At 39.4% G+C, this 71,659-nt stretch overlaps 5 protein-coding genes across 5 annotated transcripts in view; 3 read left to right on the forward strand and 2 right to left on the reverse strand.

Annotated features, from left to right (window-relative positions):
- LOC306763365 (homeobox protein CDX-1-like) overlaps window positions 1–749 on the reverse strand; it is a gene marked incomplete at both ends in the record, with an annotated part of 4,639 nt that extends 3,890 nt beyond the window's left edge. The window contains one exon of the mRNA XM_079250151.1: window positions 401–749. Within this exon, the coding sequence (XP_079106277.1) occupies window positions 401–749 (349 nt within the window). The remainder of the gene's footprint in view (window positions 1–400) is intronic.
- A 4,216-nt stretch (window positions 750–4,965) lies between these two features.
- On the forward strand, window positions 4,966–41,945 carry pdgfrb (platelet-derived growth factor receptor, beta polypeptide; the record flags this gene model as incomplete). Its single annotated transcript, XM_079250152.1, has 44 exons — window positions 4,966–5,355; window positions 17,195–17,269; window positions 17,821–18,135; window positions 18,238–18,495; window positions 19,035–19,165; window positions 19,696–19,861; window positions 20,720–20,900; window positions 22,002–22,117; window positions 22,226–22,349; window positions 22,481–22,689; window positions 23,111–23,205; window positions 23,310–23,442; window positions 24,626–24,730; window positions 25,047–25,157; window positions 26,602–26,758; window positions 27,008–27,174; window positions 27,581–27,693; window positions 27,879–28,001; window positions 28,209–28,320; window positions 29,064–29,163; window positions 29,267–29,372; window positions 31,115–31,410; window positions 31,933–32,076; window positions 33,945–34,084; window positions 35,559–35,843; window positions 35,964–36,251; window positions 36,355–36,491; window positions 36,572–36,737; window positions 36,859–37,060; window positions 37,423–37,538; window positions 37,702–37,813; window positions 37,967–38,166; window positions 38,265–38,356; window positions 38,453–38,579; window positions 38,684–38,788; window positions 38,927–39,037; window positions 39,144–39,306; window positions 39,413–39,495; window positions 39,608–39,711; window positions 40,075–40,197; window positions 40,283–40,394; window positions 40,473–40,572; window positions 41,443–41,554; window positions 41,796–41,945. The coding sequence occupies exons 2-44, from the start codon at window positions 17,221–17,223 to the stop codon at window positions 41,943–41,945; spliced, it is 6,339 nt and encodes a 2,112-aa protein (XP_079106278.1). The 5' UTR covers window positions 4,966–5,355; window positions 17,195–17,220.
- A 4,494-nt stretch (window positions 41,946–46,439) lies between these two features.
- hmgxb3 (HMG box domain containing 3) lies at window positions 46,440–57,933 on the reverse strand. The gene is made up of 21 exons (XM_079250153.1): window positions 57,886–57,933; window positions 57,217–57,368; window positions 56,923–57,097; window positions 54,945–55,439; window positions 54,711–54,818; window positions 54,462–54,596; window positions 54,135–54,376; window positions 53,791–53,900; window positions 53,624–53,704; window positions 53,344–53,426; window positions 53,148–53,255; window positions 52,895–53,035; window positions 52,058–52,365; window positions 51,802–51,929; window positions 50,861–50,992; window positions 50,546–50,730; window positions 50,199–50,421; window positions 49,856–49,989; window positions 49,288–49,407; window positions 48,760–48,969; window positions 46,440–48,400 (listed from the first exon to the last, which is right to left on the reverse strand). The coding sequence occupies exons 2-21, from the start codon at window positions 57,354–57,356 to the stop codon at window positions 47,858–47,860; spliced, it is 3,801 nt and encodes a 1,266-aa protein (XP_079106279.1). The 5' UTR covers window positions 57,357–57,368; window positions 57,886–57,933; the 3' UTR covers window positions 46,440–47,857.
- Window positions 57,934–62,698: 4,765 nt separating this feature from the next.
- On the forward strand, window positions 62,699–63,856 carry LOC306763545 (SLC35A4 upstream microprotein). The gene is made up of 3 exons (XM_079250381.1): window positions 62,699–62,810; window positions 63,142–63,240; window positions 63,622–63,856. The coding sequence occupies exons 1-3, from the start codon at window positions 62,796–62,798 to the stop codon at window positions 63,817–63,819; spliced, it is 312 nt and encodes a 103-aa protein (XP_079106507.1). The 5' UTR covers window positions 62,699–62,795; the 3' UTR covers window positions 63,820–63,856.
- Window positions 63,857–64,387: 531 nt separating this feature from the next.
- On the forward strand, window positions 64,388–65,902 carry LOC306763544 (putative UDP-sugar transporter protein SLC35A4; the record flags this gene model as incomplete). Its single annotated transcript, XM_079250380.1, has 1 exon — window positions 64,388–65,902. One exon carries the CDS (start codon window positions 64,388–64,390, stop codon window positions 65,363–65,365), a length of 978 nt encoding a protein of 325 aa, XP_079106506.1. The 3' UTR covers window positions 65,366–65,902.
- Between the last annotated feature and the right edge of the window lie 5,757 nt (window positions 65,903–71,659).

Genomic DNA, 71,659 nt, shown 5'->3' on the forward strand with positions numbered 1-71,659 from the left:
TGTTATGTGTGGCTAGCCTGACTTTATATTCTATGTTGACTCTGTTGCCGTCTAGGAAAATGTGTTTTACTACGTCTGTCATCTGATCTCCTGCAACACTACAGTTTTGTCATGTGTTTGCACTGTCATGTCTGTCTAATCATTAAAGGTGTTATCAAGATTTAGCTTTTCCTGTCAGTGTAAGGTGTTGACATTTGGGGTATTTGATGCGTGACAGTTCATGAGATGCATGCATATGTAAAATAATATCTGATAACACATGTTTGTATGTCAAATAAATAACATGTCTGCCCAAACTTAATGCTTCATAGTATAAATACATTGTACATGAAAACTGCAATGAATCAAACAATAAAGACTAGAACATGTCTGCATTCAACGTTGTAGATTAAAATCCTACCTGACACAGTGTGTCTGATGGACTCTGGTGATCTCCTGCTGGTGAAGGGGTCCTGTCCAGAGATGAAGTTGTAAGCTGGGAGGGAGCCTCCTCCGGCGGCTGAAGGCACGCTGTTCAGCTCCTGGGAGATGAAGCTGACCTGCCCGGTTCCGGGGCTTGACACAGGGAAGTTGTACAGATAGTCCTCCCGAGGAGTGAAAATGGGGTTCCAGGTGGTCGTGGATGGGTCAGCGACTCCCGAGACGTGTTGGTGATAACCGGTGAAGTCATAGGCAGGCGGCGGAATGTACTGACCGTTCACTGACAGCTGCTGGGTCGGTTGTCTCACCGACTGGGAGTTGGGGTACATACCGGTGTCCTGGGTCGACGGGCAGGATGACTCTCACTGGGTTTTAACTCGGTGGTTTAAACCTCCTGACGCATGTTAGGGCCCGGTCCAGGCTTCAGTCTAAGGTTCAGTCTTATTACTGCCCAGCTACCTGTGCAGCAAGACTACACACCTTTATGGATTTACTGCCAAGGAGTTCAAAAGTATCAGCATGACGTCACGTTTCACCTGGGATCCACCTGCCTGCCCGTCTCGACGACGTCAGGCCAATGACCCCAATTTACCCAGTCTGCCCTGATGGATCTTATTGGCAGGACTGGAACCATGCGCGTGAGCAGGTCAGAACCCCCTGCAGTGCACATTAGAAGTCGTGACCCGAAAATAAATTAATTCTGCAAAGCTTAAATCTGACAGCTTGTTATCTTAGTGGGAAGCATGGCTGGAATTAGCTTCTTCTTATTAATAATATTTAATGATTGGGAGATTTTTATTGATGGAACATTAGATTGCATTACAGTCAAATTCCCTTAACTATTGCCAGGTAGTCTATATTTAAATATATTATTAGATACACTTACATAATATAACTTTTAGTGAATGATAAGGATAACTATCTTGAAAAAAAAAAAGATTAGTGTCTTTTTCTCCTCGTGTTGTTAATGCGATCAGCTGAAGTGAAAAGTGGATTTCCATTAACATATTAAATTTATTTAATCCCTTTAGGATGAAAGATTTGGAACTATCAAAATTAAACTCAAAATAGTGATTTAAATTTGGATTTAAGTGAGTAATAAAGACCAAAGCAAGTAGGTTACTTCCCCTCATGTCCATTCTTAAAGCATCCTGAGGAGGGCAGCAGAAAACAAAATACGAGCAGCTGCATCATTTCCCAACAAGATCTGCATGACTCTTTTAACTAAATCCCTTTTAAAAACGCAGACAAGCTTATGCTGCTTCCTCTGTGTCAAAGTTTTGAAGCTTGAGTTTTGTACTTCTGAATCCCAAAAACATTCACCAAGATTTACATTACTTCTCAAAGGTCTAGAACTTCACATGCAATTAACAAGTTGTAGGCTGTTGTTAATGGGAATAGAAGTGTTGCCATCTTGAACATTAAGGAAAATGACTTATAAAGATGGAAAGCTGAATGTGAATTGTTAATGGTCGATTAGAAAACCACCTTTTGAAAACTGATGACGGTTTAGTTCCTGCACTTAAAAAAATCTTGAGATAATACGTTAATGTACAAACAAGAGAATGAGGTTTCTCTTTTATGTTTATGAGTCGTGTACTATATTTACAAGCTCTCAAAGTTCAGACACTTTTCTGCTGCTCTGCTCCAAAACAAACAAACAAAAAAGGATTGAACAGAACAACTAAATAAGATACTGCTTCATGAGGATGATGTCTGTATAAAGATTTCGGTTGAAACTCTCTGAATGAAAAAGTCGGCCTTCAGTTTTTTGTCAATAGGTCTCTCAGTTCACATGTGTTTTCACAGGTGTTCAGCCTCTTCTTCCTCCACAGACTTCCTTGAAGACTCATTTCAAAGTCCACAATAACTCTGTAAACAGGATTTTTGAAAGTGGATTTTATTATCCGAATGAGGTATTTGGCAGGGTATTTCTTATTTTAGAGAGTATTATGACTTTAAACGTGAACTAGATTCTTCCCAGACCTAATGCAGCACCATCATGATGTCCAGTATAGTTATCATTTGTTGAGTCCTCACAGTTAACTTCCTTCTTTTAAGTATATGCTTTTAAATAACCTTAAGAGGTAAAAGATGCTGTCTATTTGGCATGCATTTGACAAATTTAGTTAGAGTTTCTTTTAAAGAATTGGGGTGGTGTGGCAGAAAAAGTTTAGTGTAAATGTAAGACAGAAAATCTGGAAAGGAGGAACTCAAACTGAGAAGTATTTATACTGGGATGGGTAATTAAAGATTGGTTGCAGGTGTGTGAGATGGGAATAGAATAAAAAGGGATGTAAAACGACTGAGATGAAACTGGGATAAAACTATGTCTTGTACAGATAATCTAAAATAAAACACAATTTATGAGTCAGAGGAACCAATTCAGTTGGTTATATTACTTTAATTTAATTTCACTGCTAACAATATTGTAGCTAATTTTTCACACTGAACTTTAATTTTTATTACTTGATTACATTGTTGCATCTGTTGCTTAATGGTTACACTGTATGGTCAGCGTGTTACATGGACATGTAACTAGTGAAACGTTTTCTGCTTTTTTCTTGTTTTTACACTGACATCCTTGTAAAACCAAAGTCAGAGTCAAAGATAACTTTATTGTCAGTTACTTTATTTACAAGGAATACAGAAGCTTAAAAACATGTTTATCTCATCGTCTGTGGAAATAAAGAACGATATGAAATATTAAAGCTAAAATAAAATAACAAGAAATGAATAAATATATAAATATACATTTAAATGAATACATTTCTCATGTAATATTGAACACAACCACAAATGTAATATAAAAAAAGCCAAGATCAGATGTAGGAGAAATATTCATGATCACATCCCCATATTCTGAGATGGGATCTGTAAATAATTTGTGTTTGCTGATAAGAACTTTAAACTCCAAGTTCGTCTTCATATTGGAGAAACAGGAGTAGAATATTTCCTCTGTCTGGCTGTCTCTCTGTGATGTTTTGTGGCTCATGTCCAGGTCCAGTTCTGAATGACGGCTCTTGACTCAAACCTTAAGGACCCTCAGACTCTCACAGCTGTATTCAATACAACATAAGATGGAAGTGACTCCTGATAAAACATTTTCATCCATCTTCATCCATCTTCTTCTATCTGAGGTGAGTAAGGTTCAGCTCCAGTTCCAGGGCTCATCATCGACCCTTTCATGCTCCTTCCTCCCTCCTCTCTACCTCCTAAACACAGCAAGATAAGTTTAAGTCTTATCTGAAACCTAGAAGAAAACCAAAGTTGCAACAGCATACAAGGTGGTTAGTGGCTCTCTGGTTATAACATCAGCGGTGAGAGAGACCACTCTTGACTTGCTCGGATAGGCTCAGCATTGTTGTGGCAGAATATTCTTGAGCCCCAGTTTTTTAAGGGCTGCACCAAGCAGTACTGCCAAATATAGAGCAATAGACAGTCCCTTTGTGGTCTCTCTGTCACACCATGGCAACAACATGCTAAAATTATACATGATAATAAAATGCAAAAACTTCCTTATACTCTGTTTCTTGTTTTACACTGTGGTTTGCTGCAGGATGCTAACACGCATCATAGATGATCATATGGGAATTTTTCACACATGTGACTGCTATGTGCATTATAGGATGTAAATAAAATAGGAAGTGTAAGATGAAATAAAAAGACTTGGTGTTACTGTCCTGTGTAATGTTGCTCCCCTCCTATCTAATAACTAGGGCTGCACTGGCTCTCTAATTACTTGTAGTCGGGCTTTTAGAGCAACCCTCACAATTAGAGGAGAACATGTTACTGTTCAATTTAGCCCCTGTTCCCTCCTCCTTTCCTGGGGCTGCTTGTTAGAGAGAAAAGGCCTTCGTCAGCTGCAGGGTCCATCCCTTCATGTCCTGGGAAAGGAAGAAATTAGGAAAAGAGCCAACGTTTAGGACGTAATGTGTCCCTGCATTTCTTTGAGAGATAGAGGATGAAAGAGCAGAAAGAAAAGACAGATGGGGGCGAGGAAAGGGGGAATGCTGATTTTTATGGCATATGAAGACAAAAAAAGAAATATATAGAACAGACGGAAGAATGTAACATAAATAGATCTGCTCAAGCTTAAGTTAAATAGTGTTTAAGCACTTTTACACTCATTCTAACAGTGTGATTACATAAGTGGAATCATTTTCCCAAGAAACTGAAACTTCCATGTTTGTTTCCAAAGCAGGGCACCATGAGCTCTGCCAAAGCTTTTTTTTTTTCTTTTTTCTTTTTCCTGCCTGAACCTCTCACTCTTTCTTTTTCTTGTCATTGTGTTTGTTGTTTTATGGAAGGGTTAGATTGCTGTTGCCAGTAGAGACTGTCTGTTCACCTCCAGTGGCTTGCCTCTCCATTCATAAACAAATTGCTCCACATTGGGACCCCTCAGCTGTTACCGAAGGAAAACAAGCAAAACTTGATCTGTGTTTTTTAAGTTTTCTACTTCTGCCTCTTCTCTTGATTTCCCAAAACTTGCCTCTGTTGTTGTTCGCTCTATTCTGTTCACCGCCCCCTCCCTCCACCCACAGCTCAGTCAGCTTCAGCAGGACCGGACCGCTGGCACTCTCCTCTGTGTGAGTCTGTTAGGGAAGGAGTGTGTGTCTGCATGCCTCCATTGGGAGCATTCTTTTAAAACTTACACCACTCTTTCTGAGTGCCGGGCAGGGCTCTCTGAGAGAGAGAAGAGAGACCCCTTGGTGTTGTGATTTGACTAAACAAATAGCCTGTCTTAGTCCAGCACCTCCTCTCAACGGACTCCTGGGACAGCAGAGATTAACCTCAGACTCTGAACATCTGAGGGATCTTTACATTTGAGGCAGCAGCCCCTGTAGAGACAACCGGCCTGAAATTTCATCTCTGATTCCTCCCCTCCCTCCTGCCGACAACTTTCTCGGACAGAGAGAGAAGACTCGTGTGAAGGTAAGAGGTGTTACGTTTCTGTGACTGCTGACAATTTTAATGTTAGTCTCGGTTGTTTGGCAGCTATTTGCAGATGTGAGAGTGCGCTGTACAAAGATGTTTAAGTTCACTCAGCCTGCATGGGAAGAGCTCTGTAACAGATTCAATTTCACAGTCATCTAACACAGAGAAGACGCACCTTATCCTGGTCACACTGGACCTGACCTTCATGTGACTTCTAAAACTTAAACCGACCAGATTTCAGTTGCCGAGAGCCGTCATAAACACTTTGTTGTTGCATAAATTTGTCACTAGGTTGGTTGTTATGAGTCTCTATTGGTGGTGTTTGTTGCCCACATACTCAAGTGTGTATACACACAAGCATTACAAGTGTGAGGAACCTGTTCAAACACCAATAAGGTGATGCCTTGCGTGTCTGTACATAGACATTGTTTCACTCCTCACAGAGAACAACTTTAACTATGTGTATCTTCTCGCTAAGAGAAAATATTTGACAAGGTGTCAGAGTCTTGGGCACACACACACACACACACACACACACACACACACACACACACACACACACACACATTCACAGAGCTTTACAGCACAGCCTGTTTGTATGCACACCACTTTGTGCTTCACTGCTAAAGAGCTTGTTTATACAGCCCTCTTTAGTCACCCAGAGTGAACCCACGGTCCTCCCTTCTGAATGGCCCCAACAGAATCAATCTTCTCTGCATAGCTACATGGAGAAGCTCACAGCTGAACATTAATATCAGACCTGGCATCCGTCACTGTCACCAGCATCCTCTTTAACTGCAGACTGATGCGTTTGCAGTGATAATACATACCAGTAAATTCAGTGCAGCCTTACTCCTCTGTCTCCATATTTATTTTTTAAGATCTTTGTCAATAAAAAATCTGGTGAAATATTGCTTTGCATTTGTCAAACAGAAAGGTTTAACACCTGGACTGTGTTACATTATTGCAATGTGAGCTATTTCACGGCTGAGACACATGTTTCACTTGAATCCACCACGTGTTGCATCTGAAAGCCCAGTTATGTGGCTGCTGTGGTATCCAACTTGTTGGTCCGGTTATCTGCACATCCATCTTCTGGACTTTTTTTTAAACAAGAGTATCTAAACGATCATTGGTTGTGATCTAAACAAAGTTGGCATATGTTTAGTGCATGTTATTCTCCTCCTCTACACATCGGAGTGTTTAATCTTCACTGGAGCTGCAGATATGTCCAGACATAGTCAGATTTCATTCCTGTGGATGAACTTTTGCCGTTAATGATATGAGATGGTATTGCATTCATATCATACCTCTCACTTTGGAAACATTTTTTTTTTAAAAGTTTCTCTGGCACATCTTTACAGTATGACTCTAAAAACTTAACAAAGTTATATATTTTTCTGGGCCAGCAGGGATTTTCCTCCCCGTGCGTCAGCCTCCTGGTATGTATTGCGGCACAGCTCCTCAACGCAGTCCTGATGCTGCACAGTTCATTCGGCTCCATTCCCCCCTTGGCTTGGACCTAATCCTTCGTCATCAGCTGTTTCCTGGCTGTCCTGGCTCCGCATGCCAGCCGCTATGAGAAAATGTGCTTCTCATTATGACCATGCAGAAAAACATGCCAGGAGTCTGATTCAGCTCACATGTGCTTCACAGTCCCAATATGTAGCAGTTTGAGCTCAAGCAACAGGATGAAAATACACACTGATCTCATTCTGTCCTCCGATTTGTGAGCCGAACATGCTGCTGAAAATTCATGTCAAGCTATTTGTATCTGGACAAAATACAGCGTTTTAAGATTTATTTATGGTTGATTGACATCATTTTACATGATTATTGATGCACTAATTGATGAGTGAATCTTTTCTCGGACTCATTTCCCGATGGTCATTTATGGTGTGACTCATACTTCATCATTCATATTTTTCAAGTGAGCTGGTGTTTCTCATGCAATCAGCCTTGTGCGTGTTCTTCTCCAGGACTGTCCCTAGACTTTATACCACATAGCTTTGATGAAGAGCACTTAGCAGTGCTGCACCAAAGTGCCAAGTACGACTGCTTGTCCATCTGGCTTCCTCCTTGTTCCCTCCTGCTTTTGCTCCCACCCACTCAGGCAGAGCTGACAGGCAGCTGCATCTCATCTCCAGTCAGGAAGCACAGCCACTCCTGCAGGACGAATCACTGAGGAAACATTTATTTTAATGTGTCATGCTTTTCTTGTTCCTTTGTGAGAGAAGGTTGGTGTTATAAAGTGAAAGTTAGTGTTGTAATGAGAAAGCTGGTGTTGTAAAGAGAAGATTGGCATGAGGTTTGTTGCGTTTTGCAAACAAGAATGCAAAAAACTGTAATTTTCACACACTCAGCACAAAAGTTGTTTAAAGGTTTAGAAGCTGCTTTGGTAAAATTTTAGTGGTTGTGCCCATACTGAGCTTTTCCACAGGTTTCATGTGAACTGACATCCTCAGAGCTTGAGAAGTGTTGGTTGTCATGCTCCAGACATCTGTCTGGGTGGCTCATTGTGAGGAAGGTGATTTCTCATTCTTGTCTGTCAAGTTTAGAAAAATTTCAGGCAGAATCCATAAACATCTGTGGGGTTGTTTAGTTCCTTTCAAGGCCAATGTTACATTACTTTGTAAAATCTTAAACTTAAATTGACACTCAGATCAGCTCCACAGTAAAATCCGTTTGTGACAAATTGCAAAAATAAAGATAATTTTTTCCCGACAGAACTTTTAAAAAGATTACACACAACGCCATACCTCTCGTCTGGATTTTTGTGACTTGCTGTATTTTGGGGTCAGCCAGGCTTCCTTCTATCGCCTTCAGCTTATCCAAGATGCAGCTGCTTGTCTCTTAACCCAATCAGACAGACAAGAACATATCGCACATGTTCAGGCTGTCCTTCGCAGGCTTCAAACGTGCTACAGAATTGAATTTAAAATGCTTTTATTTGTGTTCTTTAAATGGCTCACCTTATCTTTTTTACTTCCTTCACCCATATTCTCCCTCACGGTCTCAAGGTCTGCTGAACAGCTGCTTTTGGTTGCTTAAAGGACGAGATTGAAGCTCGGAGGAGTTTGAGCTTTTTCAGTTTTTGCAACAAAATTATGGAAGAAGTTACATTTAGATTTTAGACAGCCTTCATCACTGTTTTATATTTTATATAATTTTATATAATCTTTTCTCCTTGGCGAACAACACGTCATGAGTTGGTTGTAGCTATTTGAGTTATTGTGATTTGTTGCCAGTGTTTTATATTTGTCTTTCTTCATGTAGAAACTATATTTCAGTCAGCCGTTGTTGTTTTTAAACATGCTTTATAAATAGAAAACATCCATCCATCCAGCCATCCAGCCATCCAGCCAGCCATCCATCCATTTTCTACTGCTTATCTGGGGTCAGGTCACAGGGGCAGCTTCCTGACCAGGAAAACTCAGACTTCCCTCTCCCAAGCACCATTCATCCTCTCATCCGGGGGATCCCAAAGCATTCCCAGGTCAGCCAAGAGATGCAAACCCATCCCGAGAAGATGCCCAAGCCCCCTCTTCTGGCTCCTTTTGATGTGGAAGAGCAGTAACTCTACTCTGAGACCCTCCTCAATAATCTTTCTTCTCATCTTATCTCTAATTGAGAATCCAGCCACCCTGTGGAGAATAAACTCATATCAGCTACTTGTATTCATATATTGTTGTTCTTGTATTATTCTTTCAGTCACTACCCAGAGCTCTTGAACCGAGGCAAGGGAGCAAAAAGAACAACATCATCTGCAAAAGTCCTGAGGCCACCCAACTAGTTTCCCTCAACACCTCATCTGCGCCTAGAAATTCTGTCTATAAAAGTTATGAACAGAATGAGAAACAAAAGGCAGCCCTGGTTGAGTCCAACCTTTACTGGAACATGGACTAAGCTCTGACACTGGTTGTATGGGGACTGGACGGCTTGTACAGGGGGATTAGATACTCCATACTCCCAGAGCATCCCCCATCGAGGGGAACACGGCCAAACACCTTCTCCATGTCACTGTAGACTGGCTGGGTAGACAACCCCCCCGATACCCCTCAGTATTTTTTTAAACACTTTCTTTCTGAAGGAAAGGGAACTGCTGCAGAGCTGCTTATCTTTCTGAAATGGCAAATACTAAACAATGTTTGAATGAAAGGAAAATGATTAATATAAAATAAATGTCGGACAAATTGTGACGGAAAATCTTAGAAGTGTATTTCTTTTATTTTCTTCATCAATATTTTCTTTCCTGTAATGTAAACGCATCAAGAGCTGCTGTCTGAATTTACTGCACAAGGAACAAGACGAGCTGCGATGGACTGGCGAGCTGTCCAGGGTGTACCCTGCCTGCTGGGATATGCTCCAGCTTCTCTGCAACCCTTCATCGGATTAAACGGTCAAGATAACGGATGGATGGATGGAAAAAGACAAGGTTTTAACTTACCATCGAGTTTGGTTCTCTCTGAACTTTTTGCCAGCTCTCTCCAACAACAACATTTGAATTGGTGATAGAGTGCAAAGGAGGACAAAGAATAACAGCCTGTTGCTTTAAAAGATAAGAATTTTCTGCATAGTTAAAACTGAGGAGCTAGTTAGATTTTGTTCAAGTTGTTCAAGCGTCATTATAAGTTAACATCTACAATCTAATGATAAAGCATAATAATGTCAGATAGATAAACAGTGAGACATACAGGATTAAGCAGGCAGTGTGAACTGGTTTTGAGCATTATGCCATACTTCCCCTGTCTTAGTGTTTAAGACATAAACTGGAGTTTAAAGCCAGTTAGTCTTAATTGTGTTCAGATGTTTCATCCTGTTTTTGGTGGGTGTGTGTGCACAGAGGGACTGGAAGTGTGAGTAGGCATACTTTGTGTCTCCTGAGGCTTGGGGTCGTATGCCTTCAATGGCAGGCATGCAAGAAAAAACATGAAAACTATGTAAAATGGTAGAAAATTCATCCTCATGTGATTATATGTGTTCTTCATGAGCAGACAATTTGACTGGTGCATTAAAAAATGACTAGTAATCCAAAAGATTGGAGAATTAAGCCAACACCCTTTTAGTTTTTTTTTTAACTTAATAATTTTCCCTTCATCTAAGTAACCAAATAAATAGAAAATGAGATAATAAACTGATATCCAACAGTAGCCACATCTAAAGCTGCCACTCTACACCCAGAGGCCCTTTACATCCCCCCACCACCACAACTAAAACAGCATTTATAGCTGTTTGAAAGGGAGCTAACCAAAATCCACAGTTTCCCAAACATATGTTCCTTCAGCATGAGTATAGAGTCACTTTTGGTTCTCAGATTGGACCCCCCACACACTGTACCACTCAAACACTGAACCAAAAAGAACCAAGGTTTATGAACAGGAATATGGGTAGATCTTTATTTTATGCTGCTAATGTAAACATGAGATGGCTTTAGCACTGCTTAAATCTCTTAAGTTACAACATACAAGCATTTTTTGTCTGACGCAAAGCCTTTCAGAGTTCAGTGTCCAGCTGTGCAACTGTGAAATCTATCTGGAGGTCAGTGCAACTGGGTCACAAATCTTAACAAACTATTTCTGTCAGACGGATGTTGTCATAACAAATGAAGACGTTTCTCCAGCAAAATATTCTCAACTTGGCAAAAAACTGTTCAATGGGAAAGAAAAATGATCTGTGAGGCACAATATGTATATATTTTGTGTCCGAGAGCTCAAAAACGTCCAAAATCAGTATTTTAGAGGGATAGTAATTGAAATGACTGCATAAAAGAAGAAAGGGGATGCTTGTTTATTACCCACAGAGAGTTATTACTGTCTTCCAAGGACTACACAGGGCATTTTATTGTGATATGCATGGGTATTTTGTTTTATACGACTCATTACTCTCCTGTTTTTGATCACAACAAGCTCATGTTTTTACACAATTTTCAGCTGCTCAGCAGCAGATGACACAAAATCAATGTCACAACTCAATGATGGGGGAAAAGAGCAAATATTGAGATGACAGATACCAAAACTACAGATATAAAATTTTGAGTGATACTGGACTTTAATATGCATTTATGTACATATATAATCAGTTATAATAAACATTCATAATTTTGTCTGTATTTGTGTTCCTTTTAAGACTTGTTCAGTCTCGCGCAAGCATCCTCAGATGTGATTATCACTAATCTGTAGTTTTAATTCTGGGATTGTTATACTGTAACATTACAATGTTTGTATTATTTTGCTTTTTCTGTAACATGAGCACCAGCAGATCTCAGAAACTAACAGCTCAGCTCCAGAGACACCTGCCTGGTCAATATCTTTCATCATTCTGGAGAGAATCATATTACCATATCTCCTTTTCTGTAATTCAGACCAGGGTTTTGCTGCCTGTTGCATTTCTATAAACTCCTTTAGAAGAAAAAAAATCTGAACTGTGAGATGAAATATAATAGTTTGGTGCCAGTCTGTCTGAAGATAAAAGTTTTTATTGGACATAGAAGGCATTTATGCAAAGTTTTCTAGTCTTATCGACCAGTCAAAGTGTTTTGCTCTCCAAGCCACATCAGTGCATCACTTTCTTTGATCATGCAGCACTTTTTGAATGAATTCTTACCCCACTTTATGAAGCATGCTCTCTCACATACTGATGATACATTGGGACTGCTGAAGGACTCTTCAAAATGTAAACTGTCGATTCCACAACTGGTATTCAGATTATGAGACATCCTGCTCCGATTCCTGAGTTTCACATTACAATAAGAACCAGTACGTATAATGTTAGTAATGCAAAAGTCAGCAGAGTTGATGTGGTCCACATAACAGACTTTTCAGATCACTTCTGGATAACTGATTGAAGACCTGTAATCTTCAGGGAAAGCTCTCTGAAGATTCATTGATATGTTGTTTGTTACCATCCAAGCTGATCAAAGCTTTTCTGAATGGAAATATTCCCGATAGATAAACTTTAACCTGCTCAAACAAGTGGCTGAGGAAAGCTGAGGAAAAGATGTTTTTAACAGCAGTGCTGCACTACAGTATTGTAAATACTTGCACATAAATGGAAATATCTAAAGTCTTGTTACTTTACTTTAAAGGCCTGAAAATGCATTTTGACTTGAACTTTGAAGCTTTTCCGCCAACATTAACTTACAATCTGCCTGTCTGAGACATGGAAGTGGCCATAGTTTTTTTTTTTCTTTTTTGAACCTACAGAACTTTCTGTTTTTTTGTTTTTTTTTTACAGTGCTTTCAATGTAAAGTATCTGTGTTGGTCATGATGGATGTTGCAGCCACTTGGGGTGGGAGCAGTTCATTGTGGGTCTGTTGCCTAGGGATCAGAAGGTTTCCTCTGGGGAAGGGGGGATGATCAGTCCAAGAAGAGTGATAAAAAAAAAAGGAGATTTGTATTAACAAAGGCACAGAGGGTCACTTTTTTCCCACAGCGTTCACCATAGTCTTGCTTTTCATGAAAACCTGCCGTCCTTCTAAAAACAAAAACGAAGTAAAACAAATATAGCATGCAGATTTACTCTGTGCTGTAGCTTAAACTGGGATATGGCATATTACAGGGTTTTAAAAAGAACCAGTAAAGCTCAGATAAGACAGTGTCAGATTTGGTCTTATCTGGGCTGTAATTGTTTGTATAGGAAAGAAGTGACTGCTAAATTAGATATGTTTGTTTTGCAGATCTCAGCTTCCTGATCGCTCCAGCAGAGTAAACATCACTGTCTGTGAAGTCAGACTCTTTCTGCAGCTTGTTGCTTTGATGTGGTCTTTCACATAAAGTATATTCCATATGTCTGCATGCTTCCTTTGCTCTTTTTTTCTGCTGTCTGTTACAGTGTGTAGTATTCTTGTGGTGTCCTGATGGTTTGTCATGCTTTGTCATTGGTCTAATTGGTCTTTTCTTGCATTTGATTGGACATTCAACCTTGTTGTTTTTCATTGCGCTTGTTTTTCCCCGCACACTTCTGCTTGTTAGTTTGCATCTTTTCTGTGAAGCTTGTTATTTAAAGATGTTTTTCTCTTTGTAGTAGTCTCATTGCAGTTGGTCTTCTACTCATTGTGGCATCCTTGCTGTTTGTAAGCATTTGGTTAGTGGTTGTGATGGTGTGCTGTGTCAGTGATGCATCACACCCACACAGGGCTGGAAAATTTCCCCATGCAGGAAGTCGGAGTGTTCCAGCTGCACACTGGGAGGCTTCTTGGATATTTTTCTCCTTTTGTTATAAATTGTACTTATCCCTCCTTTTCCAAGCGCAAGCTTTACTCCCCTGGGAGACACTCAAGCAAACAGTTGACTGCAAATATGGCTCAAACAGCAGTTCCCACCTTATCGAGGACTGCTTTATCACTGCCAGATGTTTAACTGAAACATGCAGCTACAGTATATGGCTAATCCCAGGAGTGAGATTATATACTCTAGCTACGTCCTGAGGCTGAGCGTGGGCCGCATGCGTCCCGCTGAGGTCAGCTTTAGTATTCGCCCTTGTTTGCTGGTGACACTTTGAGTGTAGCAGGGTTGTTTATGAAAACCAGACAGGGTCAATCTGCCACCAAATTCCCAGCATCTGTGGGAAAAGTCATACAGAGTGATAACAGTTTAACCCTTCTGGCGATTACTGTGCCATGGCTCATATTAACACTGTTTGTTTTTCTCAGACGCCCAAGATTACTGTGGGAACGCAGAGCCCAATTTTCAAAGACTAGAAAGACAACAATAAACATCTGGTTGGTTGAGTTTCAGTTTCTTTTAGGTTCCTCAGAAGAATCTCAACGTCAGGTTGGGAGGCACTTTGCTCGTGGACACTGTGGATGTCTCTTGACTCTTCAGAGTGAACACTGGTATATTTAACTAAATAATCCATAGGTCCATAATCTGCAGGTTGTTGTTTTTTTTGTTTGTTTTTGGGTTATTATTATTTTTTTGTTGTTGTTGTTGTTTTTTTAGGGTTCCTTTTTTTCCCCCTCTCCCTCTATCTCTTTCACTTTTCCTATGAGGTGTTTTCTCTTCTTTCTCTTTCTGTCTTCCTTCTGTCCTCTCCGGTCCGGCAGTACAAACTCTACAATTCAAACAATAACGCAAAATAAATATAGAAATAAAATAAAAATTCAGAAAGTCAAGGGGATCATTATGTCTATAAGGCTTCCCTTGGCAAAGAAAATTTGCTCAGCAGAACACAGCATCCAGATGATCATTCTGCTTGCCTAAATGCTGGACAAGACACAAAAAAACCCCCAAAAAAACAAAAAGCAACTAAATAATCCATGATTTTTCAAAAGTTTTTTTTACCTTTGACCAGGAGAAAAATGAACACAAATATCTATGTTTAGAACAAGGTCAAGCATCATCTCATGCCAAAAGCACACTTTGTTTCTGTTATATCATGTGATAATCTGCAGTTTCAGTGTTTGCTTTCTAAACTCCTACAGCAGTGGTATTCTGGCTTTTTTTTTTAGCTTATGATCCTGGAGAAGAAAGAAATCAAACTTTCAGGATCAGATTCCCTCTCAAAGACCACTGTTCACAGTCCCCCTGCTGCACACTGGTCAACACCAAACCTCATCATATTGCAGGAGCTAAGAATAGTTTTTTTGTCTCTTACTTCCAGAAACACATGCATTTTTGTTAAATAAAGCTTTTTATCACTGTTAGATCTAAGATGTAAACGCACATTCTGCAGCAGCTCTGGGTGTAGCAGTTTAGCTTGTTATTTTATCAAACACAGTATCAGTGGCCAGTTAAAATATGATTTCTTACGTCTCATGCTGCAAAGTGACACATGCCTTTGGTGTGATTGTGTTTGGTTTTTGTCGCTCAAAGTCCTCATTACTGACACCAAGGTTACTGGCTTTAGTTGAACACTGATCTATGGCTTCCTTAGTGGACGGGCCCATCGCTTGCCGTTGGGGTCCCCTGGGATGAGGTGACCCCTATCGTCATCACCAGCAGAGTCCCAAGTGTATCAGCGGTCCTGGGAAAGTTTTAGAGTAATACTGTGGGAACGTGAACTGTACGCAGACACTAGTGACAAAAAGGGGAGAGGGCCTGTATTTATCTATGACCGTGTGTGCGCACGCGTGTGTGTGTGAGTGTGTGTTTATGTGGGGGTCTTGTTGATGGCTGTAATACAGTGTGTGCTTATGTGAACAATATGTGTGTGCAACAAGCATGATGTGCCAGTGAAAGTATTTTGAGTGTGCATGTGCATAAACTACAGCACAAAGAAAAAAAAAGCTTCTTGCTCTCTATCTATCTGTTTCTCCTTCACCTCTTTTTATTAGAAGCAGGAGGCGGGGGAGGAAATGAACTAGTCATGTTTTTGGAACAGCTCGAGAGCTTCAAGCTTTTCGTTTTGGGAGCGGAAGTGCCAAAGGCAGCTAATTTAGTGAGACAACGTGTATCTGGTTTGAGTAAGTGGCTTCGGGTCTATTACAGAAACACCTCATTTAGAGGATTTTTCATCTCTTTTACACCTCAAAATATAGCCTGTGGCTAATTTAGAAATGTTGGCATGAGAGTGGAGTTGAGAGATATTGTCTGTTGATCAATGAGAACTAACAGGATTTATAATCTCATACAAGATGGATGTTAATCTTCAAATTAATGGTTTTTTTTTGTTTGTTTTTTGTTTTGTTGTGGTTTTTTTTTTGTGTTTTTGTACAGTGCATTAAAATAGAGCAGTCTTAAAATAGAAGCTGTAAAATGGAAATCCAACATCCAGTAACATCCTTAAATGGGGTAACATTTCTTAACATTTCACAATTTTTCCACTGACCCACTCCTTCTCTTCCTCCTCCACCCTCGCTCTTCCCAAGACTCACTCTTCCGCCCTCTCTTTCCCACCCTCTTGCGTACAGGCCTGCGATCCATCCTTAACTGTTTCCAGACCTCTGCGTGCTGCAGGCCTTAACCCCCCAATCCCAAACATAACAACAAACCACCCCTCCTCTCTTCCATCTTCTCCTCTGGCCTGAGTTGTGGTGTGAAGCTGCAACCTTCAGGTTGAGCAGAGAAAGCTGGTGATGTCAAGCTTTAGTCAACTTTAACCCCAGTAGGTCTTGAATCAGTTCTGGGATGCTGCATTTGCGCTGGTGTACAAAGTGATATCTCATAAGTGTTGAGAAACCATGGCAACCTTTCAAAGGTGAAAGTCCATTCCTGGCAAAGGCTTATGTGAATGCCCTCATTTTCACTTTTGTTTTCACCAAAACCAATTAATGGCTCAGCACGGCTCTAGAATAGCTTGGACGCAGCATTGTTGCCAGTGAGCATGTTGCAAAGCCACACACAGTGACCTGTTTGTTAGTGGGCAGAATGCTGGTGAACCAGGAACAAAAAGAGACGGACATTGTTGCTCTGTCCTGGTGCAGCGAGGCATCAAATACCTCCAGCGTAAGCTGCATCTGCACCTCAGACTCTGTGTGTCAGCCAGAAGCCGTGACAGAAAGCAGCTCGACTGCAAACCAAACGCTTTTTGCTTGTTGTTCCTTTTAAAAAAAGCTTGCTGCTATTTTCCTTCCTTCATTCTGGATTGTTCTGACATGAAATATAATGAAGTGTTTTACTTAACTTGACCCACAGCAGCTTATAGAACCAGCAGCCAATCGATCATGTGATGAAGCTCATCTGCCATGCACCAAATGTTAACTCTGGTGGCCTTATGCTTCATTTGGAATAAAGTCAAATTTGATCTTCCTGTTGTTTTGCTCAGCTTGACTGATGTCTGCTGAACATCTTGAGAACACAACGATTTGATTTTTCTTTTTTTTTAAATGAATGAACAAAGACAATGTTTGAAGCAGAACATTTTTAAAAAGTCACATAAGATTTTGCCTTATTGCAGGACAAACAGGTCTGAAAACGTCCACTATGAGGAGGGGGACATCATCTGCGCTTCACCTGACTGTTACATTTACAGGTAAGGATTAAGTTTCAACCTACAAACAAAGTGAAAATGTGTCTTTATTTCAGGGAAGCAAACGCTGCGATGCCAAGGTTAGGCAGATCATTTTATAATGAAAGGAAAATGATTTAGCTGAACTGGAGCTTTTTTCTTTTACAAAACATCCAAATCACACTTCATATGATTGAAGGAGTTACTAAATTTCTAACACTGCTAATGAGGGAGAACTTGTGCTAACAGGGGAATGGGAAACTAAAATGGTTTGATATTAATATCAGCAACAATGAAAGTAATGCGTCTATTTTTTTTATTTATATTTTTTAGCTGTCTAGTCTGTGAGATAAGACAATGCTTTGATCTAAGATCTATGACAGATGTCATTTTAAATCCATCTTTCATTGACATTGCATCCTTATCCTCCTACTCATCTGCTCCAGACAGCTCGCATCCTTCATCAACATGAGATAGAGCAGGATCTGTGTACGACTGTTGATTTAACCTCTGACCTCACGCAGCCATGTCTTTACCCCTCATGTGGACCCTGTTTGTTGTTGGGAAAACTGCAGCTATGCTGTATTTCTGCACGGAAGTGGGCTGCCTGGACATCAAACCTGATGACAGAGAGTTCGTCCTGGCTCAAGACTCCTCTCTGACGCTTAACTGCTCCGGCTCTGTGAATGTGATGTGGCAGTTTAAGCTGGACGACGTGCCATATTTTCAAGTGGAGCAAGTCCGAAATGATTCTCAAAGCTATCGCATTGATAATGGTGACACTTCTAGTGTTCTGAGTTTGTGGGACATGAGCTGGAAACACACTGGTGTGTATCAGTGTATTGATCGGCTCACCGGGGAGACCAAGGAGGTGACGGTGTTTGTCCCAGGTGGGCCCTGGTTTATTTACTTTTTATCTAACTTACTCATTTAGTTTAAGGTCACTTTTCAGTACTAGCTGACATGTAATTGAGTCACTCGTCTTGTTCCAGATCCTGAAGTGTGGTTCATTGAGAGCTCCCATGGCATGGTAACAAAGACCAGTGAAGAAAGCACCATTCCCTGTTTGGTCACCAACCCAAACATTTCTGTCACCCTGTATGAGAAGGACACTGACATGCCCATCAAAGGGTTGTACATTCCCAGTGAAGGATACAAAGGACCAGTGGAGGAAAGGGCATACGTTTGTCGGGGGGAGCTGAATGGAGAGGTGAAAGACTCACAGGCTTTCAACGTTCTTGGCATTTATGGTAAGTGTTCAGGTCAAAGAGTTTGCTAAGAAAAACAACACTGTGGTCATGACTTATTCATCTCTGTGTGTTCAGAAAGCACCTAAAACACACTCTCAAAGTCATACGCATTGCTAGTTGCTTTAGGTCAGTCTCAGCTCCCATGAAAAACCATTACATTTAATCAGTGTGCTTCCTATAAAAAGAAATAAAGAACAAATTATTGTAAGTTCAAAGCTACGCTTTATTCCCAAAGTGGTCATTGACAGAAAACCTACAGGACAACAAAATGAATGGAAAACAGGTTAAAGAAATAACAGGACTTTTGGTGCACAGAATCAAAGGGAGAAAATTTGTATATTTGTGTCAGAATAAACAAAAACTAAACTATTAAAGTCATAGATCATGTCCAGTTCTGTCGAATTAAATGCAAATTCAGGTTTTATTTTGACAGCCAGATGATTAATTAGAACAGAGGTCAACATTTTTAATATTTTCCCGTTGAATTGCATTGCCATCATCTCCCCCTTCTCTCCCCCACACACCTTCTTGTCATCCAGTCCCAGGAGATATCGACCCCTACATCAATGCTTCAAAGACAGTCCTGAAGCAGGGTGAGCCACTGACTGTAAACTGCACAGTGCACGGAGTAATGCTGGTGTTTTTTTCTTGGGATATTCCCAACAGAGAGGTGAGTGGGAGTGGAGCAGAACAAGCGCTTTTGTTCAGTTTCCTTTTTGTGTTCCCTCATGGTCCAGCACAGATTAAATCAAGATGTAGAGACACACCTTAGTTTTGATTTACACGCACAAATGCTCACAGATATGTAGGTGTTGTAAAAGTGTGTGAAAATGTTGTAAAAGTTAGGATTTCTTTGGTTTGGATTTGGATCATTGTGCAGTTTGCTGATTAAATCACTTTCATTTTGTGTCCGTTAAGGAGAATAATTAAACATGTTTTTTAAGTTCAAATGGTCATGTGATCTTTGCCATGCCTCAGACAAGGTGTCAGATACCAATCAGCTGTCATCTGCTGGATTTACAAACTCTCCCTGCTCCCCAATAGCAGATATCAGTTAGTGTATTATTTTATTGAGATTACCCAGAATGCAAACTCTTTCTATCAAGTTCAATTGTGAAATATCTTTTTACTTCCATTTTGGCGTAATCCTGATAGCAACATGTCGTTGTTATTATTTCTCTCTCTCTCTCTCTCTTTAAGCTTAATGACGTTGAGCCTGTGGCAGACTTCCTGTCTGCCATGAACATGCGCTCCTGCTTGATCTTTCCTAGTACCACGGTGGCCCACAGCGGAAGCTATGTCTGCCATGTCCATGAGAGTGTCCAAGACCAGCAGGCCTCTGCCAGCGTTACCATCACTGTGCTTGGTTAGACACACACCAAACTAAAACAAACTGATGCTGTTCAGATTGTTATTGTGCTTTGTAGAAAGAGAGAAGACTGCTTATTATATCTACCATGACAAGTTAAAATATAGGGGGGGCTGAGTTTAAGGGAAATGAAGATGAGGATTGTTTATTTCTGTTAAAAGTGTGAAATAAACCTTTGACATGGTGTGGATATCCTGAGAGATACCTTGAAAAACAGAGCTACCAATCAGGGGGTTTAGCCATTTTAAATTTAGACTCCGAATGAATAGATGTTTGTGTGACGGAGATTTAACTTTAAACACAGAGACACAGCGAGTCAGTAAGTTATAAAAGCAGCCTGGGAGCCAGTAAAAGCAGGAATCAGCCTACTCATCTGTTCTTCCATGTTCTGTCTCTTAACCATCACTGCATGCCGTTTGGGTCTGTGAATGCTTACTCTTTCTGCAGCGAGGTGTGTTATGTTTATAAAAGCCTTGAATAACATTAACCTCCACGTTCAACATGAACAGGAGTGCAGCGGTTTTTATAGATGCAAAGTTGACATGTCAGCGGAAAATGGACACACTTTCTGACTGTAGAATATCTACAATGAGCAGCAACATTAGGATCAGTTAACCTCAGTACGGAAACATAGACTAGAGGGTAGAAGATAGAGCAGCATATCAGATAGTGTTCTTGGTCAGATTACTTCTGAGTGATGAGTCCAAGTTCATGTGGGAATCTATTGTCTGACTTTGCAAAATCTTGCAGATATGTGTTATTGATTCTTGCAGATTTGCATTATCAGTATCCGTGTGTTTAGTACATTAAATGTGTTCTATATTATGTTGCTGATGTTGTGTTTTTTTCTCTTAGAGCAAGGCTTTGTGGAAGTGAAGCCATCTCAGCCAAAAAACATTTCAGCCAGACTTCAAGAGAATGTGGAGTTGCGAGTGGAGATTGAGGCGTACCCTCCCCCCCAGGTTCGCTGGACCAAAGATGGTGCCACCATCAAGGGGGATAAAACCATCACCTTTCGACAGGAGCATGAAATTAGGTAGAACATCCAGCTTTAGTGTGCAGCTGTCCCCTGACTTAAACAATACACCATATGCCGGGAAAGCCACTGTGCACTTTACAGTCCTTGTTAAATGAAAACAATTAGTGCAGGACCTGTGATATTTTAACAAGTACCAGAATCATCTACTTCCTGTCAGTCACCACCAGAGGAGACCTCCGCGGAGAGAAACACAATACTCTCCAGAGGGAAGCACTACATCTTTCATCGTGCAGGAACCATAAACACAGAATACCTGTCACAATCTTCAGACAAATGGCAAACAAAACATCAACTGAAGGGTTTTGTTTTTAAAGATTTTTTTAAACACAAGTTAAACATAAGGATTACCCAAGTGACCTCACTCTGGCACTTTTAAAACAAAATGTTCACAGTTTAAGCAATATATCCTGCTTAAATGATCAAAATAGTTAAAAAAAGAAAAAGTCATGAAGGCATTTCTTCCAGAACGAGGTTTGCAGGCAAATAATTTTACAAATATTTTTAAATGATAAGATATAATGATACTGTGTTATCTTTTGAAACAAGTCATGTTGCCTTGGAAGGTATAATAGACAAATAAAGAGAATACCCTTTAAGAATTAACCCAAGACTTTTCCTAACTTTTTGAAGTATCCCACCAGTACAGTCCCACTGCTAAAAATAAGTTTTGTATCCTTACAAATTTAAAGCTGGTAAATCACAATTTATTTTACACAGGCCACGCTGGATAATATGGATAACATAGCGTAATTTGGTATAGTTTTAATGAGATCAGATGAAATCCAAAGACTAGACAGTTTAATATTTATGTATTCCAAATTGTTTATCAATCCAGGATTAAAAACCTTTTGCTTTTTGCAAGGAAGTCCCAGATAACTTAAAACAAAAAGTGCAGTTTGAGTAAAATTAAAATGTTTACTTCGAAGATACAAAGATTTATTTTAGATTGACTTAATTAAATCAGCTTTTGAAATTTTTCATCTGTTAGACTTTGGGAACATAATGTAGTAGGAAATCCTTAACTTTGACTTAAATTATTTGTTCACAGAAATATTTGACATGTCTTGATTATTTATCATATTTGGTTTTTTTTATCAGGTATGTCACCATTCTGACACTGGTGAGGGTGAGGACGGAGCAAAAGGGCCTCTACGCTGCTCTTGTTACCAACGGTGACGATACAAAGAAAGTCTTCTTTGACCTGGAAGTGCAAGGTCAGAAGATGTTTTTAGAAACTTAAAATCCTCCTGGTTTTCAAGGTGTTGCTGCTGTTTGTGCTAATGTAACATGTTAATATAATGTTAACCCTCCTGCGTGTGTAGTTCCATCCCAGATTAAAGACCTGACTGACCACCATCTCCCGGGGAAGAGACACTTGGTAACCTGCTTAGCAGAGGGAGTCCCAAGCCCGATTATAAAGTGGTACAGCTGCGACAGCATGCCCAAGTAGGTCACACTGTTCGTCACTAGGGGGCTGACCATACTCAGATTTATTTCACTTTGCATTTTAAAGCATCTGTTTGACTTCACACTCTACTGAAACAGTTTCTCCTCCTTGATCCAATTTCCTGATGCAGGTGTAACCAAACGTCGGCGTGGCAACTGCTGATGCCTCAGCCAGAGGAGCTGAGCATCATGACCAATGTGAGCTACAGCGAGACTCGGAAAACCAGCCAGGTGCGCAGTCAGCTGACCTTCCACAAGCCTCAGCACGTCACGGTTCGCTGCGAGACCACCAACCAAGCAGGACTGGTGGACAGAAGGGATGTCAAACTGGTGTCCAGCAGTAGGTGTCACAATAACACCTATTTATTCATTTATTTGTTTGTTTGTTTATAAATATGACTTGCAAAAATATGTCCAGATACAGCTAATGCTGAAATCCTAGACTGTTATCTAAATATTGCATATGCTTTTTATTTTTGTTGTTCAAATCTACCTTGAATCATTCAATTGCTTGATATTACGATAATGTCAACAATATGAAAAGAACAAAACTTTGTAGTGTTTGGGTTCAGTTATACCAACACACAAGATTAGCTTTTGCTGACAGGACAAATTAAGACTTCATTTAAATTCAGAAGATCAATATCAGCTATCAATCAATGTTTATATCTTTGGTAATTTGCAACAATTAAGTTAAGTGTGAACAGGTTAAATAATGGTCTTGTCTGTACTGCAGCTGATGCTGTCTGTATCTGTTCCAGCTCTGTTCTCCCAGGTGGCAGTGTTGGCTGCTGTTCTAGCCCTGGTGGTCATCTTTATCATGTCTGTCATCATCCTCATTGCTGTATGGAGGAAGGTAAAGCAAATTACGAAGTTTTACTAAAGATAGATTCAATAAAAATCCGTTTTTGATGGGTTATTTTTCCCATGTTTCTTTTTTTGTCTGCCACTGCTTGTCAGAAACCCCGCTATGAAATCAGATGGAAGGTGATAGAATCTGTGAGCCAGGACGGACATGAGTACATCTATGTGGACCCCATACACCTACCTTATGACCTGGCCTGGGAGATGCCCCGAGACAACCTGGTCCTGGGTGAGTTCCCACGCAAACAACACACAAATGATTGTGTATGGGTTTCTAAATTGAAGTTGAATAATGAAAAACATCTACACATAATCTGCTTCCTTGAACTTCCTGCCAATTTTATGCAACAATGAGCTCATAGTGGCTGCTTATCATGCACAATGTTGACATAACTGATTCTGATAAAATAGGAGCAATCTATGAGAAGATTGCAAAACACTCTTTGTCTATAAGCGCTGCTTTTTAAATTCAGATTATATTTTCTTGGATTTGTGTGGCTCTGTATAAAATTAAAATAATTTAATGTAAAGATATCAACGACAGTGCCAAAACATATAAATAAAGAAAACATGTTATTTAAAATAAATCTCCAAATGTACACACAAATCTTTGAAAAATAATGTTAGTTATTTTTCAAAGACCCGCTTTGAGTGATCAACATGACTGGAAAAGTGTCATATAAGTACAGTGAATTTACAATTTAAGTAATTTAATAACTTTAAATTCATACATCTATTATTGGTTTAGGTTGGATCTTTTAATCAAAGGTATTTTGGTGTATCTTTTATTCTCAATGAGTCTAGTTATTCAGTTTAAATCCTATGTTTAATTTTTATCTTATAGTAAATTTGTTACAGTTTTTTTTTTTAAATTATTTTTATTATTATATTTTTTTTTATTATTTTTATTTTTTATAGATACCACTAAAAACCTGTAGTATTTTAGTATTTTGTCAGTCTAAAGGAACTGTTAATAGTGTAGTTGTTCCTCAGATGAGAATAGACAGTTTAAAGTGGAGCTACAACCAGGAGGGTTTATACTGTGGGTGGTTTGGGTTGTCTGGGTGCAGCAAACACCAGAATACTAAATGACCTTGGTAAACATGTCTCTAAGACTTCAAACCCCTTTTCACTTTTAAGTTCCTTTAAAATTTTTGATTCAAAGTAGCGATTTTCTGTCATTTGTCAGCTGTAAAGTGGAACACCAAGCCCCTCATCTGTCTTCAGAGTGAATAATCTCCACCAACTTTATAATCTGCGATAAACAAGTTTAAAATCTTACTTTCTTTTGGTGAATAACAAAAAGTTGCCCACTCCAATATTATAATAAAGAGAAGAATTTTCTTTCTGTTTCAGGTCTAATGTGTGTTCCATTCACACTCCATCCTACTGAGCCCCTCTTTGTGTTTCAGGTCGCACTCTTGGATCGGGAGCGTTTGGCAGGGTGGTCGAGGCAACTGCGTATGGTCTCACGCACTCCCAGTCCAGTACAAAAGTGGCAGTGAAAATGCTGAAATGTAAGAAACACAATGAGAAAACACAGAAAACAGCCGTGTGTATACTTTAAGTGAACAACAAGAGACTCCCACAGCCCCCCCGCATAGCTGTCAAATATTGTGACACCAGTTCCATGTTCCTGGAAGCTCAGAGGGAGCAGCGACCTGCTGAGTTTTGGTCTGGTTGCCAGCCTGATTCAAGTTTCAGCTCACAGGTCATTGAGCAGTTTGGCAAAAACACAGCGTGTCTTACTCTCCGTGCTCTTCATCCTCCTGTTCTCATTTCTTTCTCATGCATCGTTCTGTTTCTCCCTCTCTCCTTCCATCTCTCATCCAGCCTCAGCCAGGAGGAGCGAGACTCAGGCCCTGATGTCAGAGCTGAAGATCATGAGTCACCTGGGTCCTCACCTCAACATCGTCAACTTGCTCGGAGCTTGCACCAAACATGGTAAGCAGCATGTCAACATGGTGTTAATGCACATAACTATTCTCTATACTTTTATGTTAATCTCTCACCATGCAACGCATGTTAGTGACTGCAAAAATTTGTGCCAGAAATATTTTTGTAACGATGAAACGATTAACTTCACGGTTATTTGAATCAGTATACAGTTAGTCATACTTATAAATGAAATACAAATCAAACTACATGTAATCTAACTTAGTTGTATAAATATGCTTTTATTGTGTCTTGGTCAAATACCCATAGTTTGAATAGACTTTTGTTTTCCTCATCCAAGTTAACAACAAACATATTATTTTCACTGATTTACTCATTGTGTAAACATGACAGTTATGGTTTCTAGTAAATGATAAAAAAAAAATCACGTTGCTTCAGGGATTGTTTGCCAAAGTTGCATCTCAACTTTGTAATAAAAAAGCTGCTTCATGCGTGTTTGATTACTAAAGTTTCCTCTTTTAGAAAACAAATACAAAGCAAATACACAGCAGCCAGTCTAAAATGTTATCAAAGAGTTCATCTAAAAGCTTAATAAACAAAAGCAGGGTTCATAGTAAATTCAACTGAATAAATCATTTTGGTGTGATTGCATGACCACTAGTGAACAGAGCTGTTTAGAATTTCTCAGTTCTTAGAATGAGAAAAAATTAGAGACAAAAAAGTCTGCAGCCATCTTTTCCGTTTTGAGTTCTGCTCATGATCAGGTTTTACTGAAACAGGCAACCGCAGCCTCTCAAAGCACAGTTGTTTTTCTTCACTGTGAATCTTATGTTTGAGAAGAACCCAAAGTTCTCAACAGGATTAAAGTCCTGAGAAGAAAAGAGTCACTTTGCTATTTAGTCATCATCACAGAGGCCTTTGCTGGATGGCCCATAGGTGGAGTACTTGAATGTCTCAGAGAAAACACTGTCCTGCATAAAAATCTTGGCCATCTCTAATGTTGCTGGTTTCTTCGTGTAACTTTGCATGTAGCAAGTCTCTTCCACAATCTCAGAGCACAATCTGAGAATTCATTTTAAGCTAATCATCTCGCAAAAAAGCCAATTATCCATCTGTGCTCTGAGGACTTAAGCTGTTTCCTGTAATTCCAAACATTTTTAAATGTCAAAATGTGTATAGATATAGTTTGATGTGCAGAATACTCAGGGACAGTATGTTTATTTAATATAAGTTCTTTGTTACTCTAAAAAACCACTGCAATGCACTCTAATACATAAATCATTCATTTTTACTAAATATTGTGTAATTGGCTCTGAGTTTTATAAAAATTACTATCTATCTTCTTTTGTGTTTTATACAACTAAAATTTATTGATGAAAACTTTCCTGAATTTGGGTGATATTGGAGTGATTGATGGCTTTTGCTTATGTGTGCTGTTTAACAAAGTTCCTGCTTAAATCCTTTAAAAAATGTTTTGCTCATTGCTTCTCAGGGCCTCTTTACCTGGTGACGGAGTACTGTCGCTATGGTGACCTCGTGGACTATCTGCACAGGAACAAGCACACCTTCCTGCAGTACTACGCTGAGAAGAACCAAGATGATGGCTGCCTCATTTCAAGAGGAAGCACCCCTCTTAGCCAGCGAAAAGGGTGAGGAAAGCAGAGAAAATCCTTTCAGAGCTGAACAAAGGGACAATTTATGAAATGTACGGGGTCTTTCGCTGAAATCCATTGTGTTCAAAGAATGGCTGCAATTGACATACTTCCCTGATCCCATGAGGGAGATTGTTACAGATAATTCACTTGATGAGGGACTTTCTAAGTCACATTTGGATTTAGGTCAGATTTTATTTTATTTTATTTTATTTTATTTTTATTCTGTTGTGTTTGTCTTTCCAGCTATGTGTCCTTTGGAAGTGAGAGTGATGGAGGATACATGGACATGAGCAAAGATGAGCTGTCAGTTTACGTGCCCATGCAGGAGCAGTTGGACACCATCAAATACGCAGACATCCAGCCGTCTCCATACGAGTCGCCCTACCAGCAGGACCTCTATCAGGAGCAAGGTTTGAGTTGGGCCTGTCGGATATATGCTGTTGACTTTGTAGAATAGTGAAAATAATTAGTTTTCCAGTTTCGTAAGAGTACAGAAGCATGAAGAATCAAGCATAAAAAATACAGAAAAGCAAGAGATAAATATGTATGCATGAATATAATGTGAGTCCTTCCAGTAAAGGAAGTGCTACATTCATGGATAAATGGACTTGATATGGTGCAATTCTTTAAGAGATTAAGCGGCATAATATATGTAACCATCATCATCTTTCTTTTTTATGAAGCAAAGAAATTGAATGATCAGACAATGTTGCAGCATTTAGTCACAGGCCAGCTGGACTTTCTTGAATCCAACAACAAAAAAGTCTCCATTTATGAGTTGCTAATCACCTTTTTTCCTCACCTTTTCTTGTCCAGATGGCACTAGACTGGATCTGATGATCAGTGAGTCATCCAGTCTCACCTATGACGATCTCCTGGGCTTCAGCTACCAAGTTGCAAAGGGGATGGAATTTCTTGCCTCCAAGAATGTAGGCCTTTCTTCCACATAGTGTTTCAACTATGTTGATACCACTACGTTGCTGCAGACTCGAGATTTTAGATTAGCTTATTTTGAACAAATGGGTAATAATTGATGTCTGGAGCATGACCTGCTTTTATTTGATGACAGTTTTGATTCGATATGATTTGATTTGATTTGATGTTTCCTTTGCAGTGCGTCCACCGTGACTTGGCAGCCAGGAACGTTTTGATCTGTGAAGGCAAGTTGGTGAAGATCTGCGACTTCGGCCTGGCCAGAGACATCATGCATGATTCCAACTACATCTCCAAAGGCAGTGTAGGTGGAAAAGTATTGAATATCGTGTAGTGAATACAACATTTATACTAAACTCTAAATGGAAAGTAACATACAGGAAATAGGATCAAAGATGATTTGCAACAGCTGCCAATAACTGCAAGTTGGACTCTTTTAACCCTGCTGACTGTGTGGTGTTTAAAAAAAGCCTTGTATCATCTAAGATGAAGTGTGTTTCCGCTCATCTAGACCTTCCTCCCCCTGAAGTGGATGGCACCAGAAAGTATTTTCCATAATTTGTACACCACCCTGAGCGATGTGTGGTCATATGGCATTCTTCTCTGGGAGATTTTCACACTGGGTAAGTCTAACTATGATACACATTCATGCACATAAATAAACGATCACCAAATCAGTGGTGATGCATGCATCCGGTGCATGGGGGTTTACGCTCTGTAATAAAGTATCTAGCTTTAGCTTACTCTGATCATCTCTTGAAGTTGCACAAACCTCCCCCCTGCAACTTTGAGTGTCCAAATCTGTGGCCAATTTCAAATTCCATGTCTGACTCCAAGTACATACCAATTTGTTTGAAGACTCATATGAGGTCAAAATGTTATTAGCCACAGTCAGGCTTTGAAATTAGCTTTTCCTTGCTCAGGGTATTGTAAGCTTTTCTTTTTTTTTTTTTTTTTTTAAGCACTCTTCCCATGAATTTTTGAAGCTACCGTGAAAACAAAGGAGACAGTTTGTAGCATATGCAGCACAAGTCTGAGTGTTGCAAAACAAGCTCACAATCCAGCCTCTGTAAGCAACAAATAAAGATTCTCTGTGCTGAATCAGACTTTTTGGGGGGGATTTTTTAAAGTTAAGCGTTCTTTCACATCTGTGTCAGGAAGCCGAAATCATTGCACACCAAATATAGCTGAAAAAGAATAAGCTATTGTTTTTGTTGAAAGAGATTACATAAATGTTGATCTGTGATTTCAGATAATTAATTTAGTCAAGGTTAAATTGATCTTAGATTAGAACTTGGCTTTCCAGACTGTACAGAGGGACTTAGTTCCAAACTTGCTTTTGAGTTGTTTGAAACTTTCTTTGCAGGAGGAACTCCGTACCCAGATTTGCCCATGAATGAATTGTTCTACAGCGCTTTGAAGAGAGGCTACAGAATGAACAAGCCCGCTCACGCCTCGGACGAAGTGTGAGTCTCCCTGTCACCTTGTTATTCATTTGGCTTCATGAAAACTCTCCCTTCCGACACAAATGGTAAAAGATGAACTCATTTTGTGTTGCTAATGTTTCAGCTATGAAATCATGAAGAAATGCTGGGATGAAAAGTTTGAGAAGAGGCCAGAGTTCTCATTCCTGGTCCACAGTGTGGGAAACATGCTGACAGATAGCTATAAGAAGGTAACTAACTCATGCTTAATGCAATTTCAAATTATTTTTATTAAATTTTCTTTTTGCTTCAGCGATATTAAGAAATAAAATATGATGATGCAATACAAGCAGTTTTTCACAGATTCTTTCTATTTTTAGATCCTGTTTTCTTGTGATCCAAGTGATGTGTATGATTATGCCAGTTTAGTCAAGTTTCTTTGTAAAACATTTTCTTTACACAAGGTGTAAATCTGAACTGCACAGAAATAATTGAAGCAAAAAAGGTACATACTGTGATCAGGTTTTTACATGCTAGCATGGCTTACACAACAAAGAAGTCATCAAAGAGCAAATATGATGTCTCAAAGTCTCAGGATCTACTCAAACAAGTTGTTGTATTGTCTTTATAGTGTTATCAAACATCCAATACAAGGCAAAGTACTGGATGTGATCATCCACAGGGAAAAGACGGTTGGCAGAAACAGATATGTAAATCTATGTGTCATCAGCATAGAATGAGACAGATGGCTCCTTCTAATATTAGACCAGAGTGGAGGCATACACGGTACAAATTAAAAATGACACTGGACATCTATTTAATGTTAACTTAAGGCCCATTTATGCTAAAAGTAGAAATGGATACGCAAATGACTAGACAGCTTCATCTGTCCCCTGCATTAGTTACGTGCTTACTTTGGCCTGTTTCCATGGAGCTTAGCTATCCATCACTCGATGTAGAAAACAGCACAATACCACCAAAAATCGCAGCATTGAGTTGTATATCTGACACACCAGTGAAAGGAACTAACTGAAGAAGAAGAGAAACAGGAAGAAAACAATGCAGAAATACTTAAATAAAAAGCATCAGATGCAGGAGAAGAAGCTGAGGAGAACAACATCAACAACTCTAGACATAGCAGGATTGCGTAGCGGCTGTGTGAGGGTGTCTGCAACTACAGACACCAACCAGTAGTGAAAATATGGAAGTGAACTCAGCACTGCCAACTAGTGGATGAACTGAATTAACAACTATGGCAATGTAGAAATGTATAAAAGTATGAGGATGGTGATGTATGACAGCTTTTGAAACCTGCAGAAATATCTGAAGTGAGCATAAATGGGCCTTTAATCAGATTTAAAGTTATAAATAGAAAGTGTGAAAGTAATTTAATAATTGGAGCTTTGAGGCCTAAACTATGTTCAGGGTACTAAAGAAAAATTAAATGACTGATCATTGAATGGCTCCAGAGAGAGCTTGCAGTTATTTATGCAATACAAAAAGTTTGTTTTCTTTTTTCTTTTTTTTTTATGAAGATGTTTTGTCTAAACATATAAAACAACACTTTGCATGTTATAACAAATAAATTTCCATTTTGCTCTTCTGAAAAGAAAATGTAAGGTTTGTCAATAAGTTAAGCGTGATGAACGATAAAGTCAGGTTTGATTAGATGAGAATTTCTATATCTGTAGACAAAATTGAAAAAAGGCACCAAGTATCAGAACAGTTTGCTTGTACCTTCCCATCTAAATACTTAATCATTGTATCTATTCTACAGTCATTTAGCAGATGCTTTTAGCCAAAGGGACTTACATACACACTCATAGCCTGATAGGGAAATTGGGGTTCAGTGTCTTGCCCAAGGACACTTCAGCACATAGTCAGGAGAAGCCTGGAATCAAACTCCCAACTTTCCAGTTACAAGTCAACTGCTCTTCCTCCTGAGTCACAGCCATCCTATCTAACATATTGAATTATTGTGTCCTGAAAACAGAGATACAACCAGGTGAACGACAACTTCCTGAAGAGTGAACATCCCGCTGTGGTCCGCACCAAACCCCGGCTGTCCTCACCTTTCCCAATTGCCAACCCAGCCTTCGGCTCTCCACCTCCCATCACAATCTCTTCCACCCCCCTGGGCTCTTTTAACCAGAATCCAAGACCTGGATACCACAGACAAGACGTTAACATGCAGGAAACTATAACTTCTCACAACGAGTACATCATTCCCATCCCAGACCCAAAGCCAGATGAGGTTTTCACTGACGAGCCATCAGAAAGTCCTGTAAGGTACGGAGCAGAAGCTGTGTGCCAAATGCAAGGGCGGCAAGGGACAACAATATCTGTTTACTTAACTAGAGTGTTTTTTTCAACCACACACCCACTCATCCAGATGTGGAGCTGAGACAGTGGCGGTATTTTGTGGATGATGTGTTTTAATAGCTTATGTAAACACACAATACATCAATTTAATCTAATCAATATTCACAAATATATGTGTTTTAAAGTTCCTTTGATTATACATGGTTCATGAGCTGTTCCTTATACATTGTGGCTTGGGTTTAATGTCTTTATCCCCCTTTCCAGAGAAAACATAGACAAACAGTTTACCCCAGATCTCTGACTTTTATTCTTGAAGATCTAATTTATCTGGCAGAGTGATCTTAATTTCAAAACAAGAGTCGCCATGAAATCTTTAAAAATTTCTTGAGCTAGTTGATTAACAGCCATTTTTCTGTTTGAATATTTTTATGGATGCTGTTTAATATCCTGTGAAAAGTAAAAAAATATCATTTATTTTCTCGCCTTCAGCTCTCTGGCTCTGGAGGAGGAGAGTGACTCAATGTCCCAAGACACCGCTGACACCCTCCCAGAGGAAGACCGACTGGAAGAGACCAGCGAGAGAGACGCTCTATTGGCCTCTCCAGGGACGCCGGAGGTAGAAGACAGCTTCCTGTAGCCACATGGAGGGACCCTGAGAAAACAAGCCCCTTTCTCAGGCTGTAAAGGGATCGCAACTAAACTTTAATGTAGCAAAACTGAGACTCAGAAGGCAATTTCTGTATTTTGACGTAGCATTCAAAAAGTTATGCCCCTTTTAAACTTTTGTTAACCACAATCAGTACTAATAATAAAAGCAGTATCATCTGTCTGACGTTTTTGGAAGTTTACCATGATTTAAATATGGTACTCTCCTCCAATACATTCCAATACGATCACTATATACTGTACACTACACAGTTACATCTTTACTGTACTTTCTGCTTTTTTCAGACTTATGAGGCCTTATTAGAAACAATAATGACCATAAATAAATCTAACCACATGTCTTTTCTAGCTAGCTTTCTAGCTTCTAATCTTTGCAACATATAGGTTAGATTATATATGTATATATATATATACATATATATATATATATGTATGTGTATATATATGTATATATATGTGTATATATATATATATGTGTATATATATATACATATATATATATATATATATATATATATATATATATATATATATATATATATATATATATATATATATATATATATATATATATATATATATATAGTTTCAAATTATTTGAAATTACATATATGGGACTCTCATATATGGTCATATATGGGAATCTGTAATTCAATAAAACTTCATTTTGACCCTCCTCCCCCATTGCTTTGGCTACTATCATCAGCTTTGGATGTTTGTTAAATGCTATTCTTAGCATCTGAATGCATACACATTCATTGTGCACAATTATACTTTCCTTCCCTTGTAGATTCATATGCCACATTGATTTTCATTTGTGAATTTTGAATTGCATCTCGAATTTTGTTCTTATGTTGTGTAGGCTTAACTCATAGTTTTGTGCCAAATTTGCACTTTATTTAGGGGAATCGTGGATATCTATGTTAAACAAATATTGCAACACTTTGTGAAAGATAGAGAGCTACAACATCATGCCACTAAAGTATATTTACGTTGATTATATGAAGCATTTCTGTGAAGATAAGTGACTTTCAAGTGAAAATAATCAATGCAGCATATCACTGCCTTAGTACAAGATGGCACACGTGAGTGCCTTTGTATTGACAGACTTTTGTCTTGCAGCTACATATGAAGGGCTACTGTACGTAATAATCTTGAAAGCAATATGTAGACATGCTAAAGAAAAAGGGTTGCTTTTATTGTTCTTGCTTTGGTTGATGTTCACTTACATTTCATCTCTCATCTTAAACCACACGTTTATATTCTGTAGAACTCAATGTAAAATGCACAAGATCACTGTGTCACAAGCTATGGTACCAAAGGTCTTCTTTAACGTTTACAAATGTATTTTTATAAGTGTCATTTTGTATGCTGTAAATGTGTCAATAAATGTGTACTATCACAAAAGGCTGGAGGATATGTGTCTTGATTTACGAGCCAGATGTTCTGCACCACAGTTATTTCTTATGTTGAAGCTGATCAGACAGTTTAAAGCAAACTGACAACACACATTTTGCGTGGTGTCACTGATATGAATGATGTGATATGATGTTAAAGTTTGCACTTTTAAAGATGTTCAATGACATTTTTCACATCACTCTATTGTTCTTTGTCACCTGTCCTCATTTTCCCGGTTTAGAAAGCCTGGCAGGTGATTAATCTCACCTCTGTGGACGTCTGGGGAGCACACTGCCCTTCTGTGGCAAATTACACTGGCTCATTAATTTGTTGAGCGTGATATGCTGAACCGCCTCCTTTCCTTACTGACACACACTCCCTCCACCCTCCGCTACTTGCTTTCTGATGTTTGCTGTGTGACTTCTGTGGCTGAGGAGACTGTTAACAAGCAGGAAGGAGAATAAGGACAGACAAACAGAAAGGGAAGAAGGGACTCTGGTGTCAGCTCTGGATGCTGGGAACTTCCAAACCCAAGGAAGTTATTATTACCCTTCTGTCAGGCTGAAGACATCTGCAGGTAAGAACATTTGAAATAAGTGAGCGCTGCTCCTTCAATGCACAACCGAGCTGTGTGTGTGAAGAAGTTACTTCTTAGTTTTCCATGAGAAACTTTCTGCAAAGCAAAGCTGCTCTGACCACTGAAAAAAGAGAAGTAAAACGGGATGGAGTGATATCACAACGGCTGAGACACTTCTCTCATTTCTGTCTTCAACAGCACAAATCAAATAAAGTATTATTTCCCACACACACAAGTATTTATCTTCAACCTGCAGGCTTGGAGTTGATGCAGGATGCAGTCCTATCTGACGCTGTTGCTGGGGATCGTAGCCTCTGCTTCTTCAGGTAAACACTAACCTAAGCTTTGGTTCTCTTTTCCTCTGTTGTTTTGTTTTGTTTGTTTCTTGTCTCAGACTGTACATTTAAATCTGCAATCCATAATCTGAAAAACAGAAATGTCATTAAACTAAATTAACTAATTAAATTCTGACTATGTAAAGGATAGCAACGTCTAGTTCTTTAAATTCAAATGTAATTGAATGTATAGACTTTTTGTCAGATATCTGATACACTACTGTGTGTCCAATGACCATGATAATTGACAAGAGCATCATGAGATGTTTGTGGGGCCAATTTTTAGATGTTTTCTGCTTTTTTTTTCTTCTCCACATTTCAGCTCAGCTCTGAACATCACATAAGCGGGTGTCACCCAGTGACCTTCAGATTACCATTTTCAGTCATTTTCATTTGGAACACATGAAAACATGCATTGTTTAGACTAATTTTGGCTGATGAATGAACTTTTATTTCTGTTTGATTACTTTATGAGGCATAATTGGGGTAATTTTGAGGTTAAATGAAACTTGAATTTAATGGTTTCATCAGGAGGATGGTTTGGTTTATAGAACAGACTGTTGATCGAGATGAGGCAAATTTCATTCCTTGTTTGAGGTACATTTTGGTGAAAACAAAACAAAAAATGCTGAATGTGATATCTCAGTTCTGCTTCAAGTGTCAAACATGCTATCATCAAGCCTAAACAGAAACTTTTATAACCTCCAGAGAAACTGCAACGTTTCAGGTAAACAGGGAAGCTGCTTCAGTTGCTGCATTGTCACTAATTTTCAGACTTCTCGCCCAGAAAAACCTTTGATTTAAAATACTTTCAAGCAGTTAATCCGCCAACTTTAAGGTCATCAAAGACTGTGTTGTTCTGCATTACAAAAACTTGTTTTCCCTGAGGGTAGAGGTCCCTTTTAATAGTTTTTCTTTACAAATGCTTGAATATGTTACTCTCTTTCTGTTTTTGAAACTCTTGAATGTGTTTTGTTGTTTCTGATATTGGTATTTTCACACAACAGACTGTAAACTGTCTGTAATTACTTTTAATATCCTCTGTATTGAGAAGGTTCATTTAAACAGACTACTTAAAAAGGAAACAAAAACATCTATAGAGCCCTCATTTCTTGATATGTTTGCCCTCTGTTAATCAGAATGGAGGCATCCTGTGATCAAATTCAACTCTAAAGTGGTGGGAAGCTCTGAAGTGGTGGTTACTCCTGGGAGGCCCCTGGATCTGAGGTGTGAAGGTAATGGGCCCGTAAACTGGCAAACCAGGCTGCCCAAACACAGGCGGTATGTGTCCAAGGGCAGTGGGAATGTCCGCACCATCAAGGTGGAGCGTCCCTCTGCAGAGTTCACTGGAACCTACAGGTGCTTTTACACCGCTGGACTCCAATATCGTAATCTGACGTCTTCTGTGCACGTGTACGTAAAAGGTACGTTTTCCTAAATGACACATACTCAGAGTTTTCCAAGTCATTGGATGGATGACTGTTGGTAGTTCATTTTTTCCTATGTGCAAGTTTCACTTATTTAATTTACTTTCTCGCGTTTAGATCCACATCGTGTGTTCTGGACCAGCAGCACATCCCTGCGTGTGGTGAAGAAGGAGGGTGAAGACTACCTGCTGCCCTGCCTGCTGACTGACCCTTCAGCTACAGACCTGGGTCTCCGCATGGACAATGGCACCACTGTGCCACCAGGAATGAACTTCACTGTGTACAGGCAGCGCGGCATCCTCATCCACAGCCTCCACCCTAGCTTCAACGCTGACTACGTCTGCACAGCTCGGGTCAATGGAGTGGAGAGGATCTCCAAGGCTTTTTCCATCAATGTCATTCAGAGTGAGACTAAAAAAAAAAAAAGATGTGCCAAAACATTCATACAGTTATATGAAAGTCTACACCGCTATCTTAACTTTTATTTGATATTTTATTGTTGCTATAGAGCTTCGTTTTCCTCCATATGTCTTCTTGGAGACTGATGAGTTTGTGCGCATCGTTGGCGAAGAAATTAAAATTCGCTGCACAACACATAATCCAAACTTCAACTACAACGTCACATGGAAATATACCACCAAATCGGTCAGTATAAGATATTCCCCAAATTTCACACCGACTGAATTTCTGAATTTTTGCCTCTGATTTCATCTTCTTGTTCTCAGAAACCAACTATAGATGAGAAAGTTCGCTCCAATGGAGAGAATCGCCTGGACATACAGAGCATATTGAATATTGCTGCTGTGGACCTTGGAGACACGGGAAACATCACCTGTATCGGTACTAATGAAGCTGGGGTGAACAGTTCGACCACATACCTGCTGGTTGTGGGTAAGCCGCAGTGAAACAGCAACACAAGCCATGTTTGACAGAAAATTTTGGAGCAGTTATTACATCAATTACTGATAAATCAGGACATACTCATAGTGTGTGTCATCATTCTTCCAAACAGATAAGCCCTACATCAGGCTGTCACCCCAGCTGTCACCTAAACTAGTCCACCAGGGTCTTTCTGTTGAGGTGAACGAAGGAGATGATCTGGAGCTGAGTGTGGTCATTGAAGCTTACCCTCAAATAACAGAGCACAGATGGCACACCCCAACATCGCCCAACACATCCACTCGGGAGCAGAAGTTCATCCAATACAACAACAGGTGCAGTAGCAAGAAAAAGCTCAATGACCCAAGAGTAGAACAACCAAAAGACAACTTCATGCTCTCAGTAGCATAATATAGGAAGTGCAAAAAGTTAAGTCTACTACAGGAAAGGGAACATGATGCATTTTTAAATAATGCTGTCAGTGCATGTTTGGGTGGATTTGACCAGGAACATCAAGGTCATCTTGTCTCCATTAAGATCATGAAACCAGCAGAGGGAAGAATATTGTTCTGTTTTTTTATTTGGCATCATACAAGACAATGATACATACTGACTGTCTGCATTCAAGCCACTGAATTAGTCACTTCTGACTCTGTAGACATTCCTCTTTCTTTTTTTGTTGTTGTGTTTTTTATAGGTACTATGCCACCCTGCAGTTAAAGAGAATGAACGTACAGGAGCAGGGCCAGTACACTTTCTATGCCAGAAGCGACTTGGCCAACGCATCCATCACATTTCAAGTACAAATGTATCGTAAGTGACCTCAATAAAATTAATAGTCCACTGTGTTCATTCTTTTTTTTTTTTTTTTTTTTTTTTTTATTAATAAAAAAAGAATATATTTCTCAGTATGTTGTAATTTTAAATTATTCAGTGCCAATTTTTCCAAACTGGACTTTTTTTTTTTTTCTTGTAGAGAGACCTGTGGCTGTGGTGAGGTGGGAAAATGTGACCACTCTGACTTGTACATCATTTGGTTATCCGGCTCCAAGAATTGTCTGGTATCAGTGTTTTGGAATACGACCCACGTAAGTACAACTTGATTGAAAAAGCTGAAACTTTTAGCTGTAATCTTACCCGTAGCATCATACAGAGATAACTTACAGTACACATGTTGCACACTTCCTTACTTAAAATAAATTATTTACTAGTTTCTTACCATGTGTGTTGTGATGAGGCAGGTGCAATGAGAACACCAGTGGGTTGCAGTTGGCAATCCCTCTCCAGGCTCCTACTGTGGAGATCCAAAGGGAGGAGTACGGAGCTGTGGAAGTGGAGAGCGTCCTCACTGTGGGGCCATCCAGCCAGAGGATGACGGTGGAATGTGTGGCCTTTAACTTGGTCGGTGTGAGCAGCGACACTTTTGCAATGGATGTTTCTGGTGAGCCTCTTGTTCACTTTGAGGCTTGTGTGTGATAAAAGTCTGTTTATTTGAGTTAAAATTGATTGATATCAACTGATCTTCATGCGATTTAACAGACAAGCTCTTCACTTCCACGCTGACTGGGGCAGCTGCAATTCTGGCTATCCTTCTGGTGCTGCTGATTTTTCTGTTTTACAAATACAAACAGGTAAAACACACCATTAGAAAAAACACCATAAAAATATTTTGTTAAAATGGACTTCCTGCTACAATCAGAGCCTTTCTCGTTAAATGTACCGTTCAGAAACCCAGGTATGAGATACGCTGGAAGATCATTGAGGCGAGAGATGGCAACAATTACACATTCATTGACCCTACTCAGCTGCCGTACAATGAGAAGTGGGAATTCCCCAGAGACAAGCTCAAACTAGGTTTGCAGCAAATGTCTTTTCTGACTTGACAGCTGAAGTGCTTGTACTGTATTTGTGTAATTATGCATTTGACTGAGAATGATCAATTTAAATCTTCTGTGCAGGAAAGATTCTGGGTGCTGGTGCGTTTGGGAAAGTTGTTGAAGCCACAGCTTATGGTCTGGGAAAAGAAGACAATGTGATCCGTGTGGCTGTGAAAATGTTAAAAGGTAACAACTGTTATTCACCAGAGAGATTTTTGTCTCGCCAGAGTAACAAGCAAACCTAATCTGCTTTCACGAAGCTTTTAAAAGCACATTATCTGTATTAGATTGAGAGTCTGGTGACAATCTGTCTAATGTCTGCAGCCAGTGCCCATTCAGACGAGAGCGAGGCTCTAATGTCTGAGCTGAAGATCCTGAGCCACCTGGGACACCACAAAAACATTGTCAACTTACTGGGAGCATGCACCTACGGAGGTCAGACAGCAAAAACATGTTTGTGAGAGTTCATCCAATCCGTTCAAAATCAAGTCTTACTGAATAATCTCCATGTCAACCATAACCCAATGTGTTTCCTCTTCAGGACCGGTGCTTGTGATCACCGAGTACTGCAGCCTTGGCGACCTCTTGAACTTCCTTCGCCAGAAGGCAGAGACATTTGTAAACTTTGTGATGAATATCCCTGTGGATGAGGAGCACTCTATCGACTACAAGAACGTCTGCATTCAGAGGCAGTTTATTAGAAGGTACATCGAGTATGCAGTTAAAGACAGATTGTCTGATCTGATTCTGTTGATATGCTTTTAAACATCTATTTTTATATTTTTTCTTTTCTTCTTGGTAACTTAACAGTGACAGTGGGATCTCCAGTGCATCATCCAGCAGCTATTTGGAGATGAGACCCAGCCAGCTGCCAAACACAGGATCATCTCCAGGTTAGGACTGTATAAGACTGGAGAACACAGACAAAAAAAAAAAAAACCAAAACATTAATCCTCTTCCTTCCTGATGCTGGGAAATTAACTTCTTTTTATGAATCTTGTCCAGACACAGAGTTTGAGGAGGCTGGAGACTGGCCACTGGACATGGATGACTTGCTGAGATTTTCCTTTCAAGTAGCTCAGGGTCTTGACTTTTTGGCTGCCAAAAATGTGAGAAACATAATAACTGGAAAAACATGCAGACATCTTGATCAGAAAACAAAACACCCATGTGGTCATACACAACAGCAGCTACTGTCTTATTCCTAGAAAGGGCATATAAACATACCAGACGTAGGAGAATCTTCATTATTATACTTTCCATGAAAAGTATAATACTTGTGATAACATTGATCATCCATGAACAAGTCATTAGGGGTCCTTCCATTTGTATTTTATACATTTCTTGTAATAATTTGACATTTTGTTTTACCATAACCTTTCATGCTACATTCTGATATGAACAAGTCAGATTTTATTGGAAAATGTGAATAAAATTATTGTGTGTGTGTGCGTGTGTGTGTGTGTGTTTAGTGTATTCACAGAGATGTTGCAGCGAGGAATGTCCTCTTGACCAATCACAGAGAGGCAAAAATTTGTGACTTCGGCCTGGCACGTGACATCATGAATGATTCCAACTACGTGGTGAAGGGCAATGTGAGCACTTGCATAGATGAAAACCAGTTATTACTGATATGATACAAGACAGACAGATGAAAAATCTTCTTGTTTTTGTGCGAAGGCACGTCTGCCTGTTAAGTGGATGGCTCCGGAGAGCATCTTTGACTGTGTCTACACTGTCCAGAGCGACGTCTGGTCCTACGGCATCCTCTTATGGGAGATCTTTTCTCTAGGTGGGTTCGCATGCACAGCTCCCCTTCATGCACATCTTTTATTGCCATCAAAAGTTCCAACATTTTATTCTCTCTAAGGCAAGAGCCCGTACCCATGCATGGCTGTGGACTCCAGGTTCTACAAGATGGTAAAGCGTGGCTACCAGATGTCCCAACCAGACTTTGCTTCACCTGAAATGTAAGCTCAGCAAATGCATATTTTTGCATATTTTTGCTCTCTTAGTTCAACTGTAATATTAGGTGTGTTTCAGTGGGCTTTCAAATGACCATCAGAAGGGTTTTTACAATTTAGTCTGCAGTTATTTTTGCCTTCGAGCACTAGTAGTGGTAATACTGTTGCTATGCTTGCAAGTGACTTATTAATTCATAAAGGCTGAGTTTAGGGTACTAAATTGACTTAAGAATCAAATACATGAAGCAGCAAACTTGCCAAAAATTGCCTGAACAAACACCCCCCCCCCCCCCCCCCTTTTTTTTTTTCTGCTGTCTTTAGGCCTCTCACATCTGAAATTACTGACACATGAGGTCACCTCATGAATCGCTTCTATTATTCTTGATTTTAATTTAATTGCTTTGGGGTATCTCTCAGTCCTCAGCCCTAAACTTAAAGAGCTTAAATTTCAAACTTAAGATATGTTAAAATAAGGAGAGTGTTTTCTCAGTATCTCAGGAGGCTGCAACATCTGTGTGTGATGATTTAGCATGGCTATCACACCACCAGGAAAAACTGTGCTGTGGAAATGGAGGGGACTGAATCTGAGTCAGGGTCTAATCATCTGTTGTCCTGCTGTGAGTCAGGCCTTAGTTCTGCCTGTTAGCCACATGATCTCAGAGCTAGGAAGCCATGTAACTGCTATTTCACAGCATCAAAATGAGACTGGAGGGGCAGAGGTTCTTATGAAGGACTCTCTCTGATTCAACTGCGTCACAGCTTCTATAAGCCTCTCATTATTTGTCTAAATTGGTTTTGTAGTTTTCTAACTTTACACAGACCAGTAAGAGTAGTTAAGGTTGAGCGTAGAGCCGTAACCTTTTCTGTTTGTTTCAGGTACAACATCATGAAAATGTGCTGGAATCTGGAGCCTACAGAGCGACCGACGTTCCGCAAAATCAGTCAGATGATAGAAAGACTACTTGGAGGCCAAACCGATCTAGAGCAGGTGAGTTTGAAAGATGCATAGATTTCATGGTTTCAGTCTGACTTTATGAATCATATGCAAGCATTAGAACTGGTGACGCTACAGGCATAATGTTCAGAGAAGCAAATTTCCTCCAAAGTGAGAGAAGATCTTGTTGTATTTCCAAAAAATGAACACAAACTGAAACTTTCTGTGGGCGTGTGTGTGTGTAAAAATCCATTCTTGGTTTAGATCTCTTTGTCTTAATCACTCTTCACCACAGGTAATCTACCAGAATGTGCAGCAGCAGCAGGTCACAGAGGATGAAGTGTGTGACCAGCCAAAGTGCTACGACGGCCCCTGTGACCAGTCTTGTGACCATGAGGTAGAGGAGCAGCCTTTGATGAAGACCAACAATTACCAGTTTTGTTGAAAATAATCAACAGCACCAACATATAAATATTTTAGTAGATTAATCACTCATCATTTATCATCTGGAAAGTGAGATCAGGTGTCGCTTGTGGTCCAAAGCCCTTTGCAGAGCTCCAGACTGTTGCCCTCTCAGTTGTTTGTTTGACTGCTGTGGCTGTGCTCCAGACAGACAAGCATCTGCAACAAAGCATGTGACCCGCTTCAGTGCAGACCATGACTAGAAATTGCCACGTCTAACTCTGGCTGCAAACACAGAAGGAGGAAATATGTCAACAACCACGCAAGCATTCAAAGCTGTATGTTATCTTAAATAGCACTCCTAACAGACTGTTTCTCAATCCCTCAGTAATGTGTTGAGCGTCCTCCCTTCTGAGTCTTTTTTTTAAATATCTAATATACCTTATATTTGTTTGTTTTAATCACTGCCTGATGAGAGTCTTGTTATTGTGGAGGTTTAAGTCAGTTTTGTCAGCAGGATCACTTCCTATTTATCCTTCCATTGCATGCATTGTTTGTCTAAGAAAGCCACAGTCACAAATAACCAGATTAAAACTTTGAGCCATTTTGTGCTTCAGACAAGTTTTTTTTTTCTTTTCGTTTCGTTATGTTTTGTTTTTTCACTGATTCCAATCATGGAACATCTGAAGTGCAAATGTCTTGCCACACACTGATTTTAACCATAGAGAAGGCAAAGAATGACTGTGTTGTTTTCCTCTCTGTGCTTTGGTCATAGCTCTATCTCTTGCGACACACTTGCAGTGGCTGTGAGTGGGAAGCAACATGTGATTGTTCTGCTTGAATCTAATTGATTAACTGGTGTTCAGTGTGGTTTAGGAGCAGGTAATGCAACTGAACTGAACAGGGAATTGTGTGAGTTTATTTTGGATCAGATGAATAATGTGAAGATTCTTTATTTTCTTTTGGAGCTGTATGCAAGGGGGGCTGTTTTATGAGGTACAGTTTAATCACTTCTTGTAGCATTAGATGAATATTAAGACGTTAGTTTCACCATTGCCTGTATGTAGCAGTCAGCTTACACTGCCAACTGTATGAAGATTTTGGAATGACATATAAGCTATGTTAAATATGCATACTGCAAATTTGTGTGACTTCAGGTATTTCATATGTGCTTGCAGCCTAATGAAACAACACAAGTGAGGTGTGTAATACTGTAAATATCACAGAAATCAAGAACTATCTTTATTTTTGCCAAAAATCTTGTAGATTAGTACATCAGTATTTTCTGTAATTGTTGTTTGATTTTTCTTTGTGCAAAATTAATGGAAAATCAATAGAAAAAGATGCAAATTAAATCATAGTAAAGCTGCCAAGGTGATGCATTAAAGTTTATCGGTAAAGGTTCACATTACAGTCTGGAGTTGATATAGTGTTGGAGCTCGAAATGCCAGATATTTACCTCACTGTGCGCAAACTTTGGCTTTTATGTTCTTCTGTGTCCACTTCTGGTTTTCTGTTGGAAATAATCCAATGTGCATTTCCTTTTAAATGTTTCACATAATATCAGCAAGTATTACACAACTCTGTAAACTTTGGAGGGAAGTATTATAATGTATGTGAGCCAGAATCATCATTTAATGTCAAATTACTGAAAAGTGCATGTTTTACAGCAAATGTGAGATGAATACAAATGATGAACTTTGGATAAGTAATGAGGGCTTAAAAATACAGAGAGCCACATCTTGCACACTTTAACTCAAAATGACTTGAAACCACTAATGTAACTATAAAAAAAATTACCAAAGTCTTGTTTTAGATAAGATTAGTTTCCTTTCAAAAACTGTTATAGACATACGTTTTATGTGTGACACTACTTTTGCTCCTGACTTTCAGAGACATCCAGGTCCAGAATGATAGAGCAGAACAGTTAAAAAAAATAATAATTTCCATTAAAATATTAAAGTCTTTCCCACTGGAGCAGAGAAACTTTTAGCTCATTGATCTTTAGTCTGGTCAGTTTTTGGTAAATATCTCAGGGGTGTTTCTAAAAGTAGGCTGAATGTCTTGTTTTTAGATGAACTTAAAGAGCCACCTTATAGAATTACACCGAGTATGAGCGACAGGATTGTGAGCAAGTAACTGAAATCTGCATGACCTTATCAGCTGTTGCCTTAATGTGTTGCGTGGTATTTATCCATTGGTAGTTGCTTGGAGCATGTGTAGATTTTTTTTTAGAAACAAAGGGTTAAATCTTAACAGGAATTTGGATGTGAATCAGCTCCACAGCAGCACTGAGGTTAATTTATACTGAATATTTTGAAAGCCATGCATGGCACACTGCAATAGCTTAAAATACAGTATGATGTGTATGTTCAGCTAAAGTGCCAAACAACTAGCCAATCAAAGCAAGCATGATTGGTGTTTGATTTAATTTGCATGATGTAAAAAACAATAAAGTCATTCTTTTTCAACACCATATTTGGTATGCCTTATTTTTGGACTGACCCTCTCAAACCAAGTACGATTGAAAAAGTCTGGTTAAACAATGTGACAGCAAAAGACATTGTTATTGTCTTAATGGGTGACACTTCCAGGATATTGTTCCTGAACTTATTAACTATTGATCCTGTCCTTTTTATCTTTTATTGTATTAAATTAGATTAAATTAGCTGCTTTGTACCACAAACATGAAAGGGTTGAAATCCACAAACTGGTCTTTTCAGCTGGACATCACATGGCAAAAGCATATTTTCAAATATGTGTTTTAATTGCATTGTCTATCAAGTTATTCAGAAATAACCTAATTTGAGTGAATATGATTTGTCACCACAAAGCTTTCTGTATTATTTCTATCAACACCTGTCTAAAACTTATGCACCCACACCTCAGGAATGATTTGTTATGATGTGTCCAAAATAGATCACTTGACTTTTTATGATGTTGTTAGTAACAGCACAAACACTCCACTACTTTGTTATGATGTTTTTCATGCCAATACGCCCGATTTAGTACTTGAAATTCTTTCCTTCAGTTATTTAAAATAAGCGGAAAAAATGTCAACAATTACAAACATCTGTTGTCAAAAAGGCATCAAGCGTACTTTACATGACTTTACAGTGACAATTGTCATGTTACAGACTGTCTCACTTCTAACCAGAATCAACTCAGGAGGTTTCTGCACTTCCTAAACATTGTAGGATTTAAATTCAAATCTGCAAACATAATGACTTTTGTTTGAGAGGGTAAACATGCACAACTAAGAAGCTGCTGGATGCCAAAGTTTGGGTGACCTCAGGGTTCTCAAGCTACTATAAAAAAAATACACATGAATATATTATATATATATATATATATATATATATATATATATATATATATATATATATATATATAAATATGTATATATTTCAGTTTTTCTGAATGGTTTTAATGGGACAGAGTTTAACATGTATTTCCAAAAGAAAAACTAACTTGGAAGTTTTTTTAAACATCTATTTTCTCTACCATTTACTGCAATTCAGGGTTGTGGAGAAGCTGGAATCTGTTCCAGCAATTAACAGGCAAAGGGCAAAGTACACCCCGGACAGTCCATCACAGATGACAACTCACACTCACTCGTGGGGAGAATTTAGGGACCAATTAAACTAAAATGCATGTCTTTGAATGGTGGGAGGAAGACAGAATACCTGGAGAGAGACCACACAAAGACAGGGAAAACATCCAAACTCCATGCTGAGGCACTAACTAGTGACCTTCTTGATGTGAGGCTGTGGTATCAACCACCATGCAGCCTTGTGATTGTCAAAGAAAGGAAGCCATGCTCAGTAACATGAAAGCTTCAAGCTCTGCTAAGGTTTGCAGCGGACAAAAAGAAAAAAAGTCAGTGGTAAGACAGAAGATTAGATAAGCCTAGAATTATCTTGCTGAAAAGACTAGACATTTTTGTGAAACTAAATGTCATGCACTACCAGTGCTTCAGCACGACGGTGGCAGTATCACACTCTGGGGGCTTTTGCTGTGCAGAGCTGTTCGATTTCACAAAGTGGTTGATATGACCAAAGAGGATGCTAACCAGCTCTGTAGTTCTTCACAATGCATTACTCATTCAAATAACCCAAATAACACACCTTCTTGTACCTCTTCTCTTGTTCAGTTGATGTATTAGGGCTGCCTAATGTCTAGAAAACATCTCATGGTTATATGCACAATATTAATATTGAAAATGATTGTAATAAATAGGAGGCAATAACCCTTGCACAGCAGACGAGCTACACAGGCCTCTGAATTAATATGACACAGCAGAACAAGCAGAGGTGTGTTAATGACATCATCGTCACGCTTAAAATTTCTGCTGTTGGAGAAAAACGCCGCTCCTTTCAACGCGTCGAAGGCATAAGTTGATGACAATATTCACCAATGATAAGTGTTGCAAATCATGTAGCCATGAAATGTATAAATTCTTTATTTCTCTAAAATCACACACTGATGAACACACAGGAGGGACAACGTGAGGTTCGTTGTCTTTTCCAAAGATTCTTCAACATAAGGACGGGCTCCAGAGTGTACGGATCCTCAGTTGAGGCTGATCCCTCTACAGGCCCAACTTTGCCCAACTGATCCTTTGTAACAGACTGACCAACGTCCTGAACTTTCACCTTAATGAATTCATATGATTTGGTGATGTCAACACCAGGAAGTGTACTAATCTCATTTAAATAAACAAATTATACCAAAAACAGTCAAATCTGACTATAAATTCTGCCCAGTGTATCTAATAGACATTTGTCTACACATGAGATGCCCTGAAAGAAACCACACAATAACATTCATGCAGATTTTTGGTTTCCCTCTTTGTCTTTCATGCACAACCATTAGGTCCCAGAATATTAACATCTGATGAATAGAATTAAAAACCTGACATTACAAAAACCTTCTGGATAACATATAAAAGCTTCCAAATAGCCCATTGTGCACATGTCTGTTCTAGTCTTTTCAACAACAAATGTCCTTTTTGAAAACTCTGCAGGCACAGGTATTAAAAGTTATGTAATCCCATCATTAACTTTATCTTTTAGATGGGTAACAAGAAGAAATCTTTTACTGGCAAACTTTTTACAGATTAAACTAGCATCTGTTGTTTCTCTAGGGTTGATTGGTTAAAACATGTGATTTTGAGATCCCCTCCCTGTCCAAAAAAAAAAGGTCATTAAAACACAGACCAGTCATATGCATCCCCACATTATGAGCCAGTAAAATGAACAATGATATAATCTCTTTCCATAAAGCACAATCTAAAAGGCAGACGGTGGAAATTCAGAGGTAACAATTATCTCTATGTACATAAAAAAAAACATAAAACCCGAATACAGTATTCACAAGTAAATATTTACATAACAACCTTTTCTACATTCTTCTTGTCAGAGGAAACCACTGATCTTATCACCTGCACGAGCTTTACGTTTCTTTTCAACTGTTCATTTCCTTTTGATAAAAAAAAAATTTCATGTGTATGTAATGATAATTTTGACATCACGTCTGCACCATCTGGATATTTTATGTAAATATTAATAACAATGTATGGAAAACTGCCTAAAGTTGCATAATAAAGTAAACATTCTGAATCTTAGCACTAAATGCTACTGACCACTCTGCAGTCCCAACGTGGCTCCTACAGTAAGGTCCTCATGTGGACTTCAGTCCGCCCGTCCAACATCACCTCATCTAAGAACCTGTTATTAGTACACAGGCTGATCCTCCGATAATTAATCTGATCATTATTTGGTCTTCACGCTTCTTCTTCTTTGCAAATGTATAGGTTACCTTTTCTCCAAAGGACTTTTACCATAACGCGACAACTTGCTCTTCACAGCTGCACTTCTGCCTTTCCAAACAGTGATTTCTAAAGTCTCAGTAAATTCATCCAACCTGAACATTTTTCATCCAGCCATCACTACCTCATGAATCCCCCTCTGTCTGGTCTTGCATTGTCTTTCCTTCATCTTCGTCTTTCTCAGTGTTGATCTGGGCCACTCCTAATCGGTACAGAGCATCCCTGATGACTACCTCTCCAGGCTGGCAGGCCTTCACAACTTGGCTGATCTGCTGACCTACGATGTCTCTGCTTGTGAGGAAGTCAACCAGGCGGTTGTACAGGTAGTAATAAGCTGTGTTGTTGAAAACCATGACATTGTTTGTTTGGAAAGCTGATTTATTGTCCTTAGATTCTTCTTCACAGCTCTTCCTGGTTGAATCTGTCTGTTCTTCGTTATCGTCCTTTTTCTCAGTCACCAGCTCTGCTATCAGATCAGCGTAAGGCTCTAGGTCTCTGCAGAGGTCCATGGAGTAGTGCTCTGGAGCAGAAGGCTCCTGAGGTGCTGCTGGAGGATGAACCAGCCAACAGGAAGAGGATTTGGTAATGGGATGCACCTGCTGGTTCTCTGCTACTAAGGACAGATCAGCACTGTACGGCTGGTCCTGCAACTCAGGACACGATACAAACTGAAAGAAAGAAAAAAAGTGTGTGAGGCAGAAGCGCACTGACTCGGTACAAAAGAAAAACAGCGGTTTGTTTGCATGGAATAACTTTGGAATGATCTTTACAAAATAAATATAAACACAGACTTTTAATATGTCAGTCTTCAGTCTAGTTTTGATTTTCTAGATACTGATTAGAATCATGACCAGAAGAAAAGTAAATATTGAGAAGCAAAATAAAAAATGCAATAATCTTTATTTCAATTCTTCCCAATGGCATTAAGTAGTGAGTAGTTGTCGTGAATAATAAATAGTGAATAGGTACCTGAATAGTTAGGGAAGTGGGAATTAAAGACATGTTCAAGTGAGTCTGAATGTCCTACCTCTGGCTTTTCAAAGGGGTCCGAGAAGCAGCCTTGGTTCCGACCCCACATCTGGGTTGCCAGCTCTGGATATTGCAAATCTGTGCAAAGCGCCACTTGGCGAGCACAATCGGAAATGTAAACCGGAGGCCAGTAGCGAGAGGACAGCAGCAGGTCAACGTGGTCTCGAGCCGTCTCTCCTCTCACTAAGTACTTAGAGGAACACACCACCTGGGGACAAGCATCACAGAGAAAAGATAACACTTTTAAAGTCAAACACACCGCAGATATTTAGGATTATTGTTTTTGCTTTACGTAACAGACATGAAAAGCTAATAAAAAAAAAAACATCTGAGGCTTTAAAATCCTTGACTCCTCTAATGGTGGAGTTTGACTTGACAGGCTCACACATATTAGTGGGTAAATGATCTGGTTACCGTTGTCTGCTATCCTATTAGCAAATAACGCTAAATAAAATGCTTTTACACCAAAAGTCAAAACCCAGTGATTCAGGCGACCTGTTACACGACGACGGGCAGAAGGTGTTACCTTGTGGGGGCAGACTTTGGACAGCCTGCCTGCAGTGAGGTGTGCAGGTGGTTGTGGGGCAGTAGAAAGGCCACTATGAACAAGGGTGTACAAGTGCATCAGAGAAGCCAGCAGGTCAGTCTAACACAGAGGGACACAAAAGCAGGATTTCAATCACACAAACCCACCAGGAAAGTATGAGAAGAAATAAAGTGAAAATGAATTTAAATTAATGTGTGAACTATTTTTCAAAACTAAAATTAAAGATCACACATAAGACTGTACTTGTTATGGGGAGCAGATTCTATGTCTACCACCTCAGCAGACAAGCACAGCCTCCACCAGCCTTTTTCTAGTCTTTTATAACAAAATCATTTAACAAGATTTCTGGATTGATGCCTACAGTTTTAGGCACACTTTAGCTAATATTAAGGTAAAATATTTAATAAGGTCATGAGAATCAACAGTAAAAAGCTCTCAGTTTCTCTCTTTCACACACACACACAGACACACACACACACACAGAGACACACACACACACACACACACACACACACACACACACACACACACACACACACACACACACCTTGGTAGAGCCTGGAGAAATATCTGCCCCACAGCGGTTCAGGATTGTTCTCAACTCTTCCTCACTATGATCTTCAGTCTTGTCGAGCCTCAGCTGACCGTCATGAAGGAGACGCACCAAAACGGATGGATCTCCTTACAAACAAAGACAACAGCTTGAAAATGTCTCCATGTTTCACATTAGCCACTCCAAGCATATCCGATTAGCTTCTGTATCATCACACTGCTATTATCCGAAAAGATTCAAATCATTCTGGGAGTAATTATCTTTTCTGCCTGTTTTTACCATTTATGGGATAAATGACTGTAAAAGATAAAAACAGTCATGTATACGAAGCCTTTACCTGAAAGCTGCTGTGTTTGTGACAAAACTTTGTCCTTTTCTGTGTTGATAACGGTGGAGTTTCTCATCAGAGGGGGCATGAAGGGAGCGATAATGGAAGCATCCACCCGTGTGATTGGGATGTCGGTGGGAAAAGCTGCTTGCTCAATGGCCTCGCTCTCCATGGTCAGCCAGAAGTCATCCACATGGACTTCATCTGACACTGAACACTCAGGCCACGTAAACTGCAGAGAGGTCAAACACAGTATAAAATAAACAGGCATCCTCTTCATCCTGGACTTACTAAACATTAAATTCTAAATAAGTCTGTTGCAACCTAAAATATGTGATTTTTATGAACAGTGTTACCTCCACATTCTTAAGCTCCAGGACGTTGTTTGCGCATCTCTGAGCAATCTCGATCTTTGGAGCAATACCACAAATGCCACAGATCATGTCATTGTAATCTCGTGCTGTCAGACACTCAAAGGCCCAGTAGCCACTCAGGAGAAGCTCATGAATTTGAGATGATTCTTCTGAACTAAGAGAATGGACTGATGGGAAAAAGAGAGGGAAAGAGATATAAATATATTAAGGGATATATTAGAAGAAATATGGAACAACTGAAAACCTCTAGACCAACACAAACTCACAGAATTAAGTAGAGGGCAAGTCATGATTTACCTGGATGACTTGGGACGTGATCCAGTACACTCATGGCTGCCAGAGAGGGGGACTGGCCTAGTTTGATGTTGGCCCTGATCTTCAGGAACAGATCAATGCTGACCAACAGTCTGTTTCCAATATTAAACAAACCTATGAAAAAAAATAAAATAAACAATACAAAATTTAGAAAACTTGGCTTTAATAATATAAAATGCCATCATACATAATTTTTACTTTTAGTCAAAAGTAGAAGTGTTAAGTAGTCTTAAAGCTTTCAGTTCAGTTAACTACAAGCGTACAAACGGTGCTATAAACTTACAAAGAGCCAAAATGCTGCTGGATACAGCTGGGCAGATGTGGAACTAATCTAACAACTGTACACACGTGCAAATAAGGACACATTCTGCCTAAACAACATGTAAATAAAAAATTAATGTGTCTGGGTGACCAAGCTCATAAGTTCATCTCAGTCTAATTTAATGAAGTCATTCCTGACATATTACATTTGCAAGAGTGGGACATATGGACAGATGTACAGACAGCCTTTAAAATATTAAAGCCTCCTTCTGTTATTTGCAGATGCATGAATATTCCTGATCAGGACAAGCTTTGTACACTCTGACTGACATAGTTAAGATACTGCTGTAGCTAAAATCTTATACGAAGCAAGAGAAAGATGAACTAGAGCGAAATATTGTGGACAGTTGTTAATTCATACCAAACTGTGAGATGTTTACTTGCCGTAACACACAGCTTCAGAATAAATTAGGCACTCTGATTTTAAAATTCAAAAAGAAAAATAACTCGGCTTTCACATAAAATGTTAATGGTTACACAGGTACTCCTTAAACAAGTATTGGAGGGAAAATGAAAATCAATCAACCAATTAAATAAATAAATATCTTACATGATTAATTTCAGGTAAGACAAAGTGGTTTTCTGAAAGAGGTGTGGTTTACCTGGAGGCAGGTCAGTGAAACTGTGCAGGGCCAAGCACTGCGTGTTTAGGCAGACCTTGAGCTGAAGAGAAGCTGTCTGCATCAAGGCCTCAGTCAGCAACCAGCAATCCTCCTGTCCTGCAACAGTACTAAAATATACAACAATGAGTACAGACACACAAAACAGCAAAAAATCGGAATAAAAACAACATACCAGCACCGATTAAATAAACTAGGGAGCTCAAGTCAATGAGCAAGAACTGATAACACTTCTCACCTCTGCCCTCCTTTGAACAGAGGGAAGCTACACAGGCCACAGTGAGTAGCAGCTGATTCATAGAACTGCGGCCATCCAGACTCAACCAGAGTCTCAGTCTCAGTGCTGTGTTCCTCCTCTTGATCACCTGCTTGAACAATGACTATTTTAAGATTGTTAAGCTCCTGGATGAGAGAAAGTGTCTCCTGAAGCTCAGTCTCGCTCTCAGGCAGCTGCAGGGAACTGCGGAGCAGCACCACTGTACTCTGGCGCTGGGTGTCCCTTTGAGCAGGACTCAGGGCCTGATGTGGATCCAGTAAAGTCGCAGACTAAGAGATCAGAAACAAAGAAAGAGCATTTTTACTGAATAAGGAATACAATGGAAATTAATATTACTGTTTAATCACATTTAAATATATATAAAAAAGTTTTCGACTGACTGATAAAATGATTAAAGAGAAAACAGAGGCAGGCTTTGTGTGTATGTGTTTGTTTCCGAATCGTTTCAAGATCAAATTACTTCCTGCAATGATTGTAGATATGATTCGCAAGATAAAGACTAAAATAAAGACAACCACCGGTACGTCAAGTAAGACTGAGAACATTTTAAGTCTAAAGAGGTGTAGTTAGGACAAACATAAAAAATGAATAAGAAAAAAAAAAGATTGTAATAATTGTGCTTGTCTAAAATATTTGGAGAGAATACAAAAAAAGACATCGACACATCCAAGCCATGTCTTCAACACAGCAGCTGCGAAGGGTCCATGGCTGAACTGAGATTCATAAAAATGGTCAAGAAAACTAATCTTACAGTACCTGAACTTCGTAGACGATGTGAAACAAGTGTTTTTCTCCTACCTTAGTAGCTTTTGCATTTTTCTGGGTCAGCTCGCAGCCACATTTTGGGCACACTGCAGGCTTGTGCCTGTTCTTATATACGTAGTCACAAGATGGGTTCTTACAGCGCCCCCTGCCTCGAGCAGTTGACAGTCCCAAGTCCTAACGTCCCAAACAAGAACAAAAAGAATATTTAAAAACAAAATAACATAAAATTACATTTTGAACATTGGATGTAATCTAACAATAGAAAAAGAAATGCAGGTTTACTGACAAAGCTGGAAACTGGGTGTTGTTTGAAAGGCACGACTGATAAGAAATTCACTCTTCTATCAGTCATGGAAGACGCAGACTGGCTTCTGCCTGCAGAAACAATAGAATCCTACAACGATATGCAGTAGATGAGAAAAATACACTTAAACACAAAAATAGTGGTTATTTTATTTCCACGTTTATATGCACGTTCCAACCTGGGTGGTTGTGGTTGTTGGGATGACTTGTCCGAGCTGCTTTAAAGTGCTGGGCTTGAGACCAGAGAAACTCTCTCGAGGCACTGCGGTTAGAAAAATAACCACATCAGGTAAGAAGTGAAACCTCATAAAGTAAATCTAGACATATAATTCCCTTGCTGTGTAAAAGCAGCCTGTATGCACCAATAATACCAAAACAAAATCTTGCAAATACTACATGCACAAAGTAAAAAGCTTTTTTAATAAAATATTAAGGGAAATTAATCAAAATACTCAGTACCAGTGGATGGCTTAGCATTGCTTAAACCATGCAACTTTTCTTTGTCCGGCGGGACAGTTAAGATCTGAATTAAAGCACCACCTTAAAACCAAACAGAAGAAAATATGTCATAACAACATCTTATCACATTGATTAAGCCTTTCCTGTATGTTTCATGTTCAATTCACCTGTGTTGTACAAGGCTGGAAGGATTGGTCTCACAGGCCTTTTCTGCACAATTGCAGAGCTCCAGTTCTGACTGTGAGTTATGGCACCTTTGTTATAGTTTTGTACTTGTCTATTCGATGACAGAGGAAAAATTGGTCAATTTAATCAAGTTACAATTTAATCTTCAACAAACAGCTGCAATGCCAGCACACAAATTGAGTAATATAATGTTCTAAAAATCCTATTTTTAAATCCCAAATAAACTTTCCACCCCAATAATACAGATACTGTGTAATTTCTGTTCTCAAAGAATGAATACCTATTTGCAATGCTTGATAAGAGGTTTCCAATCTGCAAAACTCACCTCGTTCTAGCCTGTGGCATGGTGCTGCCCTCTGGTGGCGTTCGACCTGGAACTGCAGGCTTCTTTTTGGAGCACCGCTGCATTTTTCTTGCCTTGTTGCTCCCACTGGTGTTCATTTCGAGGACATTAGCATTCTCCTCCTGTGCAGCTGGTTGTGTGGTTTGACTACATGCATCATGCTTGGTTTCAGCAGTCTGAGGCAACTCCTTGGGAGTAGCCTCTTTCGCTTGCATCCTTTTTGCCTAACACATCACACAAATACAGTGTTTGCCTAAAGCCACATATAGAATATAACTCAGTGTTGGCGGGTAATTGTTTGACACTTACAGCAGGTATCCATTTTCCACCCAAGTGGCTCCCACATTCGGGACATATCGGTGGCTTGTGGCGTGTGACATACATAAATGAACAACCGGGATTTAGACACCGTCCTCGACCTCTCCTGGTGTATGTCTTCACAGACTGCAGAAAAAGGGAAAATGTGTCAGTTCATTTTTTTTCTCACTGTACACATCAAAATTTCCATGTTTATCTTAGAGTGAACATCTCTATATGATAATTAGTGGGGGTGTTTACCATTTTATATGCAGGTTGGGCACTTTGCTCTGATTTGGCTCCTACAGAAATCATCATCACTGGACGTAATGAGCTAACACCTGCCAAAGACTTGTTCTCCAGCAGGCTCTGGAGACAGAGAGCTGTGTTAAACACTGTCATGTAATAAAAATCATAAATAACGCACAATTTTAGCTTTGAAGAGCTGATAATGAACAAAAGTGTTAGCAGAATGAAAAGACATTCAGCTCTTACCTGGGTGGGTACAATGGCCATCACTTGCGTGGGCTCCCCTGGGGTCTGCTGCACTACTGCCCCATTATAACTACTGGAAAGTTTGGTCTCATTTCCTTTCACTGTGAAACCATTCACTGTAAAGTCAGCAGAGCCCTCTGACAAACTGGCATCAGTGGAGGCTGTAGGTTTGGGTAGAGAGGAAGCTGTATTTCTTTGGATGACCATGGGTGGAGACATCCCTTCTGTTTCTTCGGCTGTGTCGTCTGAAACAATGTGGTGCTCAGAGAGTTCCACCTCCCCAGCAAAGCCAAGAGGTGTGAATTGGGAGTCTTGGGTGAGGGAAACTGACGGTAAACCTCCTTCAACTGAGATGTCCAGAGACCCAATGCTCACCAACGACTGAGAGCCTCCTGGCTGATGATTTGATGAGCTGCCTCTGGGCAAGATAAAGCAATTGCCTCTGGGAAGGATTTTACGGAAGCCTGGCAGGTGTTTGCAGGGGCTGAGGGACGACTGAAGGGAAAAATGCAATCAAGCAAACATGTTTTAGGATTTTTATTGAATCATACCATACTAGAGTGAACAAGAGCATTGCTGAAGAAAGTAAGAGAAAACTGCTTTCTCTCTTCTCCGATAACTGATGCCCACGAGCCACTTAATTATTACTTAATTGTTGTTGCACTAGCCAAAAGAATTTGTCACAAAGGGAATGTATTCAGTCGCCACAAGAGTACTAACAATGCAAAAGCACAAAATAAAGCAATGAAATGTTCATCGGCTGCACTACACACAGTTCAATATTGCAAACCAAAAATGGTAATAATTCATATAAAGCAACAGACTTCGCTGACTGAAGTTAATCAAAATAATTCATGCATAACTATCATGCACCAACTTATAAAAACTGAGTAAGAAGGAAACATAAGTTCAGTTTTTTTTTGTTTTGTTTTGTTGGTTTTATTGTGAGCAATCATTTAATAGTGACCAAGGACTTCACAGTTTCAGATGCTTCTTTTATGTCTTACCTCATAAAAGGTTGAAAATGACAGGAAAAGAGAAAACCTTTTGTAGTGGGGTTTTTTTTTTAATTAGCCATATAGCTTCAATATCTCAATAAAACTTATTAAGATGCAATTGTATATATATATAAGGCAATCTTATATATGATTTTCAACCAAAGTGATAAATAAATAACAAAAAAAATTAATAAAAAACAATTCAGTTGTAAAAATACCATCCTTCTAATCAGAGCACTTTAAGTTTGAAACTTTTTACCTTAAAACACTGTCAGACATTGCAGATAGGTATGTTAAATAGATAATTAGATTATCTGACATGTTAAACAGCCATTAGCTGTTCGGTTTGTTTACATCTGTTTTCTAGGTATGAACAGTGATGATCATGTCAATGAAATACAAAGTTTGTAGGCATAAATTTTACCCCTTCGTGAAATGTATAATTAAATAGGTGATTAGAGAGCTTATTTCATATGCAGGTTAAGCTAATCAAAGATGAGCATTAGCTGGGATTATTACTGAGATCTAAATTAAAAATTGTAAAATCTGCTCACAAAGGCAGTAGGGTAGATATTCTGACAGTTCAATTGAATTATAACATCATTAAATGGTCAATTGATAATTATATGATCTCTGTTTTACTTAAGTGTCTGCAAACAACGTAAATTTGTAAAGTATGTTTATGTTTCAGCATAGTTTTAAACTGTGTGAAATTAGAATAAACTACTCTTTAATTTTTCTTTTTTGTGATATCCATCAATATAAAATTTAAGGAAGAAACATGGATCAAGTATATTTTTACTTTTAGCAGTGGTGTGTTTTTGTAGCACAAAGTTTTCTGATGGATTTGTTGGGATGTCTAGTCGAGTCTTAGTTGGGAGCAGTTTCACATTGGTTGTTCTGTTTGAGGGTCTACAATTAATAAGATCTTGATTCTTTATAAAAAGAAAAGAATATATAGAAAAAGAAACATGGCTTACTGTATCCACACCCTCCTTATCCAACTTGGCCCTCTCCAGGTAGTAGCTTTTCTCTGCTACACTGAGTCTTTTCCAGCTCTCACTGATGCGTTTGTTGACCTCTGACTGTGGCATATTTGGTGTTCCAAGTTGCATGGCCTGGTGAACATCAAAGTAGTACAGCAGGTAGGCAGACCTAGGACACACAACAAATCCCCACATCCACTATTAACACATTTTATAGAAAAAGATTACTTTGTAAGATTCTGTCTGTGTTCAAGAGAGCTCTTGAACACAGACATATTTGCATATTACCTGGGCTTCTTGGGTCTCTCAACATGGTCTTCTGGAGCTTTGTTCTTTCTCTTTTTAGGGGTAGTTGCCTCCAGATTATTGTAAGCACTCTCCACTTCTTCTGTCACGTTCACAACCTCTAACAGCTCCACTTTGTCCATGGTTTTAGTAATCTAGGACAGTTAAAACAAGCATGACATAACTATCTGTGGTCATCTAAAAAAAAAAAAAAAAAAAAAAAAAAAAAACCAGAGTACCTTTATTTCACGGTTATCATGTCAAAATGTACCTCTTCACCATTGCTAAAGAGGGTAAAGTTAAGTTTGTGTTTGTATATGCGGTTGGGAATCATTTAGCATGGTGTCGTGTGGACTTTGATGCGAGTATAGGGTTTGTTTTACATTTCGTTGGGAACACATCTGGTATGTAATGACACAAACATTGAGAAACGTGTAAGAGTTATGATTTAAAATGCTACTAACAATAGGATGCGTGGTTAGCTAAAAACTGCAGGAAAGTATCTCTGCAAAGTAGTCATGTGTATCGCTGTGAGGCAAACTAAATTGCATGACTTGGTCGCAGAAAACACTGGTCCATCCCTGCAATGAAGGCAGGTTTAATGGCGTGTGTTAATACTGACTGCACAGTACATCAGTTATCCAATGAAATGCCGTCTTATTGAAGCCTTACCCACGGTAGCCAGAGGAACCACAAACTGCTTTCAACAAGCTTTATATGACGCCAGAGAAGTCAGGCATTTTGTCGACAGTACATTATGCTGCAAACTACATTGCCTTCGTATTACTGAAGTAATTTTCGATGGGTAATTGTCTATTTAAGGTGGAAACTAGCTGCGTTTCTCGTCGACTGCTAAAAGAAACATGGCGGTTTGTTGCTATGGCCATCCCACCAATCACATGCTGCAATAGACCTGTACAAGCCAATCATGGAGGACGTTTTTGACACGTGGAAACAGCTCGTGCGTCCTGCAGACCTTCAGGCACAAAATCTAAAACTGAAGCGGAGAAATATTTGCTCTGAGTTTAAGGAATTAGATTCAATAACCACAGGAAAAATAACGAATAGTAACAAAGGTATATCAATAATAATATGAATAATCTTGTGTTTTTCTTTTGATGATGTTTTTCTTTTATTTATTTGTTTTAATTATTTCATTTATTTATTTTTATTTATTTATTTATGTTTTCTATGTTTCTATCTATGTTTGCTGTTCTCACTATATGCATCACTACGTTCTTGTGGATGTACTCTTGTCTTGATTATTCTCAATAAAGCTTTTTTTTGGGGGGGGGGATAAATAAATAATTAAATAAATAAATAAATAAAATTGAAGTGGAATCTTTCGGATGTCTCTGATTTCGGGAAGCTTTAGCATTATCAAATTAAACTGGAAAAATCTGAAGTTTGTTTGAGCACAACATAAGCGGCCAATAAAAGTCCAAATGAATACTTAATTTTGTTTGGCTCTGTTGAATAAATTATTCAATTTTAAGTTGAGTGAGTATTCAGCACATAATGTGGGAGGGTGGAAAAGACATGCAAAATCATAGATGTATTTACATAACCTAGAATAAAATTAAAGTTATGATATGAAACTGACATAAATATGTCAAATAAAATTAGATCTGGGCTGAGTTGGCTTATTCTTTTTAGATAATAATAAAAATTGTATGTTTTCTTTATCATGCAATTACATTAATTGATAAATATTTATCAGTTTAGTAGTAAACATGAAACTCGCATCTGCATCCGTGATTATGCATTTAATACTCAGTGCTTAAAAAGACTGATAATGTTTTCCTTTTTTCCATCTCCAAATGGAAGTGTGGGAGACACAGTTTACATTGTTGATTATAAATGATATATATGCTGAAAATTATAAATTAAAGTTAAAGCATTTAGGTACACTAAACAGTAAAAACAGAAACAGCAGAAAGTGTCTAATAAAATATTGGAAAGAAATTATTGAAATTAGTGCAATTAAATTAAGAACAGGCATTTAGATTTTCAGTACATTCTAACATATGACAATTTCATAATAAAGAAACTTGAAAAAATAAGCTGTATGAATTCTAGTGCTGTAAAAATCTAATCATTTTACGATCACATTACAATTTTATTGTGCGATGTACACTAAAGTGGCAGATTATTTTATTCTCTCGTGGTCACTATCAATTAATAATAATAACAACAGCAACAACAATAACAACAGCAATAATAAAAATATTAATAATTTAATCTTTTCCATGGAAGCAGCTGGGTATCTACAGAAATTGACATGTGCAGTGACAGTAACAGTACTTAACTGTAGTTCCTGTTTATCTTAACTTATTAAAGTAATACCAATTAAAAATAAATAGTTTTGCCTAAAATGAACCAAACTGAAAGTTAAAGATTTAACTGCCGTCAACCGCTATGTTTAAGAAATAAAGAATTGATCACAGCTCTATTAATGATCAAATTATTCTATCAGTGGTTGATTTATTACTCATTGATCCCATGTGAAGTCTTCTCAAAGGGTTTGGTTTGTTCTTTTTTTTAATCCATACTGTTACAAACTTTCAATGAAATATTGAAGTGTCGTGTTATGATAAGGTTGTAATTATAAAGTAGTGGGGATGGTATTGGGAAATTCATGTAAACAGCCCCAAGAACAACATAAGAAGCAGCTTCATCATCTCTTTTGGTTAAATTGCTTTACAAATCATCAAGGAAACAATTGCTAAAGCCTGATCCACTTTTACTGATAGTCACTCAACACCAGCTGTGCATTGTGGGGTCGTTAACTTCTGATTGGTCAGGGCTGGTCTCTGGCTACATTTATAAACCTTCAACTTTTCCACTGTCATCACTGCTGACTTGAACCATGAAGACTGTAGGGGTTTATCTGAGGTATGTGCTCCTGGGTAGCAGCTTGTTTTGACCCTAATTTCCTGAATGAGTATAAGGTGCTTAATTTATTTTCCTTCCTCCTCTGTGCAGTGGCTTCAGAGTCTCCATCTTTACCTTGTTGATTGTGGCAACATGTGGCGATCCCAATAAAGGTAGTCTGTTATCTATGCTTAACTGTATGTTCAGTTGACTGAACTTGTGCTAAACCTGTGTTCTCTTGTATGCAGGGTCTCAATTCACAGGCCAATACAGCAGCAGCAGTGGTGCAAATGTTAACTACGCCCCTTATCGGGGAGGAGGCCCTAACCTGGCATCTGTACCCTACAGTGCTGTTGGAGATGCTTATGGTTCCCAATTTGTGCAAGGTCCCAGTATGTATCAGCCAGTTGTGGTGGTTCCAGAATATAGCAGCCCTGGACAACCTGCAGGTGTGCCAGCTGCTGGTGGGTTCCCATCGGCTCAAGCAGGTTTACCAGCTGGTGTGAGTCAAGCAAGCACCTTTATCCCTGGCCTGCAAGGGGCTGCTGCATATGTCGCCAGCCCTCAGTTGTATGTTCCTGTGGCAGAATATGATGCCGGATCCCAGGATCAACAACCAGGTAATGTAATGCATGGTTCACTGGCTGAATACAGGGACTAAGCAGCTTTTTTTTTTTTTTTTTTTTTTGTTAAATGTATACATAAACCTCTGCTTAACATGGCTTTCTCCCTAGAAACCCAGTGGGCTGTTCCTCCCACAGACTTCTCTGAGGCTGGATCAGCTGACATCCAGGACATCAGTGACATTCTCCCTCCAGCTCCTCCTGCACCACAGGGACCCCTTCTCCAGTCTGGGGAGACTTCCAGTGTCACCAAGGAAGCTGAACTGGGAAACTACCAGCAGCAAACCGAGGAATTTGGCTACCCAGCTGACCTTGCAGGACCTGGCCAGGGGTTTGGACAGGGCCTGGCAACTGTCCTCGTATCAGGCGTTCAACAAGGTGGCTTCCGCCCCATGTCTGCTGGCCAGTTTGACAGGATGCTCCTGTATGGCCTGTACCCTCCTGGATCCTACAGCACCTTCAGCCAAAACCACGAGTCTGGCAAAGACTACTCTCAGGCCATCCACTACTTGAAGGAGCATGTTACCAGCAGCCATGGTTCTGGCCAGCAGAAGAAGTTCTTCCCAAGTGCCCAGTAGCGCTGTGCAGAAAGGGAACTGTCAATCTGTGTGCCAGTTCCTACTTTTTAGGGCCTGACTGGGAGAGAACCATCTTCGTAAAGCATCAAGTTGAGAAACTTGTGTTATTTGCAAGCTGCTTGTCTGTCAAAAGAATAAATGCTTTTTCATGAGCTGTGGCTGAACTTGTATGTATGCTCTAAGTCAGGCCTGTGATGGGTTAGGTGTTCCAGTAATGTCTGCATAATGCATGAAACTATGGTTAAATGCCAATATATATAGGAACATGCTTTATTGGTGGTTCAGCTTCTCTTTAGTGCAGTGTGGACTTTATATTGACTCTATAGCACCACTCATGATGTCCCAGGGCAAACTTTAGGTGTAGTTTCATAGCCTGAACAAAAATACAATCGATCCCCCCCCCCCCTCCCATTCTGAACGAGGTGACCAAAAGGAAAAACCTGGCTGAGGGAGGTGGGACTTGGTGTATCAACTAAATGGAAACGTAACTTCTGCTAGCAATATAATCCATCTGGACCTTACCAAGTTTAACTTTTCACACCTGAAATACTTTACTGAGACCTTTTACTGGGTTACCTTTCATGGGTTTTCTCAATACTCTAGCTTCCAAGACAATACATGACTATTGGGTTATGCTTTGGTTAATCTATCACGCTTTGGCTAAAAGCATCTCCCAAATGACTGCAATGTTAAAGATGAACACTTTATTCTAAATTCAACTGGCTTTTCACAAAATGTCTGCATACTTATTCTGTCATATTCTTGACCTTGTTCTAACATGGCATTGAACTGTTTAAAAACGCTCAAAACGCCGAGCGTTCGCCGCTGGTCACTAAACTCACTTTTGTGTCCAACGCCCAAGACGCGTTTGCCGCTTGTCGGGAGAAAGCGGCGGAAAAGAGAAGGGGGTATGGCTTTGTTTAAAGCTAAAGAACGTCGTCGTAGTGATACTCACTGTTAATGCGACAAGAACCACACTCAGCATAGTGAGACAGGAGGAGAGCCACCTCCCCCAAAAAATACATTCCCACGCTACGTATTCTGCTACGTTGCCAAATCAGTTACGTTCAGCTTTTTAGCAAAGAAACGTTATTCCAATTATTGCACGAAGTAATGGCATTCTTATGCAACAGTATATGGTGAAAATACAGTAATGTCTCCGGAATGTGGGTGTTTCCATTTCAATATATATACGGAGCTATCGACGGAGCAGATCTTTGGAGGAGTTCGGTGCAGCTGAAATTAGCCGAAACTGGCAACTCTCACAGGGTCACTCTTCCTTGACGCGCCTCCACATAGACTTTACATGTAAACTTGACGCTCAAAACGCGTTAGGTGTGAACACACCGTTATACTTTCACTGTTGTGTGTTCTTGTTAATTAGATTAAATATTTTATGAACGGAAGAGCATTGCATAGTAAAACCTTGTTATCAGCCCAAATTAATCGAGCTGAAGAATAAGCTCGAGTCTTACGAGTCGAATGACGATCCGTGCCCTGAGCAAAAATGGCGGATGACAAGGTGAGTGAGTTACTCTGGTCTTTGGCTTTTAATGTATGAATTTCACGTTTCTTGTCTTAAGACCTGAACAGCTGGATTAAAAAGAGCGACGTGTTTAAGTAGTTTCAGTCTCCGTGTTAGAAGTTTCACGAGAAAGAACAGGTTTAATAGTTATGCTGCCAGCAGTCAGACAAAACTCCCACTAAAATTATATTTTTGAACTTTTAATACAAAAAGTTTTAAAGGAAGTTCTGTCAGTAAAGTTTGGATTTCTAAATAACCATTTACATTGATGATGGAATCGCTGTAGTGTTTTCTGACTTGTATTTTGATGGGGTATTTTTAATGTTAGGATCCTCTGAAACAGTTAAAGGATCTGACGCAGCTCCGGAGTCAGCTGGAGGAGATCCAGAGGCGAGTAGAGAACCAGGTGTCTGCAGGAATCCCCCAGGTAAGTTTCTGATCTGTGTGGTCACACCACAAGAACACACAAACTCTCTCTCTCACACATGCTAATAAAAGGATTTCCACCTCAGTGTGTGTAGTTTTTGAAAAACATGTAAAATGGTAATTAAAGTAGCACATAATGCTTTTCACCTAATGGAACATGATTAATGTAAATGGGAAAATAATAGCCATATATGTACATATATTTAGTTAAATGATATATTTTACTCCTGTTGAAATAAAATCATATGAAATTTGATGTTTTTGGCCCAACAGATGATAAACTGCCATTTTTATTGTTTAGCCTTTATACCTTTGTAATTCTCTGTGCTAGTACTGCTCTAATATCCATCTGTATTAATTTATTTCTTTATTGTTCATACAGGAAGGTTCTGTGTTGGGATCTCCATTTCTGAAAGGTTTTTTGGCGGGCTATATGGTGGCCAAACTACGTTCCTCTGCCTTCCTGGGGCTGCTGCTGGGAACAGTCACTGGTATTTACGCAGCTCAGAACTATGAGGTGCCCAACATTGAAAGAACTGTTAAAGAGTACATGAGCAGCCTGAAGAAAGGACCAAAGTAACTTTGGCCTCCTGGCCTTTCCAGAGACATCACAGGGACAAGAGGAAGACGTTTTCCTGCAGCTGCTGGATTGAAAAGTGTCAGAAATCAGGATTTCTCTGTAGCCTGGATTATGGCTATACCCTTTTAACTGGAATTTCACTTGGGATTCAAAGATAAAGACTTGTTTTTATAATTTAATTTTCGTTTTGGGTTGTTGGTTAACTTGTACCTCTTCAACAATTATTCATCTTAATTGAAATTGTGCCTACAAAAAAAGTTTAAAGTTTAATTCTTCAGCCTTGATTTTGTTGCCTGGAGCAGCTATTTATCGACATTTAGATTGGGAACTTGTGTATGCTAAAAACAGGCAGTATTTCCTGCTAATATTCCCCTCACCTTTATTGTTCTGATGTAAAATACCAGTAGAGTTCCACAGAGAATAGTTAAACTTAATATTTTGAAATTGATTTTTAAATGACAGAGAACTATAGGTCATATTAAAATAGCCTGGAATAAGTGTTTTTGCACTTGATATTTGTTTTTTGTTTTTTTTTAAAAAATCAGGTATTTGTTGTGTATTTTTGAGGATGATAGGGGTTCAGAATATGGGGCCCAGTTCCCGAAAATCGATCAAGAGAAAGTGGGTGAAGCGGGTCAAATGGGGTATCCTCTTAGGTCTAATGGTTCTCATCTATGGCTCTCATGCTCCTCTTATCACTCTCACCAAGGTAGATGGTCAAATCCCATTTAACGCTTCCTCATGTGTTGTTATGATTGAGTTCACTAAACTCCTCATCTCTCTGCTGAGCCTCATTCTCACTGGAGGTACATCAGCCCTGTCTGCGCCTCCGCGTCTACTCCTTGTGGCCCCCTATGCGGTCCCTGCAGTACTCTATGCCCTCAACAACAACCTGGTTGTTCTTATGCAAGCTTATATGGATCCAAGCTCATACCAAATACTCTCAAATCTTAAAATCGCCTCAACTGCCTTGCTATACTCCTTTTGTCTTGGCAAGAGGCTGCAGCCAGCTCAGTGGTTAGCTCTGGGGTTCCTCGTGGCTGCTGGGGTGTGTCACAGCTACAGCAGCCTGGATATAGAAGACCCTGAGGGGACTGAAGCTGAGGAAGGTCCCAGGCTTCATATCACAGCTTGGGGGCTGTTCCTTGTGGTGGTGTACTGCTGTGTGTCAGGGCTTGCAGCCGTTTACACAGAGCGAGTGCTGAAGAGCCAGAAGTTGCCCCTCAGCCTGCAGAATCTCTACCTCTATATATTTGGTGTGGCCATCAATGGGCTGTCTTCTTTCTCCTCTGTAGCAAGTGACAAGAGTTTTTTGGAGGGCTACTCGGGGGTAGTTTGGGTCATCATTGCAGGTCAAGCAGTGAATGGGCTCCTGATGTCTGTGGTTCTGAAGCACAGCAGTGGCATCACCAGACTGTTTGTCATTTCCTCCTCCATGCTGGTTAATGCTCTCTTATCCTGGGTCATCTTAGGTTTGCAGCTCACTCCTTCTTTCCCAGTACCTGTTATTATGATTGGACTGGCAGCTTACCTTTATTACAGATAGTAGATTGGCCATCAAAGAAAGCACATGGTCTGTTTGACCGCAAGAGTCCTCGGTACAGTCCATCTGCTCTTCGATGTCGAGATTAATTTTCAGATGTTTGTTTTCTGCCTTTTTTCAGTCTGCCTTTTTAGTGTTGCAACTGGACTTGCCAAGTCAGAATCTAACCCCTAAGGCACTGGTGTCAGACTCCAGTCCTGAAGGGCCGGTATCCTGCAGGTTTTTGTTGTCACCATGCTCCAACACACCTGACTGAAATAAATAAATAGGTAAACAAGAAGCATTCATTTGGTTTGATCCATTTTATTTGAATCAGCTGTGTTGGTAGAAAGGAAACAACAAAACCCTGCTGGATACTGGCCCTCGAGGACTGGAGTTAGACACCCCTGCCCTAAGGGGTTAACAATCGATTAATGCCTGAGTTGACGGCTTGAATTGAGTTTTGTTTGGTATGTTATTCTGTTGCAGTAATATCATGCAATTATACAATGTTTTAAGATTTCTGAATTGCGCTGCTATTTATTTGTTTCATATCCCAGTCAGTGTAAAGAGAACTATGTCAGAGATAAGATGTTACACATCATCAATAAATAGTAAAAACCATTTATTGTACTTTTCTTTGTCTTGATTCATAGCAGTCACACAGATTGAATAAAGTATTTCATTTACTGCTGCTCAGATATCTGGTCCGCCATAGGATCGCCTCGCGCAGCTAGAGTATCCTTTATCTCTCCCAGAGCTGTAAAAGTAAGAAGAAAATCATTTTGAAAGAGCAGATGTTTATGTCTGAGATAAGCAGCTGTCTGGGAGAAGCTATGGAGCATACGCTGACCTTTACAAAGTTTTTTGTTGTCAGCTTGCAGTTGCTGGTTCTGGGCTGACAAGTAGATGGCATCCTGCACAGCTTCCAGCAACACACTCCTGTATCTTCCCTCTGAAATCTTCCTCTGCTCATCGCTTACCTGACGAAACACTCTGAAAACCTGGACAACAGGGAAAAGAAGGATTAAATGAACTTGGGATGATGCAGCTGAAATTCTCAAGCAGCTTCCACTTCACGGCTTTCTAGGTTTAAAAAATTGTATTTTCTTTTACCATCAGTTTCTCTTTATTTTTAAAGCTCTTGTAGGTGTTGTTCCCTGGTACATTGTAGAACTCATTTGCCCTCATTACACAACTTAGATTTCTGCAAACTGATGGCATGTAACTCTTAGTCTAGAAGAGCAACAGAAAGGCATTGTGTTTTTTCTCTAGCAGCCTGGAACAGTTTTCTTTTCTCATTCAAAGACTTGTCTTGACAAGTTAATAACTCTTATTGTATAAAGCCCTTGAATGTATTTAATTTTTTTTATCTTTTTTTTAAAAATTTTATTTCTTTTAACTAGTTATTGCAATATTTTGTTGCCTTTATTTTGAAAATTGGTCAGCGCTTTGGTTGTTTTTGTCCCCTCAACCAAGGCAGAGGTCATGTATTCGGTGATGTTGGCTTTCCTGTCTGTTGCAATGTAACTCAAAAAGTTTTGGATGGGTTTTTATTTAATTTTCAGGAAATCTCAGAAAAGAAATAAGGAACAAGTAAGTATATATTTTTTAATTGATCTGAACCACCGCCTGGAGGTTTTCATGTTATGATAATTATGTCATTAGAGCTTCTAAGTCAAACATAATGCCCACAGTCACTGGGGGAAAATGACAATGGTTTTGCAGGTGTCTGTGCTCTGAGGGATTTTAGTTTAAATGTGCTGTGCAAATAAATTTGAAGTAGTGAATTGGAATAAATGGAGAGTAATCAACTTTTTAATGTTTTGCATATTTTTATTCTACTTTTTAATAGGCACAAATAACTAATAATGTACACAAAGCTTGTAAACCATTAAATTCTTTTGTGTTATTTAATTTTTTTTCCAGATTTCAGAGATATAAGAATTTTAACAAAATCAAAGACTCAAAAGCATCAGTTGTAGCGACAACTAAATGTAAAATAAACCTAAAACATCTCTCTTATGCAAGCTAATTATTTCAGCAAGACATAAGTGTGCAGAACTTAATCTAATGTGCACATTTCTGCCCAACACCATTAACAGGATGCAAATCAATGAAAACTCTGAGAGCCAGTTTGTTAACCCGACCTGCACATAACTTAGACTGTGGAGAAAAGGGTTAGACATACAAAAACTTCACACCCAGTTGATCAGCAGATTTAAACCCACAATAATCTCAAAGCTACACTGAACATTTCTGTCTGCCTTTGCAGGATGTGGAAAATACACAGCTGTGGCCTTTATTTCACAACTCTCCTAAACAATATCAGAGTTTATACTAATATTTCAAAATGTAAAACTTAAACAATGCACTTTTTTTCATGTCAAGAGAAATTAATTTAACACACAGACCAAAACGTTGCTTTATAAAGCTGCCATTTTGAACTGGTGAAACCAGTTTATTGCAGTTAGTCTCACTAACCCAGTAAGCTCCCACCTGCAGGCTCTCTTCCCTCAGACAGTGCAGTTCTGTTTGGTGTCTGTGATGTTGGTCTTGTAGGTCTCTCTCAGCCTGCTTGCCCTCAGCACGCAGCGCTTCTATCTGCATCACCAGGACCTGCCTCTCTCTGGTCAGCACCAGCAGCTCTTTCTGACAGCTGTCTGTCTAACAGAGAAATAGATGGGATCAATGCGTTTTTTAAAAAAAAAAAATGCTGCAAAATAACAGAATTAAGTTGGAAATGCAGTCGCTTCCACTGCCCACAAAAAAAAAATCCAGCCTTGCACTGATTTAAACTGACTCAGCATCCTCAGCTGAGATAGATCACAGGCTGAATATTAAACAACAGCGTATCTCATTATCTCACCGGTAGTTGCTCCTGTGCCAAGTCTCTCTCCATCTTCGCCACCTCCTCCTGAATTAATCTCCCATGATCCTCCTTAAGTTGCCTCCTCCGCTCCTCTGCTTCGTTGTATTCCAACTGAGACTAATCATTAAATTGGCAAAATAAATGTCTTAGAGTGGGTTGCTTGCTCTCGCGCACATAAATCTTATTTAGATGTTAAAAACACTATTGACTCAGCCTTGTGTGTGTGTTATCAAACCAGAGGCCACATGCATAAAGCTTCTGAGAAAGAGTAGCTCCCAGGGGCAAAAATCATAGCCTTTTTTATACTCATTTCTCCATAAATTTAAGAAAATAGCCCGTTAAAAATGTTATTCATAATGCATCTTTACCTTTAAGACAGACAGTAGGATTTTTTTTCACAAGCTTTATGTGAGAGAGAAAATAGTGGAAAGAAACTTAGTTAATGAAACATGATAGATCAGATCATATTTGGGTTCGAGCTCTTTATAGATGTATTCATATCTTCCATCCATAAACATGAGAAATGAAGGCAATTGTGGTGTTGAGACATTCAGCAACTCTAACGGTTGGAAAAAAGTTTATGGTCTAAAGACTTTAGCAGCAACTTCACAGTGTCTAAGAAATTTTACTGTTTATGTTTTGATCTTCACGGTGGCATAGTGACATAACAGCAAGGAGGTTGCTGCTTTGAACCTTGGCTGGGTGGAGGCTTGAACAGTGGCCTTTCTGTGTGGAGTTTGCATGTGCTCCATATGTATGTGTGGGTTTTCTCTGGGTACTCTGGCTTCCTCCTAAGCCAAAGTCCAAAGACATGATGTTGGGTTGATTGGTTACTCTAAATTGCCCATAGGAGTGAGTGAGAGTGGTTGTTTGTCTCTGTGTGGCTCTGCAATGGCCTGGCGAGCTGTCCAAGGTGTACCCTGCCTTTCACCCAAAGACAGCTGGGATAGGCTCCAGCTTCTACTCAACCCTTCATCGGACTAAGCGGTTAGGATGATAAATGAATGTTTTGATTGTGGCGCTGAGCGTTTGACCTTTTCATGAGCTTGTTATTGAACCTATTTATGACTTCTTTTTGCGTGTGTGTGTGTGTGTGTGTGTGTGTGTGCAACCTCTCAGCAAGATGCACAAGTTCCATGCTTGTAAGTTGTGGGAAAAATCACATCTCACTAAAGGTGCAAGAAAAAGCACACCAACAGCTCGCTCACACTCTCTTGGCCTCTCTTGGTGACTGCTTCGCTCTTCACATACACGATTGCTTCAACTTTTCAGACCCTTTCTGATTAAAATAAATTCCATAACACCTATGTTTATAGCCAGCAATCAAGGATACTTATGAAGGTAGCAAAGTACAGTTTGCATTAAAGTTTAGAAGAGAAATCTGAAACTAAATTCTATTATTTGGCTTATTGATTTTATGTTGCATCCTGTACAGTATATCAAGTTTTTTCAATAAGTCACACCTGTAAAAGGAATCATCCAAGGTGAAAACATACCTTCATACATTATATATAAAGTTGGGCTCTCTAAAGAACCTTTTCAGAACATTTGTGAATATGACCCCAGACGTGTAGCGGAAACTATAACCTTTCATGTTTTTGCACTGTCCGTCCAGATTGCATAATGAGACTCAAACCAAGCCTAGAAAGAGGTCCTCACTGAGTGTTCAGGGAGCTTTGAGCGCCTGCAAGAAACCAGAAGACGAACGCAGTTCTTGTGCAAACTGAATTCATGCACAACAACAGTATTTTCAAAAGATAAGTACTTGATATAGTGGTAGGTGTTAGCGGAACAACTAGCTCACCTGCACTTCCCAGTGAGGCCTTAAGCCAGCATTAGGAGTGTTTTGGGCGTGGGATACAAAAGTAGCAGTTTAGTGACCAGCGTCGAGCGTTTTTGAAGCTCAAAACGCGTTTGGTCTGGAAGCAACTCAACATGGCAGCATGTTTAGAGTTTGCCATAAAGCATTCAAAGATGCCAAAAGTACAAGGAGAAAGAATCCCTGGGGAAGCCAAATGTCGAATTAATTGGGAACAATAGAAAGCACCAAACACTGCTTGCTATTTTGCTATATTATCCCTAAAGCCAAGCATGGTGGTGGCAACATCGTGATATGAAGGAGCTTGTTGTGGCAGTGACAGGAAAGCTGTATTTGCTGCTAAATGCATTGTGGAGACCCTCCTATGCATCCAATCTAAATTCAGCAGCGTGACAATTATCCTAAATGCGAAGCCAAAACAACTAATCTTAGTTATTCATGAAGACTGAGAGCTTTGGTTGCCCCCAAGGGGATACTACAAATGACTTTTCTTGATAACACTGATCTGTATGTGCTTTATTAATGGGTTTCATCCCTTTCTGAATAGTGAGTGTACAAAATACAAAAAAAAGTGCCAGATGATGAGCGTTACTTGTTGAAAGAGCTGAGATTTCCCCGTTACTGTCCCACTCTTCAGCATCTCTTCCCTGAGAGCCTCTTTCAGCTGCTGGATCCTCGCTACCCTCTCCTGGACTTTCTCTGCACTTCCTTTACCTTCTGCCATTATTAGAAACACACAGAATGCATTCATCATGGCTGCCCGGCTGGACTAACTTCAGAGCTTTTGAACTCAGCATATTACCTCTAATATGTTCTTCCATTTCCTGTCTTAACTGGTCCTGTAGATGTTTTATTGTCGCTGAACTCTCTCTGCGGTCGGTGTGATGCCCCCCAGAAAACTGCTGATTGCTTATTGAGGATTTACCACTCTGTTAAAGGAAGAAACATGAGGTTCATTGGGTTATGTTCAGAGCAAACAGAGCTCAATAATTGTTTTACGCACCAGTGAGGGAAAACAAATGATTCAAACCTTTACTTTTTCTTTTATCTTCTCTGACTCTTCCTTCCTCTTCTCCCATGACTGATTTTTCACTATCTGCTTAAGAGTCCACAGACCCATGTAATAGACTCCATGTAATGTCATGTGAGACTTCTATCAGGTGTTCGTCTGATTGTATCAGTTACCTGCAAGTTTCGAGTCAGCTCAGCCAGCTTGTGAATGTTGTGAACTTCACTTTCACCGTGTGAAATGATCGTGTTTTGTAGCTCCAATATGCTTTCACGTATCTCTTGCTCAGCTGTCCTCGGATTCCAGCAACTAGTGGCGGCTTTAGTTTCCAATTTTCTCACTTTGTTTGCCAAATCTAAAGCACATGGGGTCTCGTCATCTAGAAGACCTGTTGGAAGAAAAAGACCAGAAATACTTTTAAATAAATGTAACACACATATTCTTCCCAATAGGTTAGCTGGAGTTCTTACTTTGAGGGTTGATGCAGTAGATGAGCCACGTCCTGTGATTTCCTGTTAGTGCATCTTTTAGGAGGAGGGTCAGGAGGTTCTCGCTGTCTGCAGTATTTGGCATTTGGTTCAGAACTTTTGCCAGTGGGCTGACTCTGGGAAATATGCA

Source organism: Telmatherina bonti, assembly GCF_933228915.1.
Source record: "Telmatherina bonti genome assembly, chromosome: 12".
Taxonomy (NCBI): Eukaryota; Metazoa; Chordata; class Actinopteri; order Atheriniformes; family Telmatherinidae; genus Telmatherina; species Telmatherina bonti.

Coding starts and splice junctions, on each gene's coding strand:
- hmgxb3 (XM_079250153.1), bottom strand. CDS start 57,356: ATGGACAAAGTGGAGCTGTTAGAGGTTGTGAACGTGACAGAAGAAGTG. Junction 53,427..53,623: donor CAATGCTAAGCCATCCACTG/GTACTGAGTATT, acceptor TTCTAACCGCAG/TGCCTCGAGAGAGTTTCTCT. Junction 49,990..50,198: donor ACAAACACAGCAGCTTTCAG/GTAAAGGCTTCG, acceptor TTTGTTTGTAAG/GAGATCCATCCGTTTTGGTG.
- LOC306763545 (XM_079250381.1), top strand. Junction 63,241..63,621: donor TGTCTGCAGGAATCCCCCAG/GTAAGTTTCTGA, acceptor TTGTTCATACAG/GAAGGTTCTGTGTTGGGATC.